This window comes from Notamacropus eugenii, chromosome X, assembly GCF_028372415.1.
Source record: "Notamacropus eugenii isolate mMacEug1 chromosome X, mMacEug1.pri_v2, whole genome shotgun sequence".
In the NCBI taxonomy this organism is placed as follows: domain Eukaryota; kingdom Metazoa; phylum Chordata; class Mammalia; order Diprotodontia; family Macropodidae; genus Notamacropus; species Notamacropus eugenii.
In genome coordinates this window covers 19,975,078-20,047,166 of record NC_092879.1, presented here as the reverse complement: position 1 = coordinate 20,047,166, position 72,089 = coordinate 19,975,078, and the positions used below count along the sequence as shown (strand labels likewise).

General features: G+C 37.1%; 1 pseudogene; it reads left to right on the top strand.

The window, feature by feature from the left end:
* Positions 1–28,532: 28,532 nt before the first annotated feature.
* Positions 28,533–65,679, top strand: LOC140515627 (E3 ubiquitin-protein ligase DTX3L pseudogene; annotated as a pseudogene).
* The last annotated feature ends 6,410 nt before the right edge of the window (positions 65,680–72,089 follow it).

Genomic DNA, 72,089 nt, shown 5'->3' with positions numbered 1-72,089 from the left:
AAAGAACTCAATGTTTATTTATGCTACTTTTTATCTACATTTTATGTGATCCAGGATTACTGAATTTGTTCTTTAAAGGGAAATGGGAAGGAATTAAGGTCTAATGTAAGCATTTGCTGTTATAGTGACAGTTGTGTCATTGCCAGAGATTTCAGTAATTAAAGTGAGAAATAGAAGCTAAGGCTATTTTCCTTATCGTTAAAAACTAATGTCCTTAAAACTAGAATATTACAGTTTTGTGCTTTTGTAAACTGGATGTCTTCAGCTGAGTACAGTTTAGGGGATCCTTTCTAATTTCCGGAAGGAACTGCTTTCTTAACACTGAGATCTCATCTGTGGCAAATCTCTCCCATACACTCTGTAAATGGTTAACAAATCAATCACAAACACACTGAATGTACAAATCTTAGTGCAGGTGCTGAAATCTCTTTAGAAGAGTCATCATGGTTTAAAAGTTTGTTGTTTAAGAAAAATTTTCCCCACATCATGTCAATCAAAACTGGAGATGAAATAAATGCGTATGAATGTTGAATTTTCATGTGTTAGGTGTACCTCATTTTAGATTTTACTTTCAGTTTATTCTCTGCTATTTTTGCCATACAATGTCATTTAAATTTCCTACATGTCAACTTTTCATTTGAGCAATAAAAATAAAATTGTGATAAAAAAGTAACTGGAGGAATATAGAAGACTGGGGTTCATATTCAGAGAAGGATATTGAAGCAATAAAAATTTCTTCCACCCCAAATAGTAATGTCAAATGGTCACTTTGCTCAAAAAGAATTCATAAAGAACTTAAAAATATTTAAACATTAAATGAGAGAGGTTGAGGAAATTTAAAAAAAATAAGAACAATCTAAGAAAAACAACTCATTAGAAAAGGAGGTCCAGAATCTTAAGTAAGAAAACAACTTTGTGAAAGTTAGAATTGGGCAAGGGAAAGTCAGAAAAAAACAGGAAATAATAAAGCAAAATAAAAAGAATGAAAAAATAGAAGAGAATGTGAAACATTTCATAAGGAAAACAACTGATCTAGAGAACAAATGAAGAAGAGAAAATATAAGAACAATTTGACTACCTGACAGCTATGATCAATAAAAGAGTCTTGATACAATAATACAAGAAATAATGAAAGAAAATTGTCTTGAAGAATTAGTGCAAGAGGGGAAAGTGGAAATAGAAAAAAATATGCAAATCATCACTTGAAAGAGATCCTATGATGAAAATCTACAGGAATCTCACAGTCAAATTCTAAAACCTGATGCTCTAAAATAAGATATAATGAGCAACAAGAAAAAAAAATTAAATGTAATGATACCACAACTAGAGTCAGACAAGACCTAGCAGTGGCAACACCAAACGACTGCAGGTCTTGGAACACTATATATTGAAGAGCAAAAGAGCTGGGGTTGTGACCAAAAATATCATACTCAGCAAATTTAAGCATAATCCTGAATATTAAAAAAATGGATATTCTATGAATAGCCAGAATTTCAGGATTTTGTTAAAAAAGAAAAACAACCCTGAACTTAATAGAAGATTTGACATATAAAATCCAAGACAAAAGTAAGGTACATATCAAAGACTAATTACAAGGGACTCAATCAGAAGAGATGTTTTTTATGCAGAAATATAAAACCTATATCTAAGATTGTTATTAGTAGTTGGATGGTTCAAAAGAAAGATTGAGGCAGACCTGAGTATGATATGGTTCTAAAAAGTAAAACCATTTAGGAAAAGGTTAATAGAGCAATTATCTTATGCAAATGATGTGTGAGAGGAAGCATTGACACAGAAGAACTAGATGGGGGAGGAGGACTGGTAGTTCTGCAATGCTACTCTCATCTCGAATGAGTTGAAGAGGGAACAGTACATACATACACACATACATATTTATATATGGGTATAAAAGTCTTCCACATTCAGAAAGAAATAAAAGGCTAAGGGTACAGGGAGGGGGAAAGGATAAGGAAGGAGTGTGAGGGAATAGGATAAGTAAGGGAGCATATAGAAGAATGTTTAGATTCATGAGAATCAGAGGATAAGGGAAGAATCCTTGGAGGGTGTTAGGTTAAGTTATAGTGGGGCAAGGTAGCAGGTAAAAGCAGGCAAAGTATTGGAGTCAGGAGAGATAGGAAATAAGAGATACACATAAACCGAAAATAAAGATCAAGAGTAGAATTTATTTGGGTAAAAAAGCAGGAGTAGTAATCATGATCACAGACAAAGTTAAAGCTAAAATAGATTTAATCAGAACAGAAAAATGAGGAAAGTATACCATATGTATCCTCTATTAATCAATATTGTTTGAGAGTATTTAAAATAAGTGGACAGTATAAGGTTGGAATAGGAAATGATGAGTTGACAGACTATTAAATGATAAACATGATGCTTTCAGAAAGCCTTATGTGAACTGAAGCAAAGCCAACATTTTATACAGTAACAACAATACTGTAACAATGATCAAATATGAAAGATTTAGCTTCTCAGATCAATACGATGATCCATACCAATTCCAAAGGACTCATGACAAAAAATTCCATCCACATTGAGAGAGAAAACTGATAAACTCTCAGAGCAGATTGATGCTATTTTTTTCACTTTATTTTTCTTTATTTTTTGGCAGCATGTCTCATGTGGAAATCTATTCTGCATAGCTTCACATGTATAAATGGTATCATAACGCTTACCTTTGCAGTGCCTGGGGGAGAGGCCTGAGGGAGGGAGAGAATTTGGAACTGAAAGTAAAAAAAATCAATATTAAAAATCAATTTAAAATTTTTATTCCTAGGTGCTCTAATTTGGTTGTGTTGTGATCTTTGATACGTAAGTCATTCATCCATCCCTAATTTATCAGGGGATTTAGTGTGAAGCATTGGTCCAGACATGATTTCTGACAAACTAATGTCCAGTTTTCCCAGAAGGTTTTGTCAAATACTGAGTCCTTTTCCCCAGTAACTAAGAATTTAAGTTTATCAGTAACTTTGGTACTGTGATTGCTTTCTGCTGTATATTCTCTATCTGATCTGTTTCACTGAACAACCTCTCCATTGTTAACCAGGAACAAGTACTTTAATGATTACTATTTTGTAGTATAGTACTAATAGTCCCCTTTCTTTCCCCGTTCTTTTCATTATTAGCTTTGAGATTTTTGACCTTTTGTTCCTTCATATAAAATTGGTTATTATTTTTATCACTCTAAACAATATGTATTTTGTATTTTGGCACAGTACTAAATAAGGAAATTAATTTACTTGGTATTGCTTTTTACTATTTTGTTTGATCAACCTACCCATTAGCAATTAATGTTTCTCTCATTATTCAAAACTATTTCTGTAAAGAGGGTTTTATACTTGGATTCATAGAGTTCTTGCTTGCATCTTGGAAGCTGCATTTTCAAATATTTTATACCATCTAGAATTATTTTGAATGCAATTTCCCTTTCTAGTTCTTCCTCCTGGATTTTGTTGGTGACATATAAAGATGCTGAGAACTCAGGGGCAGGGAAACTGCAGCCTCAGTTAATTAATTATGATTAACATGATTTATTATACTCATAATCTTCCTGAAATGACCTAAGCCTACATTCTTGGCAAATGCAACCTTGTCATAATAAGCTTTTAAATATATAATTGTAGGAGGACAGAGATAATATGGTGGAATAGAAAGATGCACATACTCTAGCTCTTCCCCCACAGCCCATAAAATAACTGTAAAAATGACTCTCAAAAAATTCTAGAGCAACAGAAGCCACAGAATGATAGAGTGAAAGAGATTTCCAGCCCAAGGTAACATGGAAGGCCAACAGGAAATGTCTATCACACCAGGCACCGAACGGAGCACAGACCAGTCTTGGCTGAATGGCACTGGGAGGAATAAGACCAGAACAGGCCTCTGGGGTAGAATCCCCAGCAGTAGAGGAGGTTCTCAGATCTCTCAACCCACAAATGCCAAGGACAACTTCAAAGGTCAGTGAGAGAGCTTTTTCAACTTGATGAGAAGGGAGCAGGATCCTTCCCTAGCCCTGGACCCAGGTGACAGTGGCAGAGGCAGCAGCAACAGCAGCAGTGGTGGCAGCTGCAGGAACAGTAGCAGCAGCAGCATCCATTTGTAGAGCCCTCAGCCTAAAGCCCTTGGGAGAATTGAGCAGCTGATCTGAACCTCAGCCTTGAGCACTGTCCTGGGGTATGGTGGAGCTGCAGGCTGGAGTCAGTTGTGGAGTGGGAATTCTATTACTCAGATTCTGGGCAGAAAAGTTTTTGGTTGCTCCTAGACCAGTGTGTAGGCCAGGAGAGGAGTAAACCCCTTTCCCTTGACTGTGCCACCTTGGAAGAACTGAGAACTTATAGGTACCTAGAGTATATGCTCTTCTTGACAAAGGACTCAAAAGTCAAATGACTGGCTGGGAAAATGACCAAAAAAGGGAAAAAAAATAAGACTATAGAAGGTTACTTTCTTGGTGAACAGGTATTTTCTTCCATCCTTTCAGAGGAGGAATAACAGTGCTTACCATCAGAAACCTTCAAAATAAATATGCAATGGTCTTAAGCCACGGAAGAGCTCAAAAAGGATTTTGAAAATCATGTAACAGAAGTGGAGGAAAAATTGGGAAGAGCAATGAGAGAAATGCAAGAAAACTATGAAAAGAGATTCTAAAGCTTGCTAAAGGAGACCCAAAAAACTGCTGAAGGAAATAATACCTTTAAAAATAGACTAACTGAATTGGCAAAAGAGGTCTAACAAGTCAACGAGAAGAAGAATGCTTTAAAAAGCAGAATTGACCAAGTGGAAAAGGAGGTTCAAAAGCTCACTGAAGAAAACAGTTCTTTAAAAATGAGAATGGAGCAGATGGAAGCTAATAATGTTATGAGAAACCAAGAAATTACAAAACAAAACCAAAAGAATGAAAAAATGGAAGATAATGTGAAATGTCTCATTGGAAAAACAACTGACCTGGAAAATAGATCTAGGAGAGAAAATTTAAAAATTATGGGACAACCTGAAAGCCATGATAAAAAAAAAGCCTAGACATTATCTTACATGAAATTATCAAGGATAACTGCCCTGATATTCTGGAATCAGAAGGTAAAATAGATATTGAAAGAATCCACTGATCACCTTCTGAAAGAGATCCAAAAAGAAAAACTCCTAGACATTGTAGCCAAGTTCCAGAGTTCCTAAGTGAAGGAGAGAATATTGCCAGCAGCCAGGAAGAAACAATTCGAGTACTGTGGAAATGCAATCAGGACAACACAGGATCTGGCAGCTTCTACATTAAGGGATTAAAGAGCTTGGAATATGATATTACAGAAGTCAAAGGAACTGAGATTAAAACCAAGAATCACTTACCCAGCAAAACTGAGCATAATATTTCAGGGGAAAAAATGGTCATTCAATGATATAGAAGCCTTTCAAGCATTCTTGATGAAAAAGACCAGAACTAAATAGAAAATTTGACTTTCAAACACAAGAATCAAGAGAAGCATGAAACAGGAAAGGAAAAATCATAAAGGACTTTTGAAAGTTGAATTGTTTACATTCCTACATGGAAAGATAATATCTGTAAGTCTTGAGACTTTTCTCAGTATTTGGGTAGTTGGAGGGATTATACACACACACACACACGTATAGACAGAGAGCACAGGTTGAGTTGAATAAGAAGCGATGATATCTAAAAAAAAAAAATTAAAAGGTGAGAGAGGAATATATTGGGAGGAGAAAGGGAGAAATGGAATGGGGCAAATTATCACTCATAAAAGAGGCAAGATAAAGCTTTTTCGATGAAAGAGAAAAGGGAGGAGGTAAGAAGGGAAAATGTTTACTCTCTTCACATTTGGCTTAAGGGGGAATAACATCCTCACTCAAATTTGGTATGAAAATCTATCTTAGACTACAGGAAAGGAGGGGAGAAGGGGACAAGTGGGGTGAGGTTGATGAAAGAAGGGAGGGTAAATGGGAGAAGGGAGTAATTAGAAGTAAATACTTTTGGGGAGGGACAAGGTCAAATGAGAGAATAGAATAAATGGGGGGCAGGATAGGATGGTGGGAAATATAGTTATTCGTAAAGAACATGACTATTTTGGAAGTCTTTTGCAAATATAGCCTATATTGAATTGCTTGCCTTTTCAGTGAGGATGGGTAGGGAGAGAGAAAGGGAGAGAAGTTGGAATTCGAAGTATTAGAAACGAATGTTGAGAATTGTTTTTGCATACAATGGGAAATAATAAATACAGGTAATGAGGTATAGAAATCTATCTTGCCCTACAAGAAAAGAGAGATGATGGGGATAAGGGAAGGGTGGGGTGTGATAGAAGGGAGGGCATATCAAGGGAAGGGGTGATCAGGATTCAAGGTGTAATGGGGTGGGGGGAGGGGAGAGATGGGATGTGGAAATGAATGTTGAAAACTAAAAATAAATAAATAAACAAAAATAAAAAAACAAAACAACAACAAAAAGAATGTATGCTACTTGAAGGCAGGTAATAGGCTCTTTAGGAGCTGTTTTCTTTTTTTGTTTTTTTGTTTTTTGCCTTTTTGTGAATCCCTAGCACAATGTTTAGCACATAGTAAGTGCTCAATAAACATATGTTGACTGATTTCTACGTTCTTAAAATATATATAATGTTAAGGTCCAATATTTTGTTTGAAAGCTTTGTGTCCATGTTTTTCAGGGATATTGTATCATCATTTTCTTTCTCTAGATGACCTCCCCTTGGTTTAGATATAAATATGATAAATATTTTTATCATAGAAAGATTGGAAGGATTCTTGTTTTTGATATTCTGGCAAATAGCAGGTACCCATATCAAAATTCCGGGGATGTCCTTATCACTTCTGCATTTTTACTTCCCTGATTTTCTTCAAACTTCAGATCAAATCTCACCTTCTATAGGTCCTTGCTCATTTCATCTAATTGAGCCTTCTCATTTCTTCTGTTGCCCATGGATCATGTCTATATCTAATTACAGACAATTTCTGCTATTAGTTTTTAAGTTCCTTGAAAGCAGTGACTGTTTTCCTACTTTTGCTTTTGGTGAAGATAAATAAAACAAGACAGAGAGACACAAATATACAAACATACACAGAGAATTAATCAAAAGTGCAGGAGAAAGATAATTGAAAAATTACTATTTCCAATACCTAATTAATCTCTCATTTATGGTCTTGAGAAGGAAGGCCATCATCAAAGTATAATTCTTCTTTCTGAGTTCCCTGTCCTTAAAATATTGCAGTGGAAATGGGATGCTCAAGCAGGCATTCAGAATTTTTTTCTTTCACATAGTCAATTGCTTTATGATTTGTTCTTTGACACGTTTATTATTTGAGATTTCACTGTTAAGTCTCCATTTGGGTTTTTGTCTTTTGTTTATGGTTCGTGACCCAATGATAATTTTTAATGCATTATGCAAATTTTGTAAAAGATATATTTACTGTATCTGCCTTTCTACATTTCTTTCCAATATTTAGGTATCCAAATATATGGTCATTTTTTCTAAATGAACTGTGAGGTGCTAAGAAATAGGTATAATCTTCATTGTCTCACTTAGAAAATATCTTAAGTCTTTTAACTCTAAGTTATTCAGCAATTTGTTCAGTTCTGTATTGTCCATTTTGTCTACTTTCAGTTAGACTTATCCATAACTGAGAAGGATATTAAAGTCTCCTGTCATTATTTTGTTACAATCTATGTGATCAGTTAATGTTTGCTTTGCGAATCTGTTCACTAAGATGGCTAAAGCATATAATTTTATTAAAGATATTAGTTTATCTATGTCTACTTTCCTCATAATATAGTATTCTTAAATATCTGTTAAAATTTTTTAATCTGTTTTAGCTTTGTCAGACACCATGAATGCAACTTCTGCTTTTTTGGATTCACCTCATGCATATTAAATTTTTTGCCATCCCATCAGTTTCATTTTGTGTATATCTTTGTTTTTCTTTATTTCAAAAAACATATTTTATTCTTCAGTTCTCAACATTCACTTTCACAAGAATTTGAATTCAAAATTTTCTCTCATCTCTCCTCACCTCCCACCCCAGGACAGCATGCACCCCTTACTCCAGTCTATTCTCCCTTCTATTACCCTCCCTTTTTCCATCCTCCTTACCCCCTGTTTTTCTGTAGGGCAAAATAGATTTCTATACTCCATTGCCTGTATAACTGAATTTCCAGATGCAAACAAAAACAATTTTTAGCATTCATTATTAAAGCCTTGAATTTTATACTTTCTCCCTCCCTCCCCACACAATCTCACTGAGGAAACAAAGTTTTCAATATAGGTCATACATGTGTAACAATGCAAAGCACTTCTATAATAGTTATGTTGTAAAAGACTAACCACATTTCCCTCTGTCCTATCCTGCCCTCCATTTATTCCATTCTGTCCCTTGACTTTTCCTCCCACAATGGTGTTTGCTTCTGATTATCCCTCTCCCAAATTGCTGTCCTTTCTATTATCTTCCCTCTCCTACTCCCTTCCATCTTGCTTTCCTGCAGGGTAAAATAGATTTCCATGTCCAATTGGGTGTGTGTTATTCCCTCATTAAGCCAAATCCCACAAGAGTAAGACTCAATTATTTCCTTTCATCTCCACCCTCTTCCTTTCTCTTACTCTAGTACATTCTATTCAACAGTCAATTTTATTTTTTTAACTATTTTCCCTTCATATGCAGCACTTGTGTGCCCTGTGTCTATATACATATATATTATATATATGCTATATATATTATATACATACACAGATACACACATGCACATATACATACCTACACATATATAATGTACACATACATATATACCCATACACACTTACAGATATATATACATTATATATATATATATATATATATATATATATATATATATATATATTCCCTCTAACTACCTTAATACTGAAAAAGGTCTCATGAATTACAAATAACATCTTTCCATGTAGAAATGTAAACAGTTCAGCTATAATGAGTCCCTTAAGTGTTCTTTTTCCTATTTACCTTTTCATGTTTCTCTTGATTCTTGTATTTGAAAATCAAATTTTCCATTCAGCTCTGGTCTTTTCAACAAGAATAATTGGAAGTCCTTTATTTCATTGAAATTCCACTTTTTCCCCTGAAGTATTATATTCAGTTTTGCTGGGTAGGTTATTCTTGGTTTTAATCCTATCTCATTTGACCTCTCAAATACCGTATTTCAAATCCTTCAGTCTCTTAGTGTAGAAGCTGCTAATTCTGTGTTATCCTGATTGTATTTCCACAATCCTTGAATTGTATCTTTCTGACTGCTTGTAATATTTTCTTCTTGACCTGGGAACTCTGGACTTTGGCTACAATATTCCTAGGAGTTTTCCTTTTGGGATCTCTTTCAGGAGGTAATCAGTGAATTTTTTTCCATTTCTATTTTACCCTCTGGTTCTAAAATATTGGGACAGTTTTCCTTGATAATTTCTTGGAAGATGTTGTCTAAGCTCTTTTTTGATCATGGTTTTCAGCTAGACCAATAATTTTTAAATTATATCTCGTGGATCTATTTTCCAGTTCAGTTGTTTTTCCAAGGAGATATTTCACACTGTCTTCTGTTTTTTTAATTCTTTACGTTTTGTTTTATAATTTCTTGGTTTCTCATAAAGTCAGTATCCTCCATGTACTCAATTCTAATTTTAAAAGAACTATTATCTTCAGTGACCTTTTGAACTTCCTTTTCCATTTGGCCAGTTCTGCTTTTTAAAGCATTCTTCTCCTCATTGGCTTTTTTGACTTCTTTTGCTGTTTAAGTTAGTCTATTTATAAAGGTATTATTTTCTTCAGCATTTCTTAGGGTCTCCTTTAGCAAGCTGTTGACTCATTTTTCATGATTTTCTTGCATTGTTCTCATTTCTCTTCTCAAGTTTTTCTTCACCAGTCTTACTTGGTTTTCAAAATCCTTTTTGAGCTGTCCATGGCCTGAGAACATTGCATAATTTTTTTGGAGGATTTGGATGTAAAAGCCTTGACTTTGACGTCTCCCTATGATGGTGTGCTTTGTTCTTCCTCATCCAAAAGGATGGAAGAAAATGCCTTTTCACCAAGAAAGGAACTTTCTCTAGTCTTACTTTTTCCCTTTTTTGGTGCATTTTATTTTATTTAAAAAAATTTTTTATTTAGAAGACAATCATTTTTTTAAACTGGGTATTTGGTATTTATTATTTTATTTTTTTAAGTGTTCTACAATCACTTTCATATAACTTAGAGTTTTCCCCTCCCTCGCCCACTCTCCCTGAGACGGCATACAATTTTATATAGTTTCTACACATACATTCTTATCACATACATTTTCACATTAGTCATGTTGCATAGAAGAATTAAAATGAATGGGAGAAATCATAAAACAAAAGCAAAACGTAATACAAAAGAAAATGATCTGCTACATTCTGCGATTGATTTCCATAGTTCTTTCTCTGGATGTGGAAGGCATTTTACCTTAAGGGATCATTGGGTATTTTTTAAGTCCTTGCATTACAATAAAGTACTAAGTCTACCACAAAAAATCCTCACACACTGTGGTTGTTGCTGTGTACAAAATTCTCCTGGTTCTGCTCCTTTTGCTCAACATCAGTTCATATAAGTCTTTCCAGGCCTCCCTGAAATCTTTCCGTTCATCATTTCTTATAGCACAACAATGTTCCATTACATTCCTACACCACAATTTATTCAGCTATTCCCCAATTGATGGACATCCCCTTGGTTTCCAGTTTTTGGCCACCACAAAGAGAGCTGCTACAAATATTTTTATACATGTGGGACACTTTCCCATTTTTATGATCTCTTGGAGTTACAGTAATAGAAGGGATATTTCTGGGTCAAAAGGTATGCACATTTTTGTAGCCCTTTGGGCATAGTTCCCAATTGCTCTCCAGAATGTTTGAATCAGCTCACAGCTCCACAACAATGAATTAGTGATTCAACTCTCCCACATCTTCTCCAACATTTATTATCATACTGTTTTGTCCTGTTAGCCCATCTGATAGGTGTGATGTGTTATCGCAGAATTGTTTTGATTTGTAACTCTCAAATCAATAGTCATTTAGAGCATTTTTTCATATGACTACAGATAGCTTTAATTTCTTCCTCTGAAAACTGCCTGTTCTTATCCTTTGACCATTTATCAGTTGGGGAATGACTTGTATGATTGTACATTTGAATCAGTTCTCTATATATTTTAGAAATGAGGCCTTTATCCCAGTCACTTGTTGCAAAAATTCTTTTCCAGTTTTCTACTTCCCTCCCAATCTTGGTTGCATTCGATTTGGTTGTGCAAAAACTTTTCATTTTAATGTGATCAAAATTATCCATTTTGCACTCTATAATGTTTTCTGTCTCTTGTTTAGTCAAAAATTCTTCCCTTCTCCATAAATCTGGTAAATACACTATTCCTTGCTTCACTAGTTTGTTTATTGTATCAGTCTTCATACCTAGATCATGTACCCATTTGGACTTTATTCTTGTGTATGGCATCAGCCATTGGCCTATGTATAGTTTCTGCCACACTGTTATCCAGTTTTCCCAGCAACTTTTGTCAAACAATGAGTTCTTATCCCAGAACCTGGAGTCCTTGGGTTTCACAAACAATAGACTGCTATATTCATTGATTGCTGTGTCTTGAGGACCTAACCTATTCCACTGGTCTCCCCTTTTGTTTCTTAGCCAGTACCAAGTGCATTTGATAATTGCTGCTTTATAGTACAATTTAAGATCTGGTAGAGTTAGGCCAACTTCCCTAGCATTTCTTTTCATTAGTTCCCTTGATATTCTGGACCTTTTGTTCTTCCACATGAGTTTTCATATTATTTTCTTCAGCTCTACAAAATAATTATCTGATAGTTTGATTGGTATGGCATTGAATAAGTAAATTCATTTATGTAGAATTGTCATTTTCATTATATTGGCTTAGCCTACCTTCGAGCAACTGATGCTTTTCTGCTTAGTTAGATCTGACTTTTTTGTGCAAAAAGTGTTTTGCAATTGTGTTCACATAGTCCCTGGATTTGTTGTGGCAGGTAGACTCCCAAATATGTTATAGTGTCTTCCCCAGGTTTAAATGGGATTTCTCTTTCTATCTCTTGCTGTTGGAGTCTTTTAGTAATATATAGAAATGCAGAAGATTTGTGTGGGTTCATTTTATAACCTGCAACTTTGCCAAATTCACTTATTATTTCAAGTACTTGTTTACTTGAACCTCTGGGATTCTCTATGTATACAATCATTTCATCTGCAAGGAGTGATAACTTAGTTTCTTCCTTGTCTATTCTAATTCCTTCAATTTCTTTTTCTTCTCTTATTGCTGCAGCTAACATTTCTAGTACCATACTGAATAATAGTGGTCATAATGCACATCCTTGTTTCATCCCTGATCTTATTGCAAATGTATCTAGCTTATGTCCACTGCATATAATGTTTGCTGAAAGCTTTAGGTAGATATTGTGTATTATTTTATGGAAAGTTCCATTTTTTCCTATGCTCTCCAGTGTTATCAATAGCAATGGGTGCTGTATTTTGTCAAAAGCTTTCTCTGCAACTATTGAGAAAATCACGCGGTTTCTGCTATTTTTGTTATTGATATGATCAATAATGCCAATAGTTTTCCTAATACTGAAGCAGTCCTGCATTCCTGGTATAAATCTTACCTGATCAGAATGTATTTTTCTCATGATACATTGTTGTATTCTTTTTGCTAAAATCTTATTTAAAATTTTTGTATCTATATTCATTAGAGAAATTGGTCTGTAATTTTCTTTTTCTGTTTTGACTCTTCCTGGTTTAGGTATCATAACCATAGTTGTAACATAAAAAGAATTTGGGATAACTCCTTCTTCCACAATTTTCTCGGATATTCTATATAGTATTGGAATGAACAGTTCTTTAAATGTTTGTTAGAATTCACTTGAGAGTCCATCTGGCCATGGAGATTTTTTCCTAGGGCCTTCATTGATGGCTTGTTCAATTTCTTTTTCTGAGATTGGCTTACTTAAGTATTAAATTTCCTCTTCTGTTAATCTTGACAATTTATATCTTTTACAATAATCATCCATCTCATTTAGATTGTCCAATTTATGGGCACAAAGTTGGGCAAAGTAATTTCTAATTATTGCTTTAATTTCCTCCTCTTTGGAGATGAGTTCACCCTTTTCATTTTTGATATTGGTAGTTTGGTTTTCTTCTTTCTTTTTTAAATCAAACTGACCACAATTTTATCAATTTTATTGGTTTTTTCATAAAACCAACTCTTAGTTTTATTTATTAGTTCAATAGTTTTCTTAATTTCAATTTTATTCATCTCTGCTGTGGTTTTCATTATTTATAATTTGGTATTTGCTTGAGGATTTTCAGTTTGTTCTTTTTTGAGCTTCTTCAGCTGCATGCCCAATTCATTGATCTCTTCTTTCTCTATTTTATTCATGTAGGCACTCAAAGATATAAAACTTCCCCTAAGAACTGCTTTTGCTGTATCCCATAAGAATTGGTAGGTTGTCTCATTATTGTCATTCTCTTGAATGAAATTGTTTATTGTTTCTATAATTTGTTGTTTAACACACTCACTCTTTATGATTACATTTTTTAGTTTCCAATTAGTTTTTGGTTTATATTTCCATGGCCTTTGATCACATATAAGTTTTATTGCATTATGATCTGAAAGGATGCATTGACTATCTCTTCCTTTCTGCACTGGATTGTGAGGTTTTTATGCCCAAGTACATGGTCCATTTTTGTATATGTGTCATGTACCATTGAGAAAATGGTATATTCCTTTCTATCCACATTCAAATTTCTCCAGAGTTCTATCATATCTACCTTATCCAGAGTTCTATTCACCTCCTTAACTTCTTTCTTGTTTATTTTGAGGTTAGTTTATCAAGTTCAGAGAGGGGGAGGTTGAGGTCCCCCACTAGTAGAGTTTTGCTGTCTGTTTCTTCCTGTGACTCCCTTAACTTCTCCTCTAAGAATTTGGATGCTATACCACTTGGTGCATATATGTTTAGTAATGAAATTGTTTCATTATCTGTGGTGCCTTTTAGCAGGATATAGTTTCCTTCCTCATCTTTTTTGATTAGTTCTATTTCTGCTTTTTCTTTTTCTGAGATTAGGATTGCTAACCCTGCTTTTTTTACATCAGCTGAAGCACAAAATATTCTGCTCCAGCCTCTTACCTTTACCTTGTGCGTATACCCCTCTTTCAAATGTGTTTCTTCAAAACAACTTATTGTTGGATTATGGTTTTAAATCCATTCTACTATCTGTCTCTGTTTTATGGGAAAGTTTATCCCATTCACATTTATGATTACTATCTGTGTCTTTCCTTACATCCCCTTTCCACTTGCTGATGTTTTTAGTTCTCCCTTCTCCCTTCCCTTCCACAATATTTTAATTTTTGACCACCACCTCACTCAGTCTTCCCTCCTTTCTTTCATCGCCCCTCCCTTTTAATCTCCTTTTCCCTTACTACTTCATCCCTCCCTTTTAGCCTCCCCTCCCTTTTCTTTCCCCCTTCCCCTCCTACTGCCTATAGAGCTAATTGTATTTCTATGCTTCACTGAGTTTGTTTTATGCTCCTTGGATCCAATCACATGAGAGTACCTCTCAAACAATGCTCATCTCCCTCCCCTCTTTCCCTCAACTGTAATATATTTTTGTGCCTCTTCCTGTGATGGAATTTATTTTTTTCTGCCTCCTCCTTTTCACATCTGCCATTACAATCCCTTCACACCATTTAAACACACTTGTTATCAACACATCATTCAATTTATACCCACTCCCTCTAGCTATGTATATCCCCTTTACATTTCATGATAAATATACAATTCTCAAGATTACCAAGTATCATCTTCGCTTATAGGAATGTAAATAGTTTGAGAAATCTGGAAATGGCAGCTGCTTCCCGTGATTCTGTATCCTGAAACTTGTTCTAGTCCCATCTGGGCCATGGGCCAGACTGGGTTGCACTTCTCTCCTAGTCCAGTATGATAGACCCTTTCTGTTGGCCTTCCAGGCCATCTTGGGCTGGAAATCTGTTTCATTCTTGTCATTTTCTGGGTTCTGCTGCTCTAGAATTTGCTTAGTCATTTTTTTACAGGTATTTTAAGGAAAATGGGGGAAGAACTGGAGTGTGTCCGTCCTTCTACTCCTCCACCTTAGCTCCATCCCCTTGTCTTATTTTTTTTTTTAATGTGTCTTTTCTAAGTCACGGATTGTAAGGTCTTGTTTCCTTATCCATTCTGCCCTTTTTCTCTTTCACTGGATTTTTAAATCCATTTACATTAAAATTATGACAATTAGGTTTGTATTTTCTTTCCATTTACCTCTGATGTTTTTTTTCCAAGTTTAGATTTTTTTCTCTCTTCTGCTGTAAACACAGTATTATATCTCTTTAATTAATTTAGCTTAATTTTTTAAGGTGGCTCTGTTCTCACTGGCAATCTTCCTCTCACCCCATCTCCCATTTGTTACACCTTTCCCTTTTTTTAACATTATATATTCTACTTTCTTTCCTGCTTTTATCTAATTATTTAATTCTTGTCGTTTTTTCTATCTATTAGTCAACTCCAGTTTCCTATCTTCCTCTTTAACTATTCCTGTTCATTAGTATTTTTAAAGAAATTCCTTATTTTGAAACTATTTCTAGAGAAGATTTCTCTCACTCTCTTACCCATTTTCTCTTGCTCTATCTTAATCCTCCAATTTCTGGTTCATGAACTCTATAATTATCTAGTATCGCTCTATTCTCTATATTCCTCGTGGAATGAAAATTTCTGAGCTACACAATCTGGGCTCTCTCCCCAAGGTAGTTTCTGACACTGCCTTGTAGAGCTTGCCTGGGGATCCTCCTTTCCCAATTTGCCTCACTCACAAAACAATTCCAATTCCTGCAGGTGACAGAGGAGACAGTGTCTATTAAAAGGAATAAAACTCTTTGGGGTTTCACCCTAATTAATGATTTTTTAGCATTTTTTCTTATGCTTTAATGCCAAATTACAAATATATGCTTGCATCAACTTCTGATTTACCACCATTATCCTGACAGGAGAACACATTTCACTACAAATAAGATGACATAATGATTTCATTTCAGGACCAAATCAAAGCTGGATTTATATTCTATAATGGTAATGCATAAATGTCAATTTATCAAAGGACCATTTACTACTAGCACTTCAAATTATAGGGCCAGCTACTTTTAATTGGTCAACTGCTGAATATTTACACTAACAGTCTTGCATTTTTGCCCCTCTTTTAGGATCCATGACAATTTTTTGAAACTCAGAAATTGCAAATATGACCTCTGTTATGCAGTAATGAAATTATCAATACATATTCTTCACATAATGATTAAAATAGACTCTGCTAATGCTGTACTAACTCCAAGTAATTCAATACTTCAAATATATTTTCCATATTATGAAGAATTACCAAATAAACTTTTTCATATCCTCCTTATTTGAATGATACCCTTACTTTTCTTCCCAAATTTCCACCCTTCTTTTTTTCAAGTCCTCTATTCATACTATCAGTGCAAAAGAGACTATAATTTTCCTTAACTTCCTACCCATTTCCTTTTATCCTTAATTTTGTTAAACTGTCTCTTCCTTTCTTTCAAGCTGAGATTAAAGCCCTTCACAACTGCACCTGTCTTGTTTTTTTTCAAATTCTGATCAGACACTTCCCTTGACAATCCTATCCCAGACTATCTATAGAAATAATCTTCACTTTACTGGCTTTTTTCTTCTCTTTCTCGTTTGCCTCCACCTTGGCTATAGTCAGAAAGGGAGAGAGAGATTCTCCTTTTTTATATTCATATTTAAAAGCCTTCAAAGTCCTACTTTAGCCTTACCAAAAGATTTTCCCAGTATCTAATCACCTTCCCCATTTGCTCTTTCAAAACCTCTCTCAACAGCACTGAAAATCCCTGGCTTGCCTAGCCTGGAGATCTGCAAATCATCTAACTCAGAATAATACCCAAGGTCCCATCCTTCATCTGGCCAAAGTAAGTTTTTTTACCCATAATTTCCCCAGTCCCTACCTAACCTTATTGCTCAGTTGTGGACATATCTTTCAGGATGCTTGCCAGGAAGCATATCATTTTTCACTTTCTTCATTATTTCTTTGTGTTTTCTTTTGGGAAAGGATTAATATGGAAATATGTTTTCCATGACTGCACATATATAACCTATGTGAAATTGCATTCTGCCCAAAGCAAGGTAGGGGAGGGAGTGAGAAAAAGACTTGGGAATTCAAAATTTCAAAAAATGCATATTAACAAACTTGCAATTAGGAAAAATATTGAAAAAAAGGAGAAATAATGAGCAGAATGATTCCAGAAAAACCTGGAAAGACTTATATGAACTGATACAAAGTGAAGTGAGTAGAACCGGGGGAATATTATACTCACTAACCGCAATACTCTATGATGACTGATAGTGAATGAGTTAGTTATTCTGTTCAATACAATGATCTGAGAAAATTCCAAAAGACTGATGAGAAAAAATTCCATCTACCTCCAGAGAAAGAACTGATAGAGTCTAAATAAGACTGAACCATAACATTTTGGCATTCTTGCATTATTTTCACAATAAAACTAATATAGAAATATGTTTCATATGATTTCATGGGTATAATTGGTATCATATTTCTTGTGATCACAGTGGGTGGGGGATCAGTGGAAAAAAGAAAATTCAGAAATCAAACTTTTAAAAACATGTCTAAATGAAATAAATAATAATTGAATAAAAAGGAAGAAAAAAGAATGACTTGAACTACAGGAGAAAAAGTGATGGTCAACAGCAAGAAGTCCTAGAGACTTAGGAGCAGCTAGGAGGTGCAGTGGATAGAGCACCAGTTGCAGGAGTCAAGAGGACCTCAGTTCAAATCTCACCTCAGAGACTTGACACTCACTAGCTATGTGACCTTGGGCAAGTCCTTTAACCCCAATTGCCTCATCCTGGGTCATCTCCAATCATCCTGATGAATATGTGGTCCCTGAATTCAGATGGCTCTTTTTTTTTTTTTATTTAACTTTTAACATTTATTTTCACACAATTTTGGGTTACAAATTTTCTCCCCTTTTATCCCCTCCCCCCCCCCAGACCCAAGCTTTCTAATTGCCCCTGTGACCTATCTGCTCTCTCCTCTATCCTCCCTCCCTGCCCTTGTCTCCGTCTTCTCTTTTGTCCTGTAGGGCCAGATAGCTTTCTTGACCCCTTAACCTGTATTTCTTGTTACCCAGTGGTAAGAACATTACATTTGGTCCTAACACTGTGAGTTCCAACTTCTTTAGCTCCCTCCCTCTCCAACCCTTCCCCTTGGAAGACAGGCAATTCAATATAGGCCATATCTGTTTAGTTTTGCAAATGATTTCCATACTAGTTGTGTTGTATAGGACTAACTATATTTCCCTCCATCCTATCCTGTCCCCCATTACTTCTATTTTCTTATGGTCCTTTCCCTCCCCATGAGTGTCGACCTCGTATTGCATTCTCCTCCCCATGCCCTCCCCTCTATCCTCCCCCCCACCCTGCTTATGCCCCTGTCTCCCACTCTCCTGTATTATGAGATAGGTTTTCCTATCAAAATGAGTGTGCATTATATTCTTTCCTTTAGTGGATTGTGATGGGAGTAGACCTCATGTTTTTCTCTTGCCTCCCCTCTTTATCCAACCACTAATAAGTCTTTTGCTTGCCTCTTTTATGAGAGATAATTTGCCCCATATAACTTCTGCCTTTCTCCTCCCAATATTTCTCTCTCACTGCTTGATTTCATTTTTTTTAAAGATATGATCCCATCCTCTTCAATTCACTCTGTGCACTCTGTCTCTATGTATGTGTGCATGTGTGCATGTGTGTGTGTGTGTGTACTCCCACCCAGTACCCAGATACTGAAATGTTTCAAGAGTTACAAATATTGTCTTTCCATGTAGGAATATAAACAGTTCAACTTTAGTAAGTCCCTTATGACTTCTCTTTGCTGTTCACCTTTTCATGGTTCTCTTCATTCTTGTGTTAGAAAGTCAAATTTTCTTTCCAGCTCTGGTCTTTTCATCAGGAAAATTTGAAAGTCCTCTATTTCATTGAAAGACCATTTTTTCTCCTGAAGTATTATACTCAGTTTTGCTGGGTAGGTGATTCTTGGCTTCAGTCCTAGTTCCTTTGACTTCTGGAATATCCTATTCCATTCCCTTCTATCTCTCAATGTAGAGGGTGCCAGATCTTTTGCTATCCTGATTGCATTTCCACAACACTTGAATTGTTTCTTTCTAGCTGCTTGCAATATTTTCTCTTTCACCTGGGAATTCTGTAATTTGGCCACGATGCTCCTGGGAGTTTCTCTTTTTGGATCTCTTTCATGCGGTGTTCTGCGGATTCCTTGAATATTTATTTTGCCTTCTGGTTCTAGAATCTCAGGGCAGTTTTCCTTGATAATTTCATGGAAGATGATGTCTAGGCTCTTCTTTTGATCATGGTTTTCAGGTAGTCCCAGAATTTTTACATTGTCTCTCCTGATTCTATTTTCCAGGTCAGTTGTTTTTCCAATAAGATATTTCACATTATCTTCCATTTTTCGAATCTGCGCGGTATGTTCTGAGATATCTGTCTTTCTCATAAAGTCCGTAGCCTCCATCTGTACCATTCCAGTTTTGAAAGATCTATTTTCTTCAGTGAGCTTTTGAATCTCCTTTTCCATTTGGTTAATTCTGCTTTTGAAAGCATTCTTCTCCTCATTGGCCCCTTGCACCTCCCTTGCCAACTGAGTTAGGCTAGTTCTCAGGGTGCCAATTTCTTCATGATTTTTTTGGTTCTCCTTTAGCAGGGAGCTGATCTGCTTTTCATGCTTCTCCCTCATCCCTCTCATTTCCCTTCCCAGTCTTTCCTCCACCGCTCTAACTTGATTTTCAAAATTCCTCTTGAGCTCTTCCATGGCCCGAGCCCATCGGATGGGCTGGGGCACAGAATCCTTGATTTCTGTGTCTTTGCCTGATGGTAAGCATTGTTCTTCCTCATCAGAAAGGAAGGGAGGAAGTGTCTTTTCTCCGAGAAAGTACCCTTCAATAGTTTTATTTCTTTTCCCTTTTCTGGGCATTCTCCCCAGCCAGTGGCTTGACCTCTGAATATTCTCCTCTCACCCACCTCGCCTCCTGGTCCTCCCAGCCAGAGTTTGGGGACTGAGATTCAAATGCTGCTTCCCGCCTTAGGGTTTTTGGCGGGGGCAGGGCTGCTATTCAGTGCGAGAATTAAGTCCAGGTGGTCCGGGGCAGGGCCGCCTCTCTGGCTCAGTTCCCTCAGGGGGTTTATGCACAGACCATCCACAATGGATCCAGGCTCCCGCCCGTTTGGGGAGCCCCTGTCTGTAGCTGCCTCTCAGCTTCTATCTCCTGGGGGGGCCCGAGCCATGGGGGCACCCCACTCCCCTCTCGACCCCCCACTCTCTCACCTATCCCCATCAGTCACCTGTTGGTGGGGGGGCTAGTGCTGCCGCTGGAGATCCCGTCCCCATAGCCCTCTCGGATCTTTTCCTCACGGTGTCGTGGCTGTGGCAGGGCTGCCCTCTGCTCCCAATCCTGGCGCCCAGTCCACGGCGCAAAGGACCCCCCCGCGAGATGTTTGCAGGTCTCTCCGGAACAGAAATCTCCCTCGCTCCAATATTCCATGGTCTCTGGGTGCAGAATTCGCCCTGGGTTAGTCCTCTCTAGCCGTTCTGTGGTTTGTGGGTTCGGAGCTATGTGTATGTGCGTCTTTCTACTTCGCCATCTTGGCTCCGCCCCCCAGATGGCTCTTGAGGAGAAGTGAGGCTGGTTACCTGCACAGCCCTCCCTCACTCAAAACGAACTCAAGTGCAAGTCATGCCATTATTTCTCTGATGACATGGTCTTCTTCTGCAATGAAGGATGAACACACACAAAATAGGCCAAAAATAGGAAAACCTGGCTTTCCAGGAGGCCCCAGAATGTGACCTGAGCTGCAAAACCATTTGCCTCAGGAAATGTCCACGAATTTTGCCACCTTTGAACACACATAAGATAAAGGAAAATGAAACAGCAATAGGGGAAATACAAAAAGGAGTAAAAAAATATATGCCCATGTCTATCATTTTGGAGTTAAAAGATCAGAAGACCTGACTAACAATCCCACCTCAACCACATAGGAGGTGTGTCCTCCTGGCTTCAGTAACTTCCCATGTCTTAGCATCACTTAATCCTCTGTATGGTCCACTAAAAAGAGCATTGGAATCAGAGGTCTGCTCCTGGGCCGAAGGAGATATATACACACTATACTCCATCAATGATATTTGCTGTGTTCTTTTATGATTTGATAGTCGAAATTATTATTAGTAATCCTAGAGAATCAAGTAAAAAACTACTTGGAATAATAAACAACTTTGGCAAAGTTGCATGATATAAAATAAACCCACATAAAGGCAAAGTTGCAGGATACAAAATAAACTCACATAAATCATCTGCATTTCTGTATCTACTAACAAAGCTTAACAGCAAGAGATAGAAAGAGAAATTCCATTTGAAGTTCCTGTACACGTTATAAAATATTTGGGAGTCTATCTGCCAAAACAAACCCAGGGACTACATGAACATAATTACAAAATGCTTTTTGAACAAATAAAGTCAGTTGCTTGTGAACAGATCAAACTAATATAATAAAAATGATAATTCTACCTAAATTAATTTACTTATTCAGTGCCATACCAATAAAACTAACAAAAAATTATTTTCTAGAGGTAGAAAAAACAAGATCAAAATTCATCTTGGAGGAACAAAAGGTCTAGAATATCAAGGGAATTAATGAAAAGAAAGGCTAGGGAAGGTGGCCTAGCCATACCAGATCCAAAATTGTAATATAAAACAGCAATTATCAAAGCTCTTTGATACTGGTTAAGAAATAAAGTGGTAGGTCAGTAAAAAAAAAGGTTAGGTACACAAAATGCAGTAGTCAATGACTCTAGTAAGCTACTGTTTGTAAACCCAAAGACTCCAACTTTTGGGATAAGAACTCACTATTTGATAAAATATACTGGGAAATCTTGAAAACAGTATGATAGAAAGTAGGTATAGATCAGCACCTTACGTTGTATAAGGTCAAAATGGGTACATGATTTAGAAATAAAGGGTATTGACACGAGACATAAGAAAAACTAATAAAGGAAAGGTTTACCTGTCAGATTTGTGAAGAAAGGAAGAACTGATGACCAAACAAAAGATAGAGAGCATTATAAGATGTAAAATGGGTAGTTTTGATGACATCAAATTTAAAAGTTTTGGCAGAAAGAAAATCAATGCAACCAAGATAAAAAGGAAAGAAGAAACCAGGGAAACAATTTTTTCAGCAAGTATCTCTGCTAAATGCCTCATTTCTCAAATATATGGAAAACTCAGTCAAATTTAAAAAATACAAGTCATTCCCCAACTGATAAATGGTCAAGGATATGAAAAGGCTGTTTTCAGATGAAGAAATCAAAGCAATCTATAGTCATATGAAAAAATGCTCTAAACTTCTATTGTTTAGAAAAATGCAAATTAAAACAGCTCTGAAGTACAACTTCAAACTTATCAGACTATCAAACTATCAGTTGGAGGGGATGTGGGAAAGTTGGGGTACTAATGCACTGTTGGTTGAGTGGTGAACTGATCCAACAATTCTGGAGAGCAATTTGGAACTATGCCCAAAAAGGCAATCAAAGGATACCCTTTGATCCAGTAATACCACTACTAGGTCTATATCCCAAAAAGAGTCATAAAAAAGGGAAAAGGATGTACATGTACAAAAATATTTAAAGCAGCTCTTTTTGTGGTATCAAAGATGTAGAAATTGAGAAGATACTCATCAATTGGGGAGTGGCTGAACAAGCTGGGGTATAAGAATGTAATGGAATACTATTGTGCTATAAGAAATAATGAGAAAGTACATTTTAGAAAAACCTGGAAAGACTTACATGAACTGATGCTGAGTGAAGTGAGAACCAGGAGAACATCATACACAGTAACAGCAACATTGTGCCATCATCAACTTTGATAGACTTATCTCTTTTCAGCAATACAATGATCCAAGACAAATTCAAAAGACTCATGATGGAAAATGCTAAATGCAGGTTGTAGCACAGTATTTTCACTTTATTTTTTTTCATGTTCTTTTTCATTTTGTTTTGTTTCTTCTTTCACAATATGCCTAATAAGGAAATACGTTTTACATAGCTGCATATATAGAATCTACATCAAATTACTGTCTTAGAAACAGAGGAGGAGGCGGCAGAGCCAAGATGGCGGAGTAGAAAGACGCACATACGCTACCTCCGAACCCACTGCCTATAAAATACCTGTGAAGAAAAGAACCACTGGCGAATTCTGGAGCAACAGAAGCCACAGAATGGAGCGGACAAGATTTCTGCTCCACAGAGCCTGAAAACCTCTCGCAGAGGGTCCCTCGTGCCCCAGACCCGGAGCTGAGCCCAGCCCTGCCTCGATGGCACAGCGCCAAGGGGAGCAGATCCGAGCAGGCTTCAGGGACAGAATCTCCAGCAGCTGCGCGGGTCCCTCCACCCACAGGTGATGGGGGTCAGTGAGAGGGTCTCTTTGGCGGGTCGAGAGGGGAGTGGGGTGCCCCCAAGCCTCGGGCCCCTTTGGGGAGCAGCAGTGGAGGCGGGAGCAGACCAGGGCTCCCCAAGCAGACAGGACTCTGGATCCATTGTTGAAGGTCTCTGCATAAACCCCCTGAGGGAACGGAGCCCGTGAGCTGGCCCTGCCCTGACCTGAGCACCTGAACTTAATCTCACACTGAACAGCAGCCCTACCCCTACCCAAAGCCCTGAGGCTGGGAAGCAGTATTTGAATCTCAGACCCCAAGTGCTGGCTGGGAGGTTCTGGAGGCGAGGTGGGGGTGGAGAGGACACTCAGAAGTCAAGTCACTGGCTGGGAAAATACCCAGAAAAGGGAAAAAAAATAAGACTATAGAAGGTTACTTTCTTGATGAACAGGCATTCCCTCCCTTCCTTTCTGATGAGGAAGAACAATGCTTACCATCAGGAAAAAACGCAGAAGTCAAGGATTCTGTATCCCAGCCCATCCAATGGGCTCAGGCCATGGAAGACCTCAAAAAGGATTTTGAAAATCAAGTTAGAGAGGTGAAGGAAATACTGGGAAGAGAATTGAGTGACATGCAAGCAAAGCATAAAAAACAAGTAAACACCCTGCTAAAGGAGACCCAAAAAAATGCTGAAGAAAATAACATCTTGAAAAATAGGCTAACTGAATTGGCAAAAGAGGTTCAAAAAGCGAATGAGGAGAAGAATGCTTTCAAAAGCAGAATTAGCCAAATGGAAAAGGGGATTCAAAAGCTCACTGAAGAAAATAGTTCTTTCAAAATTAGAATGGAACAGATGGAGGCTAATGACTTTCTGAGAAATCAAGAAATCACAAAACAAAACCAAAAGAATGAAAAAATGGAAGATAATGTGAAATATCTCATTGGAAAAACAACTGACCTGGAAAATAGATCCAGGAGAGACAATTTAAAAATTATGGGACTACCTGAAAGCCATGATCAAAAAAAGAGCCTAGACATCATCTTTCATGAAATGATCAAGGAAAACTGCCCTGAGATTCTAGAACCAGAGGGCAAAATAAGTATTCAAGGAATCCACAGAACACTGCCTGAAAGAGATCCAAAAAGAGAAACTCCTAGCAACATTGTGGCCAAATTCCAGAGTTCCCAGATCAAGGAGAAAATATTGCAAGCAGCTAGAAAGAAACAATTCAAGTATTGTGGAAATACAATCAGGATAACACAAGATCTAGCAGCTTCCACATTAAGGGCTCAAAGGGCATGGAATATCATATTCCAGAAGTCAAAGGAACTGGGACTAAGACCAAGAATCACCTACCCAGCAAAACTGAGTATAATACTTCAGGGGAAAAATTGGTCTTTCAATGAAATAGAGGACTTTCAAGCATTCTTGATGAAAAGACCAGAGCTAAAAAGAAAATTTGACTTTCAAACACAAGAATGAAGAGAAGCATGAAAAAGTAAATAGCAAAGAGAAGTCATAAGGGACTTTACTAAAGTTGAACTGTTTACATTCCTACATGGAAAGACAATATTTGTAATTCTTGAAACTATTCAGTATCTGGGTACTTGGTGGGATTACACACATACACATGCACACGCACATGCACACACACATAGAGACAGAGTGCACAGAGTGAATTGAAGAGGATGGGATCATATCTTAAAAAAAGGAAATCAAGCAGTGAGAGAGAAATATATGGGAGGAAAAAGGGAGAAATGGAATGGGGCAAATTATCTCTCATAAAAGAGGCAAGCAAAAGACGTTTTTAGTTTAGGGAAAAGGAGGGGAGGTGAGAGAAAAACATGAAGTTTACTCTCATCACATTCCACTAAAGGAAGGAATAAAATGCACACTCATTTTGGTATGAAAACCTATCTTACAATACAGGAAAGTGGGGGAGAAGGGGATAAGCAGGGTGGGGGGGATGATGGAAGGGAGGGCATGGGGAAGAGGGAGCAATTTGAGGTCAACACTCATGGGGAGGGACAGAATCAAAAGAGAGAATAGAAGTAATTGGGGGCAGGATAAGATGGAGGGAAATATAGTTAGTCTTATACAACACGACTATCATGGAAGTCATTTGCAAAACTACACAGAATTTGGCCTATATTGAATTGCTCACCTTCCAAAAGGAAGGGGTGGGGAGGGAGGGAGGAAAAGAAGTTGGAACTCAAAGTTTTAGGAACTGTCAAGTACTGTTCTTGCCGCTAGGAAATAAGAAATACAGGTAAAGGGATATAGAAAGTTATTTGGCCCTACAGGACAGAGGAGAGGATGGAGACAAGGGCAGAGAGGAATGATAGAGGAGAGAGCAGATTGGTGATGGGGGCAATTGGAATGCTCAGTGTTTTGGGGTGGGGGGAGGGGACAAGGGGGGAGAAAATTTGGAACCCAAAATTCTGTGAAAATGAATGTTAAAAGTTAAATAAATAAATAAATTTTAAAAAAAAATTTTGGGACTACATGAAAGCCATGATCAAAAAAAGAGTCTAGACATCATCTTTCATGAAATTATCAAAGAAAAGTGCCCTGATATTCTGGAACCAGAAGGTAAAATATATATTGAAAGAATCCACCGATCACCTTCTGAAAGAGATCCAAAAAGAGAAACTCCTAGGAACATTGTAGCCAAATTCCAGAGTTCCTAGGTCAAGGAGAAAATATTGCCAGCAACCAGAAAGAAACAATTTGAGTACTATGGAAATATAAGCAGGATAACATAAGATCTAGCAGCTTCTACATTAAGGGATCAAAGGGCTTGGAAGAGGATATTCCAGAAATCAAAGGAAGTAGGATTAAAACCAAGAGTCACCTACCCAGCAAACTGAGTATAATGCTTCAGGGGAAAAAATGATCTTTCAATGAAATAGAGGACTTTCAAGCATTCTTGATGAAAAATCCAGAGCTGAATAGAAAATTTGACTTTCAAACACCAGAGTCAAAAGAAGCATGAAAAGGTAAACAGGAAAGAGAAATCCTAAGAGATTTAGTAAAGTTAAACTGTTTACATTCTTTCATAGAAAGATCATATTTTAGCTCTTGAAACTTTTCTCAATATTTGGGTAGTTGGAGGGATTATACACACACACAGACATATGTATAGACAGAGGGCACAGGGTGAGTTGAATAGGAAGGGATGAAATCTAAGAAAATAAAATTAAATGGTGAAAGGAATATATTGAGAGGAGAAAGGGAGAAATAGAAGAGGAAAATTATGTCATAAAAGAGGCAAAAAAAAGCTTTTTTCAATGGAGGGGGAAAGGGGGGAGGTTAGAGGGAAAAATGAAGTTTATTCTCACTACATTTGGTGTAAGGAGGGAATAACATGCACACTCAATTTGGTATGAAAATCTATCTTACACTACAGGGAAAGTAGGGGAGAAGGGCATAAGTGGTTTGGGGGGATGATAGAAGGGAGAGCAAATGTGAGGAGGGAGTAATAAGAACCGATTGCTTTAGGGGAGGGACAAGGTCTAAAGAGAGAATAGAATAAATTGGAGACAGGATAGAATGGAGGGAAATATAATTAATCTTTCACAACATGACTATTATGGAAGTCTTTAGCAAAACTACACATATATAGCCTATATTGAATAGATTGCCTTCTCAGTGGGGATGGGTGGGGAAGGAGGAAGGGAGAGAAGTTGGAACTCAAAGTTTAAGGAATGAATGTTGAGAATTGTTTTTGCATGCAACTGAGAAATAAGGATACAGGTAATGGGGTATAGAAATCCATCTTGCCGTACAAGAAAAGAGAGAAGATGGGGATAAGGGAAGAAATGTGTGATAGAAGGGGAGCAGATTGGGGGAAGGGGTAATAATAATGTACGGTGTTTTGGGGTGGGGAAGGTGAGAGATGGGGAGAAAATTTGGAACTCAAAATCTTGTGGAAATGACTATTTCTAACTAAAATTAAATAAATAAAAAATAATGAACATATTTGCTTTTCCCCAAATTTATTCATTTATTTATTTTCAGTTTTCAACAATCACTTCCATAAATTCCAAATTTTCTCCCCATCCTTCCACAATATGACATTCAATCTTATATGGACTCTACACATGACATTCATGTTAAACACCTTTTCACATTAGTCATGTTGCATAGAAGAATTAAAAAGAATAGGAGAAAACATGAGAAAAACCAAACATAAAATAGTCTACTTCATTTTGCGTTCTGATTCCATAGTTCTTTCTCTGAATGTGGATGACATTTTGCATCATGAGTTCTTTGGAAATGTTTTAGGTCCCTGAATTTCGGGGAAGCGCTAAGTCCACTCAAAACAATCATCAAATACTGTGGCTATTACTGTGTACAAAGTTTTCCTGGCTCTGCTCATTTCTCTCGGCATCAGTTCGTACAAGTCCAGGCCTCTCTGAAGTCTTCTTGTTTGTCATTTCTTATAGCACAATAGTATTCCATGACATTCATATACCTCAACATGTTTAGCCATTATCCAATTGATGGGCATCCCCTCCATTTCCAGTTTTTGGCCAGAACAAAAAAAAGCCCCTATAAGTATTTTTGTACTCATGAATATATTTGAAAAGATAAATTATACCTAAGAATTCCTTGGCCTGAATCCTGAAAGTTTTGGTATGTTTGGCCATTTTATCAGCTTATTTCGTAAGATGGTCTCTCTCTCTTTTTTTTCTTCTGGTTTGTTCCGTGTCCTTTCTGACTTCTATTGAGGGAGCTGCTGACCCAACATTGATTGACAGCTTGACTGATTTGTTCTGTGGAGGCGCTCACACACACACGAACACACACACACACAGACGCGCGCGCGCGCGCACACACACACACACGCACACACACACACACACACACACACACACACACCACCACCACCACCACCACCACTACCCAACTCACTCACCCTTCCACCCCCAGTCTCCAGACCCGCATTCCATTGGCTGAATCAATCCTTGCCTCCCTAGGTGACGTCACAGGTCTCCTCCTTTCTGCGGATTTCACCTGGGCTGGGGTGTTGCGCATTCTGTGAAAACGGGCTGCCGGCAGCCGAAGCTCCATCAGAACCTTGCCACAGACCCCAGGCCTCACCGATCCCCCGTGGGAGTCCCCTGTGTGGGGGAGGTAAGTAAGTCCCGAGGATCGTCCCCATCACTCCCTCTCTTCCCTCCCCAGAACCCCTAGTGGATGTGCACGCCCCCCAACCCATCCACACCCCCAGACCTCCGTCCAGGGCCTTTTGGACTTTACCCATGGATGTTCCCAGGCCTCTGTCTGTCGGGAGGGATGGAGGTCCTCCAGGAATGCACCCTATGATCTCCCTCCCACTTTTGGCGGCCCCACACAACACTGCCCTCCCTTCACCTCCTCCCCTGCCTCCTTCTGAGGAGCGCGGCCCAGAAGGTGGGACGGGTGGGTGGGTGGGGGGAAGAAGAGGTGTTCTATAAAATACCTCTTATTTTTGTACCATTTTGTTTTCATTCATTCATTTATTATTATTCCGGACTCCACAAACACCCGATCAAACAAATATTTCCATGTACATCATACACCAGAAAAAGGGGAATGTTCATGCACCTGTTGCTCTTTGTCATCTATAGCTTAGATTTTTTTTAATATTTAATAATTTCAGTCCGCATTTTTCAAAGGTTCCAATGTTTCTTTCTGGCTTTCTGTTCTTGTTTGTTTAGTGTTTTTTTTTGTTTGTTTTTTTTCTTGTTTTTTCTTTATAAGATACCTTAGTGACAGTCTTTTTTTTCCTTTCCCCCCATCTCTGTCTTCTCTACCTCCCACCCTCCACCTCCCTGAAAAAAAGAAAGAAAACGATAGCCTTCATAACAAATATGCACGGTCAAGCAAAACAAATCTACACTTTGCCTGTGTGTAAAAACACGTCTTATTCTGCATCTAGATTTCCTCAGCTGTCAAGATGTGGGTCCAGTGATTCATCATCGGTCTTCTAGGATCTTAACTGGTGATTGCTTTGATCAGAGTTCTGACGTCTTACCAAGGGTAAACCTCACCTTTTTTAGGCTCACTGAACTGGATGCAGAGCTAATATAGCTTTGAGAGGCCAGTCAGGTATGGACACCTCCCCATCTTAAATATTTAAAAACGCACAAAGGGATAATTTGTATATAGGACATCCAACCAATTTAATTGGACTGGGAAGAGTAATTCTTTTATTTTAAAGGTTTTTAAAATTTATTTTTTACAAGCTTTTATTATTACTTTCTCCCAGTGGCACCCCCTTCCCCACAACAACAACGACAAAACCTTCACAATAAATATGCACATTCTAGCAAAACCGATTCCCATCTTGACCTTTTCTAAATAGGCAGGTGTCATTTTAGAATTTCAGTCCATCACCACTCTTGCAGGTGGTGGGTGGTATGATTCATGCACAGCCCTCTGGACTGCATTAATTAGGTCTCTAAAAGCTTTTAAAGTTTTTTTTTTTCTCTATATATTGTTGTTATTGTGTAATTTGTTCCAGTTCTGCTCACTTCAATCAATAAGAATTCTTCCCAGTTTCCTCTGACACTGCTCATTTCTTATGGCACAAGAAAATATTAGCTGCCATTATAATCATAGACCACATTTTATTTGTTATTTCAGCTTAGTTGGACATCCCCTTGGTTTCCATTTTGGGGTTACTTTAAAAAACTCTCCTATAAATACCTTTGTATGTATGGGTTCTTTTCCTTTTCCTTTGCTCCCCATGTGCTTGAAGCCCAGTGGTGGTACAGATGGGCCACAATTTAGTAACTTTGGGGGTAAATTTATGACTTGCTTCCCAATGTATCTGGAGCAATTTGCATCTCTACTAGCAATAATTTCTGTGTGCCTATTTTCCTGCAGCTTCTGCAGCATTTGTCATTTTGTTCATTAATAATCAGCAAACATTTATAAAGTACCTACTATGTGCCAGTCACTGTGATACACATACCAAAAAAAAAAAGTTCCTGTCTCAAGGGATTTCCATTCTAGTAGAGGAAGATAACATACAAAAGAAAGCTGGTGGGGGCATGGTATGGGGTGTGTGTGAGTGTGGATGTAGTTTCATTTTTCATTTTTGTCAGCCAGTTTAATGGAGGAGAAATGGAATCTCAGAGTTGCTTTAATTTGCATTTCTCTAATTATTAGTAACTTGGAGCATTTCATCCTGTGGTTGTTGAGTGCCGGGATTTCTTCCTTTGAAGCCTACCTCTTCATAGCCTTTGACCATTTATCTATTGGTGCATGGCTCTTAGTCTGATAAATTAGAAGCTATTCCATATATACATATATTAGCAGACAAATGTACTTCAAATTTTCCCCCATTGACCTGTTTTCCTTCCAATTTTAATTGTACAAGAGGGGCAACTAGGTGGTGCAGTGAATAGAGCACCATTTCAGGAGTCAGGAGGACCTGAGTTCAAATCTCACCTCAGACACTTGACACTCACTAGCTATGTGACCTTGGGCAAGTCACTTAACCCCAACTGCCTCATCCTGGGTCATCTCCAGTCATCCTGATGACTATCTGGTCACTGGATCCAGATGGCTCAGGAGGGGGAAGTGAGGCTGGTGACCTGCACAACCCTCCCTCACTCAAAACAAAGTCAAGTGCAAGTCATGTCATTATTTCTCTGATGGCATGGTCTTCTTTAGCAACGAAGGACGAACACATGCAATTGTACAAGATATCTTTGTGCAAAAGTTCTTTCAATTTTATACAACCAAAATTGTTCATTTTATTTTCTAATGATCATCAGTATACCTTGTTTGCTCATAACCTCTTCCTTTATCTGTGGATGTGGATGTGAAAGGTAATTTTTCCCCTTGCTTTGCTAATTTCTCCATAATCTATAAATGTGTGCTCCTGGCTATAGTTGATGACACCTCAGATTCTTTTAAAAACACTACAGAATGTGAACAATGTTGCCACATGGACAGAGCTGTATTTTAATGGAACAAAATACATATAATTCTTGATAACAAAAAAGTGGTATTCCCCATCCAGTTTCAGGATTAAAAATCTCAGAATTTCTCTAATGACAGAGGACGCCTACCTTGACCTCAGAATCCCTAGGGGGTCCCACACCATGAATTCATCTCATGATGCTATGCTCATTATAGCATCAGATTTGTACCTAGTGGACAGGATGAATCTAGCATCATGGTAGAAATTAGATGAAGTGAATGCCACTATTGTACCTGTGTCTCTTTTGGTTTTAAGGATGATATAGTCCTTAAGAAAACCCTGAGACTCTTGGAAAGAACAGTTGAGAAAATGCAAAATGATAGGTAGTTGTACCTCACTCAGAGAACCAGCCTACCTGAAGGATTATTGATTATATATGTATATAGAAATGCTGAATCTTTGGGTTTATTATATATTATATTACATTACTGAAAATGTTCATTGTTTTAATTAGATTTTTAGTTGATTTTTTTAAAAAAACAAACCATCATATCATGCATATAAACTGATTGTTTGGTTTTTTTCTTTGTCAATGCTTAGTTCTTCAAAATGCTTTTATTGTCTTATTTCCCTGCCTTGAATTTGTAGTAAAATATCAGATAATAATGCTGTTTCAGCCCTGATCTTATTGGAAAGGCTTCTGACTATTCTCCATTAAAGATACTACTTGCTCTTAGTTTTAGATATTCTTCTTATCATTTTAAACAAATCTCCAATTATTCCTATACTTTTTGTTTTTTTTAAAAAACAGAAATTGGTATTGTATTTTATCGAAATCTTCTGTATATATGGAAATAATCATTATTTTATGAGTTTGCTATTAATCTGGTCAGTTATGTTTATACTTTTCCTTGTATTGAACTAGATCCCCATTCCTGGTATAAATGCAAGTTGATCATAGCACATATTACTGTAGTCTCCTTGCTAATATTTTATTGAAAGTTTTCTTATCAGTAGTCATTATAAAAATTGATCTATAGCTTTCTTTCTCTTTTTGACTCCCGTTTTTAATTATCAAGACCATATTTATGTCATAGAAGGGATTTTGTAGAACCTCTTTATCTTTTATTTTCCAAATAGTTTATGTAGTATTGGAATTAATTGCTGTTTAAATGTTTGGGAGAAATCACCTTTTTGCTGAATTAAAAAAATTAACTTTTATTTTTTATTTTAAGTTCTAAATACACTCCCTCCTTCCATTTTCTCTCCTATTCATTGAGAAGGCAAGCAATATGATATCCAAAATATATATTTTCATATTAGCTATATCACAAAATAAGAAGCAACATAAATAAAGAAAATGAAAAAATATGCTTCAATCTGTATTCAGAGTTGATCAGTTCTCTCTCTGGAAGTGAGCTAGAGTGATTTAGAGCATTTTTTTCCCTAGACCTAGTGATAGCTTTGATTTTTTCGAAATACTACTTGTTCATATTAGATGGGAAATGGTTTGTATTTTTATCAGTTTCCTTCTCCATAGATCTGATAGGTGAATTTTTCCATGCTCCTCTAATTTTTCTAAATCATTTACCCCTTTTGATGCTACCTTGGTATACATTGTGAGATGGTCTCTGCCTTGTTTCTGCCAAACTGCTTTGCAGTTTTCCCAGCAATTTTTTTCAGATGCTGAATTTTTGCTTCCAAAGCTTAATTCTTTGGATGTTCAAACATTAGGTTACCATGGTCATTTACTACTGTTCATTGTGTACTTAATCTATTCGGCTGACCCACCACCCTATTTCTTAGCTATTACCAAATTGTTTTGATGATAACTGCTTTGTAACATAGTTTGAAATTTGACACTACTTGGCAGGTTTCACATTTTTTTTCCATTGTTTTCCTTGGTATTCTTGACCTCTTGTTCTTCCAGATGAATTTTGTTAATATTTTTTTCTAACTCTATAAAATAATTCTTTGGTAGTTTGATTGGTATGACACTAAATAACTAAATAAATTTAGGTACAATTGCTATTTTTATTATATTGACTTGGCTTATACATGAGCAATTAATATTTCTGCAATTGTTTAGATTTGTCTTTATTTACGTGAAAAGTGTTTTTTAATTATGTCTATATAGTTCCTGGGTTTGTCTTGCAGATAGACTCCCAAGTATTTTATATTGAATTGTTATTTTAAATGGAAGTTTTCTTTCTAGCTTTTCCTACTAATTTGGGGAAGGGTGTAAAATATAGAAATGAAGCTGTTTTGTGTGGGTTTATTTTGTATTCTAAAACCTTACCTCAGTTGTTTCACTCTATGAAATGGGGAAAGTAAGCATCCTTGCTTTGCTCCTATCAGTACAGAAAATGTTCTAGGGTATCTCTATTGTATATGATATTTGTTTTTAGTTTTAGATAGGTAATTTTTAGGACATTTAAAAAACTCTCTAAGCTTATACTTTGTATGGTTTTTAATATCAATGGGCATTGTACTTTGTCAAAGACTTTTCCCAAAACTCTTGAGATAATCATGTGGTTTTGTATGTTTTTCTAATTATGAATCATCTTTTCTTTGCTGAAATAAATCCAACTTAGTCATAACGAATAATTTCTTAGGTACATTGCCATAGGTTGTTTGACAGGTTTTTATTTAAAATTTTTTTGAATCAATATTCATTAAGGGAATTTGTCTGTAGATGGCCTATGTTTTGTTTTTTTCTGGTTTAGGTATTTGGGCCATATTTCTCTCATTAAAGGATTCTAGCATAGGGCACTTTCTTTCTCAGTTTGTGAGAATATGTGTGTTTGGGGTACTAATTGTTCTTTGAAAATTTGCTAGAATTCTCCTGTGAAACACTAAGCACTAGGAATTGTTCCCCTCTCCCTGCCTTTGGTACTTCCTTTAGAGCTAGCTTTATTTACTTTTCAATGGTTTGATTATTTAAGACCTCTGATCTTCTGATGAGTATTAAATATTTTAAAGTATTCCTCTATTTCTTTTTTCTTCTAAACTGTTAGCATAAATGTGCATAATAAGTTTTGATTAATCTTTTAATTTCTTATGACTTTGTTGTAAAATCTTCTAATTCTTTCTTAATTTGTGGATTTGATTTGATGCCTAAAAGTTAATTGATAAAGGTTTATTAATTTCTATTAAATTTGATTAATGTTTTTAGCCTTTTCAAAGAACCAGTTTTTAGTTTCATTTATCATTTCTAACATTTTTGTTTCTACTTTGTCTATTTCTCCTCTAGTTTTAAATTTCTCCTCAAATTTGCTTTTTTAGATTTGTTTATTTGTTGGCTTTTTAATTTTTCAAATGCATATTCAGTTCATTAATCTTCTCTGTATTTTGTGAAATTGTTTTTATAGGGATATGGTTATTTTTTTCTCCTAAAAGAACTGCTTTAGATGCATACTGGAAATTTTCATATATTGTTTTAATCATTATCATTTTTTACAGGTTTGTCTTTATGATTTTTTTCATCAACCCACTCATTGTTTAGGATTTCATGATTAAGTTTCCATTTGGCTCTGTGCTTTTGTTTCTGCTTCCTAAACCAGTCACTGTTTTTATTGTGAAGAGTCTGTAAAGAATATATTAACTATTTCTTCATTTTTACATTTGTTTGAAATATCTCTGTTCCTTAACACTTGCTCAATTTTTATAAAAATTCCATATGATCCTGAAAAATATTTCAATTCTTTTGCAGTCATTTTTAGAAGATGCTATAAGTCTTTTTGCTCTGGTTTCCCTAGCAATTTATTCAGTTACTTATTTTTTTCTTTCATTTATAGAAAACCAGGAGAGGGGCATTCAGGTAACACTTTCTATGTTTTCTAGTAGCTCAGTTAATATTTGCCTTATGAATTTGGATGTTAAGGCAATTAAGCATATAACTGTATCATTTATTTTGGTTTGTTGCCTATGGTTCCTTTCAGCAAAATACACTTTCCTTGTTCATACCTTTTTATTTATTTTAACGTTTGTTTTTGTATTGGTGGACATCATGGTTGATACTTTTGTATTTTAGGATTTATTTGATGCATAATACAAGTGTTTCCCATGACCCCATTTTTATTCTGTGTATGTCTTTGAGTTTTAAATGTTGTTTCTTATTAGGCATAGATTTGGGAGTTTTATTTTCTTATCAAATCTATCATTCTTAAGTTATGATCCCCCCACTTCTATTGTAAACACAAAATAATATCTTTTTAACTCTTTTGCTTAATATTTTAAAAGCTTAAAACTTGTTTCTTAAAAGCTAAAAAAAATCCCCTTGTTTTTAGCTTTTAGAAACTTGTTCTAAAGTCTTGCTTTACGGAAGACTCAGAGTTTCTAGCCCTTCCTTTTCTGCCAATTGCTGTTTGGTTTGGAATCCAGGACATCCCTAGGTGCCTCCAGGATAAACTCACCAGGGAGAAAGGGAGAGAATTTGGAACTCAGTTTAAAAAAAAAGAATGTTAAAAATTGTTTTTGCTTGTAATAGGGGGAAAATATTATTAAAATTACAAAAAGCAGGGCAGAGGCTTAGACTATCAAATTAGCCATTAATTTCCACTTCAGACATCTCATGCTTCCTTCAAAAGAAAATCAGGACCAGAAATCTCGGAGCCCTGTAGTGTAGGCACTTGAAAAATCTTAAGTGTCCTTAGTTGCCTCTTTCTCCCTCAGCTGTTAATCAGAATTGGAGCAAAATAAATAAACAAACAAAAATAGAACTTCTTTCAATGCCTCCATTCTTAGAGGTCTCAGAATTACCAACTCTCCATTTCCTACTGTTTGCTCTGCTTGTTTTAGATTCAAGGAAGATTCTGCTTCATCCAGGATGAGGAAAATTAATGTTATGCTACATTATATATTATCTAATATTATCATAAAGGGTGATACCATAAACAAATTAAGAGAGCATGGAATAGTTTATCTGTCATATTTATATATAAGGGAAGAATTTAGGACCAGAGAAGACACTGAGACCATTACAAAATGTAAAATAGATCATTTTGATTATATATAATTAAAAATATTTTGCACAGATGAAACCAATGCAATGAAAATTATAAGAAAGGAAGAAAACTGGGGGAAAAGTTTGCAGCAAGCATCCCTGATAAAAGCCTCATTTCTCAAATATATAGAGAACTGAGTCAAATTTATAAAAATACAAGTCATTCTCCAATTGATAAATGGTCAGAGGATATGAACAGGCAGTTTTCAGACAAAGAAACCAAGGCTATCTTATATACATAATACATATATATGTACTTTCAACCTGAAAGTTTGGTTAAGAAAAAGGCAAACAGGCTAAATGCATACAGCATTACCCTTAAAGTTGCGTGATCATGGAGCCAGAAGAAACTTCTGACTGCCTCAGGGAAGAATTTATCTTTCCAAATCTCTCAATTCTATTCTTCCAATTATTCAGCTTTCCTATACATTTTAACCATAAGACAAGATAGCTCATAAGTTATTACTTTTTACTACTGTAACTGTACGGAATTCCATCTTAAGTAAAGGAAAGAAGTTAATTGCTAACCTTACAGGTTGATGGAATTATGTCTTTGTTTCACAAATTGTTATTCTTCCTTAATTATACTCACTCTGGAAGAATAAGATACTTCAGGAATTAAATCTTTTACATGTAAGTTCAAATGCAAATTTTTACTCTTGCTTAGGCCATGGAATGACTACAAATTCAGATCAAAACAGCGAGATCTCTTCTGCTTTACAGCCTAATTTAACTATAAATTATTTTGAAATTTTAGTGGGCCTTCTAAAAAAAAATCAGAAAAGATTTTTCAAAATATTTCTTCTAAAAGTATTTCCCATTCTTTAAAAACAGCTTAAAATTTATTCTGATGTTCACTAAACTTTTATGAAGAAATTTAGTTGGAAACTTTTAAAATGATAGATATCTCTTCCTCCTTAAAGCAAAACTAAATCTTTAAAATTGGAATTCATTAAAACTAAGTTAGTATAAAGTAACACAAATTCACAAAATATTATAAGAAAACTAAATTCTTAGTTATTACAGAATTCCTAGATATCATAAAGTTCTTTGTCAAAAAGGTGTTTGTAATGGAAAGGAGATTTAGTTTCTATATGTCAAGAATGATATATCTAATTAATTTGATCTTATCATAATAACAGGTTTTCCTTAAATATATCACTAGAAATTAAGTACATTCTGGCATTTCACATAGATAATCCATAAACCTTCAAGTTAACATACATAAACATATCCCTTAGATGAAACAGGCTTGAAAATCACACCCCAATTTTTTTAAGGATTCTCATTTCCTCAATAGAAATTTTACAACACAGAAACTTTTGCACAGTTTTATAAGAACTTTAGGTCAGTGCATTTCTAAATCACCTTGCATTATATGTGGAAACTATAAATTTACATCACCATATATGTTTTCATAATAGTCAAGATTTCAAATGAAAAAAATCTGCTATCATAGTAAATAGCAAATTAAAATTTATCACATCCTTTTAAAAGCCCAATCCATATGCAACAAGATCCAAAGTAAAATTGCTTTGACAACATTTCTACCTCACAGTGGTCTCTCAAATTTCACAATTTAAGATAATTTCAGAAATACAATCTTAGAAATACAGTTTTAACACAACCAATAGATTTCATATGACATTAATTGCATTTCTAAATTACCACATATAGAAATTATTCATCTTATTACTTTTGGTAATTAAAACCACTGCAAAGTTAACAATTATATTAGAGAGAGATAATAATAATATTGTTTGTAACATATGGCAGTCATTATGTTAAGCATTTTATAATCATTATATCATTTTGATCCCATAACAACAACCACCATTATTTTTACCTTTATAAATCAGAAAACAGGTCAAACAGAGATAAAATACATTTATGCAACTGGAACTGAGAAGTGAAGTTTACCAAAAGCAGAGAAACTGGTGTCCCAGTGGTGCTGATTCTTGTAGGCAGGGCTTAGGGAATGTTCACCACAGGCCTGATCCATCTACCTGTCCCCTCTCCCATGGTTGCAGAATTTACTAAGCCTGAGGTGGTTTGCAGCTGCTGGGACAGGGTGGGCAGAATGTACAGGACCTAGGTGACATTTTCAAACTTTAGCTAGAAGGGTGGGCTACAAGGTCCCCAAGGGCACAGGACTGTTAGAATCACTGTCAGTCTGCAAATTGGTGCCTCTCCACTTCTTCTACATTCTCCCCTCTATAATTAGATCTGGGATGAGAGGGGTTAACATGAACCCTGGTAGCTGTTAAAAATCCCCATTCTGAGATACTCTCTTAACTCTGAGAGGGAGTGGGGAATGTTAAGTGATCAGGATTGAGAGGGGATGTTAAGGTGAGCTCCTGGAGCTACCCACAGTCTTAGGAATTCTTTCCCAGTTATTTCAAATGATCCCTTCCCAAACTTTTTAATGATTAATCTCACAACCTACAAATCTGCTAAAAATGATTTTACCTAACATGATCTAACTTTCCATTGTAATTCCAGGTTGACCAGACTGGAACAATAAGGAAAAGTCTTAACATTTTGTTTGTTTGTTTCCCTAGCTGCAGCCCTTAAAAGTCTCTGGCTGCTTGCATTTTAAATCTTACAAGACTCATTCACAGCACACATGATACAGACAGAGACATACATGGACAGACAAATTGACAATTAACAACAGGACAAATACAAACAGAGCTCCCATTTAAGAAGAGACAGAGGGAATCAGAATCTTGTTAGAAATCCCCATCATGATTTTCTATTATTATTCTGAGGAAAGGGGGCTGCAAAGATTCAAGACCTGACAGAATAAGGGTGGATCCTGCAACCTTTTCTCAAAGCATCCCTATGGTCATTGGAGGTGGGGAGCCTTGGTTCCCCCGAAGTTTCTGACTTTCCATAACCTTGAGATGGGTCCTGCATTCAGACTTCCAATGCCTTAGTTTCTTATAATAGTGACAAATACAAGGTTTGTGGTCCCTTACCATATTAGGGGTGGGGTGTGAGTTTGGAATGGGAGCTGTTCGAAACTCCCTTTTGGCTTTAAATCCTCCTCAGTTTGTGTTTCTAGTGTTTTGGCAAGCTGGGAGGCCAGCTCAGCTATAATCTGCAGGAAATTCTTAAGGGAAAGGGGAGATGGAGGAATCAAGGAATAGTGTGGAGGAGGAGCAGAGTTTGGAGGAGAAAGAGGGGATGGGGTTGTTAGGAAAGAGGGGAGAGTGAGATGAAGAGAATTAGCCAATATCAGGGGTGGTGCTGAAGCAGCTTTGGGAGTCTTAAGAGTAGAGGCTCCTGCCTTTTGTTCTCCCTCAGCCATTTCTGTAAGCCCAGGATGAAAACATTCCCATTGCTGGCTAGATGTTTTGTTGGCCTTTAAACTTAATTTCAAGATAAAGTAACTTTGACCAGTTCAAAAGAGCCCTATGGTGGCCAACATAATTTAGGGCTATCTTTAGTTAATTGACACTAGTGCTTAGCAATGCTTGTGTTAATTTTTTCCTGAGATCGATCAGTACAGGGGATCTATACAGAGAGTTTGACTGCAGACTTGATCCCTTTCCCCTGAGCTAGTCTTAAAGGGAAATTTCAGACTTCAACCAAATTAGTGGGAGTCCTTTGGAAGCTGGGAATAGGAGGACTTACCCGACCCTGTCAAGGCTTAAGACTTCAGGAAAAAAAGAATACTAAGGTGCCTAAGTCTTTGGCTTTGGTGAAGTGGGGAGCTGTTCCGTCTAATTCCATCAGTTCCAATCCACATCATGGCACCAAAACTGTTGACCTGAAAGTTTAGTTAAGAAAAAGGCAAACAGGCTACATGCATGCAGTTTATTCCCTTAAAGCTAGCAGTTACATAATCATAGAGCCAGAAGAAACTTTTGACTGCCGGATGGAAGAATGACCAGGCTCAAATACACTTTACCATGAGAAAGGAACTTTTTTAGTTGAACAAGTTGTATTTTCAGTGAGACAAGACAATTAATAAAGTAGCGTCAGTTGGAATTTATGATTCCCGGATGTGTGAATTTCCTCCATATAGCATATGTCTCTGTGACACAAGAGAAGAAAAAAATTCCATCACTCTGGTTGCAGGCATCCTGTCATAAACAGGTCTTTGAAGTTGCTGACACAAAAAAAGGGGCATTTTTAGAACAAAGCAAAGTAGTCTGATTGATTGTCCTTATTAAAGTTCAAAATTTATATTAAAAGATTATCAGTATGTATGTATGTATGTATGTGTAAAATAGTCATGTGAAAAAATGCTCTAAATTACTACTGATCAGAGAAATACAAATTAAAACAACTCTGAGGTATCACCTCACACATATTAGAGTGTTCTTATGACAGAAAATGAAAATGTTAGATATTGTAGAGGATGTGGGAAAACTGGAAGGCTAATACACTGTTGGTGGAGTTATGAACTGATATACCCATTCTGGAGAGCAATTTGGAACTATGCCCTAAGGGCTATAAAACTATGCATACCCCTTTGATCTAGCAATATCACTGCTAGGTCTATATCTCAGAGACACCAAAAAAAGAGAAAATTACCTACTTATACAAAAATATTTATAGCAGCTCTTTTTTGTGGTAGCTAAGAATTGGAAATCAAAGGGATGCCCATCAATTGAAAAATGGCTAAAAAGTTGTGGTATATGATTATAATGGAATATTATTGTGCTATAAGAAATGTCAAGCAGGATAATTTCAGAAAAACCTGGAAAGACTTACATGAACTGATGCGTAATGAAGTGAACAGAACCAGGAGAATGTTGTACATAGTAACGGTAATATTGTTAAATGAAGAATTGTGAATGACTTAGCTATTCTCAGAAATACAATGATCCAAGACAATCCCAAAGGACTAATGATAAAGAATACTATCTGTCTCCAAAGAAAGAACTGATATTAACTGAATGTAGACTGAAACATGATATTTTTCACTTTCTTTCATTTTTTCTTTTTATTTGAGTCTTCTTGTGCAAAATGACCAATAGGGAAAGGTTTTACATAATTGCACATGTATAACCTATATCTGCTTGTTTACTGTCTAAGGAACAGGGAGGGGTGAGGGAGTGATAGAATTTGAAACTCAAAACTTAAATAAAAATGTTTAAAAATTTTTAAAAAATAAAAAAAGTCAAAGAAAAGACAGCTACACAAAATATTTATGGTTCATATGTAATTTCATCTTTAATATTTTACAAGATGGAGGGGAAAACATGGCCATCATCTACCACTTTTCATGAAAGGCCTATTCCTATAGCCTGGTAAATAGAAGTTTGGGAAATACTATTCTGTATGAAGAGAGGAAAGGAGTGAAATTGAAACAAATAAAGACTAGGTTACTATGAGAATTACATGGCACTCATTGACTCATATTCTCAAAAAAAACCCCAATATTACTATGCAATCCAGCCTAATCCCCATTTTGTCAAACCCTCTCTACCTGAAAAGACACTCTTTCTGGGTCTGAATTGTAAGTGTGGTTCAACTCCTAGCCCCTCCAGGCACTTGTTTGTTAACTTGGGACTCTTGCTTTTATTTACAAATAGACAAGAACCAGCTTGAGCTGGGCCATAAGTGGAGGGAAAGGGTGTGGAAGTAACCTTTGATTATGATTTTCTAGCCAAGATTATTGTAGGCATCTGATGCCCATCAAGCAATTATTTAATTGCCACAGAGGGGCATGATCAGCCACACCTGAGGGCCAACCCACTTTCCTCAGCTGCAGACTAATCCAATCAGCTCAGCATTATTCCAGTCTCTCAATGAAGAAGTAAAAGGTAGGAGCTGAGGTAACTCTTAACCCACTTCCTTATTGAAATGTTTATCAGTCTGGATTGTCTTACCTTTGCCAGGGGAGGTCCAAATGATGTACTATCAGGCCACCAGAAGGAAAACACACTGAGGTTTAAATGACTCTGTGGACCTTCACTTGGGATCTTTGGTAACTGAGAGAGGCCATTTATCCAATTTATAAGTTACTGCTAACCTAGCTAATAAATTGATCGTGCTCTAGTTAAGAAACTCCCAAAGTGGGCAATACCACCCCCTGGGGGACTCTGGAATGGAATGATCCAGTGGGGTGGTAGTAGGTTCAGGTGCAATTGGGGGGCATTGAATAAAAATAAGGGGACAGAAAGTAGAATTCCAGGGGGGGTGTTGAGTAATTTTTTTTTTGAAAAGGGGGTGGCAGGTGAAATAAATTTGGGAACCTTTTTATTTAATCCCTGGTCTTTTGGCTGAGATGGCCAGCATGAGTAACAGTCTATATGTTAATGTTAATAAAATGTTACCTTGCACTGGAGAAAGCTATGTCTCAGCAGTCCCTTGTTGCAATTTCACTCACCATGGTTTTAGGGGCTCATCTGGGGTTTTGGGGTGAAGATCAGGTACTCTAGGCTCCTTAGCAGAACCCCTCTCTTCTTTGGGCCTTTGTGTAAGAATTTTATGGTAAGGATTTGTGTCTATGAACTAACTTCTCCCCTGAAAACCCAAGATTTTTTCCAGGTAAGGAGGTAAGAACTCTGTTGGGAATGATGTTGTATTTTTTGTTGTTTTGGGTTATCTTTTTTTCTCATAATAGTATTTTATATTTTTTCTAATTACACGTAAAGATAATTTTCAACATTCACTTTTATAAGATTTCAAGTTCCAAATTTTTCTCCCTTCCTGCCCCCCCTTCCTAAGATAGCAAGTAATTTGACATAGGTTGAGCATGTACAATCATATTAATCATATTTCCACGTTAGTCATGTTGTGAAAGGAAAATTAGAATGAAAGGGAAAAGCACTAGAATAGAAAAAACAAAATAACAAGAAAAAATGAAAATACTATGCTGTGATCTGTATTCAGAATTCATAATTCCTTCTCTCAATGTGGATAGCATTTTCTAACCTGAGTCTTTTGGAATTGTCTTAAATTGTTGTATTGCTGAGAAGAACTAAATCTGTCATAGTTGATCATCACATAATGTTGTTACTGGGTACAACTATGTTTATTTTATTTGACTGATTCTTGATGTCTCATAGAGTCATTAGCTCCCACTTAACCAATTCTAATTTTTAAGGAACAATTTTCTTCAGTTAGCTTTTGTACCTCCTTTTCCATTTGGTCAATTCTACTTTTAAAGGAGTTGTTTTCCTAAGAAAATGTTTTTTTCCAATTTGGACAACTTCATTTTTTAAGGAATTGTTTTCTTCAGTCAATTTTGTCCATTTTTATCTGTTGACTTTCTTTCTTGCATACCTCTCATTTCCTTTCCCAATTTTTCTTCTCCCTTTCTTTTTTGATTTTTAAAATCCTCTTTGATTTACAACCAGTATCTCCGGTAAAGGCCTCATTTCTAAAATATATAAAGAACTAAGTCCAATTTATAAGAATGTATGTCATTCCCCAATTGATAATGGTCAAAGGATATGAACAGGCAGTTTTCAAAAGAAAAAATTAAAGCTATCTATAGTTATATGAAAAAAATGCTCTAAGTAACTATTGGTTAGAGAAATGTACATACAAACAACTCTGAGGTACCACATCACACCTATCAGATTGGCTAATATGACAAAATAGGAAAATAATAAATGTTGGAGAAGATGTAGGGAAAATTGGAATACTAATTCATTGTTGGTGGAGTTGTGAACTTATCCAACCATTCAGGAGAGCAATTTGGAACTATGCGCAAAGGGCTATAAAAATGTACATACCCTTTGACTTAGCAAGACCACTTCTAGTGCTGTGTCCCAAAGCGATCATAAAAATGGGAAAAGGACCCACATGTACAAAAATATTTATAGCAGCTCCTTTTGAGGTAGCCAAGAACTGGAGGTTAAGGGGATGCTCATCAACTGGGGAATGGCTGAACAAGTTGTGGTATATGAATATAATGGAATACTACTGTGCTATAAGAAATAAGAACAGGTGGACTTCAGACAAATCTGGAAAGACTTATATAAGCTCAAGCTGAGTGAAGTGAGCAGAAACAGGAAAATATTGTACACAGTAACAGCCATGGTGTGTGATGACTAACTTTGATAGACTTAGCTCCTCTCAGCAATGCAAAGACCTAAAACAATTCCAGAAGACTCATGATGGAAAATGCTATCCACATCCAGAGGAAGAAATATGGAGCTTCAAAGAAGATCAAAGTAGACTATTTTCTTTTTTTGTTTTGTTTTGTTTTTTTTCTTTCTCATGGTTTCTCCCATTCATTCTAATTCTTCTATAAAACATGACTAATGTGGAAACATATTTAATAAGAATGTTTGTATAGAGCCTATAGCAGATTACATGCTGTGTTGGGGAGGAGGAAAGGGAAGGAGGGGGAGAAAACTGAAAACTTATGGAAGCGAATGTTGAAAACTAAAAATAAATAAATTAACTTTTTAAAAATCCTCTTTGAGCTCTTCTAAGAAGGCTTTTGGAACTTGAGACCAATTTGTATTCCCCTTTGAAGTTTCATAAGTAGGCATTAAGACTTTGTTGTCCTCTTCTGAGTTTGTGTCTGGATCTTCCTGGTCACTGTAACAGTTTTCAGTGCTCAGACCTTTTTTTTTCTTCTGTTTTTTGCTCATTTTTAAAAGTTGAGCTCTACTCCTGGGGCCACGAGGACACTGTCCCAAGCTTCTTGTGTTGGGGGCCAGGGGCCTGTTCACTGCCTTTCTGCTCCAGGACCTGAGGAACTGAAAGCTTGCCCACTGTGCTGGGCCTGGCCTAGTCATGCCTGCTGTCTGATTTCTGGGGCTGGCAATTTCTCTTCTGCGCTGAGGCTGGAGACTTCACAGCTGGCCTGCTGAAGCAGGACCACAGGGTCTTGGGTGTTGATCTATGCTGTGACTAAGAGCCTCCTGATGGCTTGCCCAGACAACATCTGCACTAGATTCTCCCAAGTGAGACAGACCTTTCTTAAAGTCCAGTTCCTCTTGGGTTGGAAAATTGTTTCACTCTGTCTTTTTGTGAATTCTATTGCTTCAGAATTCTTTTAGAGGCTTACTTTAACTTTGTTTCTGAGGAAAACTCAGTTTGTTCAGGCAGCCTTCCTGGCTTCTCTCTGCCATCATGGCTCCTTACCCCACACACTCACCCCTAGGAATAATATTGCACTAGAAATTGCAACTTTGTGTATATATTTGGAAATAATTGGCAATGAAAAGCCAAGTATAATCCCTGTGGACAATCTTTTGAAGAGAATTCTGTTCTTTTCAAGGAATATCTTACCAAATAGGATGTGGAAGATAATCTATCATCCCCTTGAAGGAGTTTTTTAATTTGAGATTTACATCTGACCCCCTAAATCAGATGTAATCAGAGAGTGTCCACCCTTTTTGTTGTTATCCCAAGACTGAAGGATTGAGAAAAGTCCTATCTTTCTAGCCAGGGTATGTCATTATGTATCACCCTTGGTGTCCTTCAAAGCTTGGAGAATTGAAGGGGCCTATTGAAATATTAACTTGGCCTCCTAGCTGGAGGATAACTAAACTAAACGGATAGAAAATTTATTTCTATCCCACTGTTGTAATAAAAGGGATTATCCTTTCTATGTGTATATGTATGTGTATGAGTGAATGTAAAGGAAGGTGCTTTTTCCCCTTCTGGTCTGATCAACCTTATGGATGTGGTAATAGCAGCATGCTTATTTTTGTTCTCATCAGTGGTACTTAATGAGAATGCTTCTTGAATTCATTTAGGGAGAGAGAGAGACAGAGAGAAAGAGACAGAGATGTTCTCCAGGTTTTAGCCCTAATAGCCCTAATAGTTCCCTCTATTAACTTACAAACTGGGTCCTCAGACAAAATACCAAAGGTTTTGGCAGCCACACCTATGCTGGGCAAGTATGGCAACTCCATTGTAGAAAGCAAGGCTCATTGGGGAATTCTTCATCCTCCCAGGAGATTTCATTTTCTACAAAAAGCACTAACATAAGCTATGGATTTTTCCTTAGCCATTAAGTGACCCCCAGTTCTGGTGTTAAAAAACTGGCATCTAGTTTTTTGACTTTTTGAATAGTCAAAAAGGGATTCCTGCTAGGGACTCTTGAATCCTGATTAGATTCATAAACTTGAGCACCAGATCTGTGGTAAGGCTGTTCATTCAAGCTTCATGGTTCCTCAGGAGGGTTTCCTGAAATGATTAAAACCTGAGCCAGGGCATTTTTGAAGACCTTCTCCACAAATATTCCCCCCACTGCCATACTCCAGATTGCAAATAGAGCCCGTAAAAAAGTCTTTTGCACTTTTCCAACCAGAAGAAGTACTTTACCCAAGACGGAGAAGTAAAATCCAGAGGTCACTGTTGAAGCCTCAAACTAAGAGCTAGTGGGAAGACCTCATACATTATCTTTGTGTGTGAGTGTGTGTGTCTACAGATTTTTGTTGGTTATATTTATAGAGATTGCATTTATATGTTTATATTTATAATATATATTTTATTTATGTATTTCCTTGGTCATATTTAAAAGAATTATATATGTATGTATATACATATGCATATGTATATGTATATACACACATATATATTCATATATATGTATATGGAGAGAGAGAGAGAGAGAGAGAGAGAACAAAAATAATGTGCCAAAGGAAACTCCTTTGGGGAGAAGCACCTCAAAGTATGGTATAAGGGAGAACTCCCAACTGAGGCAGGAATAACTCACACAAAAAGAACCAATTAGGTTTTGTAATATCTGGTTTAAAACAGAGAAAAACATAGCTGGGGAATTGAATTATCATAAACTGAAAGATTTTAAAATATAAATACCAGATAAAAACCAAAACAGACTATTGGTAATTATGGAATGAATTGACTGATCCTGTAAATGAATTTAAATCATCTCATAATATTTTTCCCATTTTAAGAAGCTGTTAGTTATAATTTAAAGGGCAATATAGGTTTTCTTTTTTCTTTTATATTTTATTTTTCTCAATTGCATGTAAAAATGGTTTTAGCCTTTGCAGTTTTACAATTTTGAATTCCAAATTTTTTCCTACCTTCCTTCACCTGCCACATCATTGAGTGGGCAAGTAATTTGATAAAGGCTATATATATGCAGTCATGTAAAACATATTTCCACATTATTCATGTTATGAAAGAAAAACACCAAAAAATAAAGATAGTTGTAGAAACAATATGCTTCAATCTGAATTAAGATACTATCTCTGAAGATAGTATTTTTCATCATAGATTTTTCAGAATTGTCTTAGATTCTACATACATGTGCCTTTTCTCGTAATAAATCCAGTTGCAAAGTATGTTTCATGGACTTGTGATATTGTTTTTTGTTAATAGTAAATGGTGCAGTGCTGAGATATGACGAGAGAAAGTGACTCAGACTGACTAGAGTCTGGGTACCAATATTGGGCCCCTTTGTGTCCTACCTATATCAGATCTCTGGTTTGGGGAGTTTCACTTCTCTACTCATATCTTAGACTCTTGTCTGTTTTGGTTGAGTTCCCTATTACAAGACAAATCGGGTTGTCTGTGGTTAAGCGGTGAAAGGTAAGGCCTTTTGTTTTTTGAAGGGTATTCCAACTGAAGCAGATTTAAACATCTAGTCTTAATAATTTCACTGGCTGGTGATATGGTAATTTTAACTAGGATAGGATTAGGCTACTGCACTCTACATTTTGGCTGTTGCGAGCTGGAAGACTTGGCTGAAGAGAGTTATGTCTCTGTTTCCAGCTATTGCTAGCCTGAGGAGTGGCTGAGGAGGCCTGATCAAGGCGCAGTCAAAGAGGGCTCTGGTGAGCCCTGGTAATTTTTGATTAACTGAAAAATAATAAATAAAATATATGGGTATGAATTAAGAATATAAAATGTTTGACTTTTTGTTGTTGTTTTTGCCTTTGTGAGTATGTTCCCATGGATAACAAAGTGTCCAAAGATGGCTTTATCCCTTCACCCAAAGGGACTGCCGTGGGTCAAATGATACAGTTGTATGGCCCTGAAAACCTGCAGGTAGATGACAAAAAGGTTTAAATACCTAGAATTAGAGAGAAATGCACATTCTAAACTTAATTCCTAGGTTTATAGCCTAGGCAAATGTGAGAACTTTTGGTACTGTTAAACAAGACCTCAAAATGGCCTCTGTATCTTGGGTTAAGAACAGAGAAAATTATTCTTTCTTTCCACCTCCCTCCTTTTCTGACTGCACTCATCAGGGGGATGGGAGAGAGACAGAGGAGGAAAAACTCAGCAAAGCAAAAATTATTTGAGATATGATTGATAAAGGAAGTGTCAGGTCAGAATAAGCAAGAAGTAAGACAGGTACAATTTTTAAAATTTCTTAGACTGTATATATTTTCATGTGATAAATAGCATGGCCCTCTGGAGATACATAGCAAGGTAGGCAAGAAGTAACATTTTGTACCTGTCTGTTTGTCATTCCTGTGTCTGTGTTTAGGTGCCTCTCAAAATCTGTAATTGTGTTCACAGAACTTAAGAGGAAGAATTTTGCCAGTAAAGTTCTCTGAGTCCTGTTAGCTAATCTAGGTTTTTAACAAGATTCTGTTCTCTTCCTTCACATTTATGAACTGTAGTCAAGTTCTTTCCACCACCCTCTATAGCTATACAACTAGGAAAGTAAGGATTTAAGTCATCGGGTAGGAAACATTCAGCAGAATGAATATAGTTTCGAATATGGTTGAAATGTAGGATTTGAGTAAAGGAAAGTTGTGTAGTCTGAATTATTGCTTTGGAAGATTTGAAAAGAGAAAAAAAGAAAAAGAAAAGCTGGAGGGAAAATATGGAAGATAACATTTGGGGACACATCCTGTCCCTAGACAGTTGCTTTAAGTGCTCTTGTGTCAGCTTCAAAAATTTTAAGCATGTTAACACGGTTTGAGTATGTTGACAGAAAAAGGTTCAAAAAGTTTTGGCTTCAAGTGGGAAGGCTGTGTGAAACTTCAGGTGCTTATCTTATTAGGAACTGTAGCAATAAATAGCTGCTGTTTGATTTGGGAGTATATAGAGAAACAGTTATGGAGAGCTAGGAGTAAATTTATAAGCAGTGTGTTCTTTTGGAGATTATAGTACCCAGATTTGAACTAACTTAAAATGTGCTCTTAAGTGTGATCTTTGGGGTAGATGAAAACCTAGTATTACACTCCCACTTTTATAGTCTTTGGCAATGGATTGGGTAGAAATAGTGGACCCCATAATATGAAATGGTTGGAATAACTGGCCCTTGTGTGAAATATAATAATACTTATGTAATATATATGTATTATATAGTACATATAGTATATACTATATATGCTAGTATATATAGTATATACTATATAATAATTAAAATTATGAATTGAGATTCGTTACCATTTGGAAAATAGATCCAGGAATAATTGAATTTATTCTCATCTTATTTTAAGTGAAACGTATCTCTTCTAGTATGTTTATGATGCATTAGAATTTATTATACTATTTGACATTAAGGCAAATGCATGGATATGAAATTTTGTTAACTGACTTGAAGAAAGTTGCCACAAGTGTGTTTACCTCAGTTTACTACTCTTTAAATGGATAATGATAGCACCCACCTCCCTGGATTGTTGTGAGGATCACATGATTGTAAAGTACTTAACACAATGCCTGGCATAGGGCAAGTGATATATGAATGCTGTTTAATTAGCTGAAATTGCTTCACACATGATGACTTCTATACAGGTTTTATATGTGATCAGTGTATAGTGCCAATAGTGATAAAATAATTTTCTGTGGAAGGTAATTTGCAAATGCCTGCAACTGAATTGAGGTCACCTGATTGTTAATGGGCTTGTTCCAAGTCTCAAATACATATTATTGTTTATAGGATTGTTATGTTTCTAAATTTTCTTATATTGTAAGATTGGTAAACTGTTGTATCAATTGTATTGTTAGAGGAACAATTTTCATGACTGGGATGACATTAGAGTATGAACTGAACAACTAAAAGAAGGTAGAAAAAATGTTTGAAAAATGTTGTGTTTTAACAGCCCTTCTTACCCCTGTTATATAATGTTTTGTAACTGCAAGTTAGGAAACAGGAAATTTCCATCTTTGCCTATAGTTAAGAGAGAGATACAGCTAAAACTATTTAACTGTCACTTCTGAAAGTTGTAAGATTGTTATTTGGGATTATTGTCATAATGTTAAAACCTATCAAGTATTTACATAGCTATTTTAAAAGAGAAAATTGGTAATTGATTACTGTGTGAGAAATGGTATAAAGAAAAGACCTTGTAGATTCCCCTTATTGTGTAAACTTGCGATGTTCCTGGAAATCATTTGTGTGGGCAAGGTCATCAGCCCTGGGAAAAGAGGTTGTTATGGGCTATGGAGTTATGAAACGATGAAATTTGTTAGCTGAGAATTTACTATATATATATAATATTGTATATAATATATTGTATATAATATAGAAGTGATTTCTCATGATTGATCCTTAGAGTAGCATGTGTGTAAGCTCAAGAAGAGGAAAAGAGAAAGGAATACAAGGGAAGAATGTTAAGTGAAATCTCTCATGTATGTATGAGCCCTGGGAAACGTTTTTTGCTTATTGCCACTTCATGAGAGTAAAAATAACTCTATCTAGTCCAAATCTGTGATCAGTGAGACTTGTCATTTGAGAAAAAAGCTCTTGAGTCTGTAACTGATATTGTGAGTTTTGAATTAAGGTAAGACTATCTAAAGGGTCATTAAGTCAGTAATCCAGCATTTGAGAGAAATGCTACAAGCTATGCAGAGGGAATGTGATCCCAAACATTTATAAGTGGAGATCTGTATCTGGGAAAAATCCCGAAGGACAAACTTGGCATAGCCTGAGGTAGGACTCTTGTGGCTCAGTTGGTCCATTGTGTTACTTGCTTTTGAACAGGAATGTTTCCCACCTGTCTGTCTATTCCTGAATCTGGCTATTAGGTGGAATGGTTACTGCATGATTGGTAATCAACTCTGACTCTTACCTAATGTCAAACAGAGCTAAGGATGTTTTATTTTGTCATATAAGTGTAGAATCATTAAGGACCACTTGAAACAGTTAGCATCATGTCCCTGTTTGTTTGTTTTTTTTCCCTTTTATAGCAAATTTCTATAATCAGAGCAAGTGGTCACTGGAAGGTATGAGCACAATGCAAGTACGTAAGATTTTACTGATTTCAGTCTAAATGTGTATTCATTCCATGTCCCAAAGAACCAAGTTACTTAGTACTTGGGCTTGTCATATGCCTGCTAATATTTATATTGTCAAGTGTAAGACTGAGTCTGTGGAATAGCTTCTTCTTTCTGATTGTTATAGTAATAATTACACAAAGGTAAAAGAAGCTTGTGAAACAAAGATACAAACATAATGTTAAGTCATTATCCCATAAACTAAGGCTGGAATACATATTTGCTACTAAAATAAAATGCATGTTTATAAGATCGGAGCTATTCAGGTTAGAATTATATCCCTTTCTATGTCCTGAACACCTCAGAATTTGGTCTACTCATCTGTCCATTACAGGATATATAATTCAGTATAAAATAAAGTCCTTAAATGTTTCCAAATGTTGTAAGAATAATTGGGTACTAATGCAACAGTTTATGGGACCATGCTATTATTCTATTAATAATTAAATTGAAATCTTCAGTTTGGCTTGAAAAATGAATTTTATTATGATCAGTTCTCTCAAGGGAGAGAAACTTATGAAATGATTTGTACTACATCTATGGAAAAGTCATTTTTATTTAAGATTCTTATTAAATGTGGAAATAACACTTATTGTTTCCTGTGGTACAAGCATGTTTTATTATCAACAACTTCTTGGATATGTACTATTTTGAAATTGATTACTTAAATGTATCTTTACATCCAATCCCAAGTCTTCTGGTACAATTGAAATTAACTTGGTAACTTTTATGTAAATTAATTTGTGTATCAAAAGTCATATTCTTATAAAAACTGCTCTGTAATATATGTTTTTACTTGAATATTAAATCTTTATCTGTCTCTGTTTCTCCTATGGGGAGGATGTGGAGGAGTAGAAGGGAACTGAATAACTGAATTGAATTGATTTGGGATTAAATTAAGTGGTATTTAAATTTAGAGTTCTACAATATGTAACAATTAAAATACAAATTGAAAAGTAAAAAAAAAGTGAGTATAAATGTTGAGAAAACATGATCAAATGAATATACATATATATGCATATATATATATATAAAATTTGGAAGGTTTTAAGAGTTCTGCTTCTGTGGTATTTAAAATATTTAATGTCAAATGTTTTACTTTTGTCAATTTAACAGTAACCCTTAATTTTATTGTTAACAATGTTTATGTCAGGTACAGAGTTTAGCTAAATATAGAAATAGCATGGAATATTTATAACCTAAATTTTAAGTATTTAACTTCCTCTTTTGTTTATCTGGGCAATTTGTATTTTTTAGAATATTCACCCATCTCACTTAGATTGTCATATTTATGGACGTAGAGTTGGGCAAAGCAATTTATAATTATTTTATAATTATTGTTTTAATTTCCTTCTCATTGAAGGTGAGTTCAACCTTTACATGTTTGTCATTGATAATTTGGTTTTCTTCTTTCTTTTTTTAATCAAATTGACCAAAGGTTTGTCAATTTTATTGGTTTTTGCATAAAACCAACTCTTAAGTTTATGTATTAGTTCAATAGTTTTCTTAATTTCACTTTTGTTAATCTCTTCTTTGGTTTTCAGTATTTCTATTTTGACATTTACTTGGGGATTTTCAGTTTGTTCTTTTTCTAGCTTTTTCAACTGCATGTCCAATTCATTGATCTCCTCTTTCTCTATTTTATTCCTGTAGGTGTTCAATGATATAAAACTTCCCCTAAAAACTGCTTTTGCAACATCCCATAAATTTTGGTAGATTATTTCATTTTTGTCATTCTCTTGAATGAAGCTATTGATTGTTTCTATGATTTGTTGTTTAACCCACTCATTCTTTAGGATTACATTTTATAGTTTTCAATTAATTTTTTATCTTTCCATGGCTTTTCATTACACATAATTTTTTTGCATTATGATCTGAGAAGGATGCATCGACTATCTCTGCCTTTCTGCCCTGGATTGTGAGGTTTTTATGCCCTAATATACGGTCAATTTTTGTATAAGTGCCATGTACCTCTGAGAAAAAGGTATATGCCTTTCTATCCCTATTCAATTTTCTCCAGAGATCTATCATATCTACCTTATCCAGAGTTCTATTCACCTTCTTAATTTCTTTCTTGTTTATTTTGAGGTTAGATTTATCAAGTTCAGGGAAGGAGAGGTTGAGGACAGTTTTGCTGTCCATTTCTTTCTGTAACTCCCTTAACTTTTCCTCTAAGAATTTGGATGCTATATCACTCAGTGCATATATGTTTAGTAACGATATTACTACATTGTCTTTGGTGCTTTTTAGCAGGGTATAGTTTCCTTTCTTATCTCTTTTGATTAGATCTATTTCTGCTTTTGCTTTTTCTGAGATTAGGATTACTACCCCTGCTTTTTTTACATCAGTTGAAACATAATATATTCTGCTCCATCCTTTTACCTTTACCCTGTGTGTATTATCCTGTTTCAAATGTGTTTCTTGTAAATAACTTGCTGTTGGATTGTGGTTTTTAATCCATTCTGCTATCTGCCTCCCTTTTATGGGAGAGTTCATCCTATTCACATTCACAGTTATGATTACTATCTGTGTCTTTGCCTCCATCATATTTTTCCCCATTTATGCTTTTAGTTCTCCCTTCTCCCTTTCCCTCCACAATAGTTTTAATTTTTGACCACCACCTCACTCAGTCTTCCCTCTCTTTTATCAGCCCACCTCCCTTTTATTCCCCTTTTCCCTTATTACTTCTTCTCTCCCTTTTAACCTCCCCTCCCTTTTCTTTCCCCTTTTTCCTTCTACTACCTATAGGGCAATTTAGATTTCTATACTTAACTGAGTTTATTGTTCCCTCCTTGAACCAAACCAGATGAGAGTAAGTCTCAAACAGTGCTCATCTCCCTCCCCTCTTTCCTTCTACTGTAATAAGGTTTTGTGCCTCTTCCTGTGGTGTAATTTACCTTTTTCTGCTTCATCCTTTTCACATCTCCCATTACAATCTATTCACACTCTTAAATCACATTTTTATCATCACATCATTTAATTTATACCCACTCCCTCTATCTATCTATCTATCTATCTATCTATCTATCTATCTATCTATCTATCTATCTATCTCCCTTTTAAATATCATAATAAATATACAATTCTCAATATTAACAAGTATCACCTTCCCTTATAGGGATGTAAACAGTTGGACCATGTTGAATATCAAGTTTTTTTTTTCTCTGTTTACCTTTTTTGTCTCTCTTTGGACTTATGTTTGAAGACTGAATTTTCTATTGAGCTCTGGCCTTTTCATCAGGAAGGTCTGGAAGTCCCCTATTTCATTGAATGTCCATCTTCTTGCCTGAAATATGCTCAGTTTTGCTGGTTAATTGATCCTTGGTTGTAGTCCCAGCTCCTTTGCCTTACAGAATATCATATTCCAATCCCTCCAGTCTTTTAACGTAGAAGCAGCAGAGCCATGTGTGATCTTGAGTGTAGTTCCTCGATATTGGAATTGTTTCTTTCTCACTGCTTGCAGTATATTCTCCTTAACTTCATAGTTCTGGAATTTAGCAACAATATTCCTTGGCATTTTCAGTTTGTGATCTCTTTCAGGAGGTGATTGGTGGATTCTTGTGATGAGTATTTTGCCCTCTGGATCTAGGACCCCAGGGCAATTTTCCTTGATTCCTTGAAAGATATTGTCCAGGCTCTTTTTTATATCCTGGCTTTCCAGCAGACCAATAATTGTTATATTTTCTCTCTTGGATCTATTTTCCAGGTCAGTTGTTTTACCAATGAGATATTTTACATTTCCTTCTTTTTTTCATTCTGTTGGACTGGTTCTTGATGTCTCATAAAGTCATTAGCTTCTACTTGCCCAATTCTAATTTTTAATTGATTGTTTCCTTCAGTTAACTTTTGCATCTCCTTTTCCATTTTCCCAGTTGTTCCTTTAAAGGAGTTATTTGCTTAAGTTAGATTTTGTACTTCCTTTCCTTTTGTCCAATTGTCCTTTTGTTTTTTGATGACTTCCAAACTGGTTTATTTCAGATCAGATATAATTTACACATAAAAAGTACATATCATTGGACAAAGGAGGTTTTAAATTGGGCACTTGTCTCAATATAAATGAATCTCCTGGAAAAGGGGTTGTGGAGTTTAACTTAGGATGATAAGATATAGAGATGGAAAGCACCTTAGAGATAAGGTAGTTCAGACCTCTCATTTATAGAAGATAAAGCTGACTCACACAAGGTCACATAGTTAAGAAATCATGGAGCTTGAACTCAAACCTGAGTTCTCTCACTTCACTTTCTATCACATGGAGCTTTACCATGTTACTTTTGTCACTGAGTTTCAGGGTGGTAGCAGTTAGAGCTATGAGGGTACAATGTTAATGTAAGGCTAAGGATGGGTGGGGGGGAAGAGTTAAAGATCTTCTCTGACCATTAATAGGCCTCAATACTTTTTGTTAATTTCTACTGAGGCACTGGGTCAGAGGGTCCTGTTCTCCACCTCGGAAAAGTGAAAAAACACTCTGAGGTGAGGTTTTACTTTGGGGCTTACTCATTGGAAGTGTTTCATTGGCTAGATGATACTCTGGGCAGCCATTAAGGAACACCCCACTACCCCCTGGCTTTTAAAACTCAGATGTTGGTGCTTCTTTCTTTGGTAACTATGTACGTACGTAATGGTCAGACAGTTGGATCTGTCTGTTGATCTGTGATGTAGGTATTGGTTATGGTCAGACAGTTGGAAACCCTGTCTGTTGGTCTTTATTTCTCTGTTTGTATTTTCTTTTTTTTAAAATTTTTTATTGCATTTATTTATTTTTATAGTTCAACATTCATTTCCACAAAATTTTGAGTTCCAATTTTTCTCCCCATCTCTCCCCTCTTCCCACCCCCTAAAACCTTGCATTCTGATTACCCCCTTCCCTCAATGTACTCTCCTTTCTATCACACTCCACCCTTCCCTTATCCACATATTTTCTCTTTTCTTGTTGGGCAAGATAAATTTCTCTACCCCATTATCTGTATTTCTTATTTCCCAGTTATATGCAATTATAATTTTCAACATTTGTTTCTAATACTTCGAATTCCAACTTCTCTCCCTACCTCCCTACCCATCCCCACTGAGAAGGCAAGCAATTCAATATAGGCTATATGTGTGTCATTTTGCAAAAGACTTCCAAAATAATAATGTTGTGTAATACTAACCAAATTGCCCTCTATCCTAGCCTGTGCCCCCCATTTTTTTAATTCTCTCATTTGATGTTGTCCCTTCTCAAAAGTGTTTACTTCTAGTTACTCTCTTCTCCCATTTGCCCCCTCATCCCACTTGTCCCCTCCTCCCCTTCCTTCCTGTAGTGTAAGATAGATTTTCATATCAAATTTAGTGAGTATGTTATTCCCTCCTTAAGCCATATGTGAAGAGAATAAGCTTCACTTTTCCCCTTTCACCTTCTCCCTTTTCTCCTCCATTGGCAAAAGATTTTTCTTATCTCTTTTATGAGTTAGAGCCTGCCTCATTCCATTTCTCCCTTTCTCCTCCCAGTATTTTCCTCCCTCACACCTTAATTTTTATTTTATTTTTTATGGATATCATCTCTTCTGATCCAACTCAACCTGTACTCTCTGTGTATGTGTGTGTGTGTGTGTGTGTGTGTGTGTGTGTGTGTGTGTGTAATCCCTCCAACTACCCAAATACTGAGAAAAGTCTCAAGAGTTACAGATATTATCTTTCCATGTAGGAATGTAAACAGTTTAGCTTTAGAAAGTCTTTTATGATTTCTCTGTTTTCTCCTTGACCTGGGAACTCTGGAATTTGGCCACAATATTCCTAGGAGTTTCTCTTTTTGGGTATCTTTCAGGAGGTGATCTGTGGATTCATTTGGATATGTATGTTGCCCTCTGGTTCTAGAATATCAGGGCAGTTTTCCTTGATAATTTCATGGAAGATAATGTCTAAACTCTTTTTTTGATCATGGCTTTGATTTAGTCTCATAATTTTTAAATTGTCTCTCCTGGATCTATTTTCCAGGTCAGTTGTTTTTCCAATGAGATGTTTTATATTATCTTCCATTTTTTCATTCTTTTGGTTTTGTTTTGTAATTCCTTGGTTTATCTCATAATCATTAGCTTCCCTGAACTCAGTTCTGTCTTTTAACGAACTATTTTGTTCAGTGAGCTTTTGAACCTCCTTTTCCATTTGGATAATTCTGCTTTTTAAAGCCTCCTTCTCCTCATTGACTTTTTGGACCTCTTTTTCCAGTTAAGTTAGCCTCTTTTTAAAGGTGTTATTTTCCTCAGCATTTTTTTGGTTCTCCTTTAGCAGGCTGCTGACAAGTTTTCAAGCTCTTCTACGGCCTGAGCCCATTTCATATTCCTTTTGGAGGTACTGGAGGCAGAGGCCTTGACTTCCTCTGACAGTATGCCTTGTTCTTCCTCATCCAAAAAGATGGAAGGAGACCCCTCTTCACCAAGAAACTAACCTTCGATGATCTTATTTTTTTCCCCTTTTTAGGACATTTTCCCAGCCAGTTACTTGACTTCTGAATTTTTTGTCAAGAGGAGGGTCCTACTGCTCCTCTTCTCCCAAGTACCATGCTCAAGGCTGATATCAGATCAGCTGCTCAATTCCCCCAGGGTCTTTGGTTGGAGGCAGAGTCGCCACTGAGGACTGAGGTTCAGATCAGCTGTTCAATTCTGCCAGAGGCTTTAAGCTGAGCTGCCTGGCCAATGGACCCAGGCTGCTCCTGTGTAGCCACCCACCTCCCACTGCTGCCACTGCCTGGAGCCAGTGCTGGGGGAACCTCGTTCCCCTCTCTCCCAGTTGTGAAAACCCTCCCACACTGACCTTTGGAGATTTCTTTGTTGTTTGTGGGTTGAGGGATCTGGGACCCTCCCTGCTGGGAATTCTGCCCCAGAGGTCTCCAATTTTCCTTTTTAAGGAGCTATTCTCCTTAGTGAATTATTTTTTCATATTTTTAAAATCTTTGGCAATTTTTTCTTCTGCCTCTCTAATTTGGCTTTTAATATCCTTCTTGAGCTCTTCCAAGAATGCTCTTTGGACTTGAGAGCAGTTCATATTCCCTTCTGAGGTTTCAGGTGGGGGTACAGTCTCTATGTTGACCTCTTCTGTATTCATGTTTTTATCTTTGTGTCTGTAGTAAGATTCTATAATCTTTTCCTTATGGTTTGCTTCTTGTTCATGATGATTGCCTTTTTCCTGGATTTTAAAGTGGATCTCTGCTTCTGGGGCATAGGGCACTCTGTCCCATGGTTCTTATGTTTGGAACTTGAAGCTTTGTGTGTTGCGGACTCTAGTTCTTTCAGCTAGAAGCTAGAATGTTGCAGCTTACCTGGTGCTGACCTGGATCGTGTGCCAAAGCAAAAACCAAGTTAAGTTTTTCTGAGTTTCCCTGGAGTTACCCTGGAGCTCACTGCATGACATATGGGGCAGAGGTGGTCTGACCATAGGAGGTCTCCTCTCCTGAGCTAGAGCTCTGTAGCTAGAGCTAGAGCCAACAGGCAGGCTCAGCAGTTGGTGAACCCCTGTCTGTGCTATTGTCTTCCCAATTCCTCAGATAAGGCATGCCTGGATTCTTGGTGTTGGCACTTATGGCTCCATCCCCCTGGGGCTCACAGTCTCCTCCTGGTTTGCTGAGGTGGGGCTGTCTGAGACAGCTCTGATCCTGCACTGGTCCCCTTCAGCCACAGCAAGAGGGTCTCTCCTTAACAATTTTCCTGGCCTCTCAAGTTAAGAGATTGTTTTCCCTTCTGGCTGATCCCACTATTCCAGGATTTTTCCTGGGAAAATATTCTCTGGGTTTTTCAAGGTCAACAAGGGGAGGGGAAAGCACTTAACATCACTCCACTATCTTGGCTCTTGGTATAACACAAATTTTCTGAAGTTTCAGGTGAATCATGGGCTTCTAATTTGATGTTCCCCTTGTATCTCTGTTATTGATTGTATGAGAATCATGAGGGTTCAGCTGTTTTCTACCACATGGAATAGTTATTAGAGAAGCAAACTTTGTGACTAGTAGGAATATCTATTATTGAGATGTTTTGTCAAAACTTTTAGCAACAACGTCTAAGGAGTCTTTAAAATTAACTTGGAACCAGGAAGTAAGTCCACTAACGTGGTTGCCCTGAGGACTTGATATTTTCCAGACTACCTGAAGAAGATATGTACCAAGGATAGGATGACTCTGCGGGATGTCTGAGATCCAAGATGAAATACGTTGATTGAATGGATATTTGAAATGGTTACTAAATTGCCAAATGACTTAATTGTTTGTTACTTTTTTAAAATATTGATATCCATTATTGTAACTGTTTGGCTTTTATTTTCTTTATCTGTAAACTGTTTTCTTGATGTTGTACGATTTTCCCCTCTGGATTAATCCTTGCTTTTGCACATTGTTACCATGACTTGTACTGTGCTTTTTTAATGGTTCTAATCTCACTTTCTAATTGGAACTATCTTGTATTGGCACAAGACATAAAATTACCCAAGGTTTCTTGTTAGCTTTCTGTCTTTTACCATTTTCCTTGTGAAGTGTTTTTTTCTCCTGCTTTCAGAGACCCTTTCTGGGTATTATCCATGGGAATGTTTTACTAAGTGCACTCTCTGTGGTCTTGGGCATATCCAGGGTCACCTTTGACCTATGGGGGCAGGAGGGGAATGTTAAGGGGTCTCCTGAACTTGTCTTTTTGAGTTGCCATATTTTGCAGAATTACTGTACCTTGAGTATTTAAGAGACCCCGAATGTATCAAGAATGAAACTCACTGTTAACGGACACAATTTATTCCTTGCACCCCAAGCTGGACTCCAATCTGTGTCCTTGGAAGTCAAGACAGACATCAATCAGTCTGCTTCAGACTGGGAAACTGGTTCTGCAGGAGGGACCATTATAAATAAGCAGACCACCATATCTTCATACTCTAGCAGTTTCCAAGAGAAAAGAATGCTGCTTTTGACATTTTACTTATTAATGATTTCTATTTTTCTTCATTTTGGGAGAGGAATAGTCCTTTTCTCTTCCCTTATTACTTCCTCTTTTCCCTGTGACTTAAATATGAAGGGTTTCCCTGTACTTCTAGGCTCCTTAGTATAGGGACTTTCCATATGCATGGGCCTTTCTCTTTAATAACCCCAGTTGTAAGGTATCTCTCATGAACTTGTGATGTTGTTTTTGGTTCATATTGTACACAATATACTGATTATTTTTCTAGTATTATTATTTCACTTTATTTATTTGCTGTTTTATTGATTTGATTTTCTCCCCTCTTTTCAATAAGATTAGGTAAATGCTTATCAGTTCATTATTTTCTTTTTCGACAAAAAAACAAGCCTTTGGTTTTCGATGTCATTTCTTTGGAGTATTTCTGTATTCGTTTTATCTGTTTCTCCTCTTTTTAAAATAACTTTGTGCTTATATTAAGCTTCTTTATTTGTTGACTTTCTAATTTTTTCAATTAATATTCAGTTCATTATTCCTCTTATTTTCTATACTGTTAGTATACATTTGTAAGGATGCATTTATCCCCTCCTTAAGACTGCTTTACCTGCATCTTAGCATTTTTGAAAATTGTTTCATCATCATCTTCATCATCATCATTCTTTCAAATAATTACTTGTATTTTTAAAAAATTATTCTTTAAATTTTCCATTGTGTGGGGTTTCATTTTAACGTTACCATTTGGTTCTCTGTCTTATGTTTGTGCTGTCTGAACCAATTATTATTTTTATTAAGTTGTAGTCTGGGCAGACACTTGGAGATAGAGAGCTGACAACACTCTTTCATCTCCTCTCTCTGTTCCCCAGTTTTTCTCTCCAGAACATAGTGAAAAACCATCACAGCCATGGATCTTCAGCTCCCAAGTCCCTACCCTGCTCTGATGGCAACTGGCAGCACTGTATACAGTCCACTGTATCGGGTCCTGGTCCGGGTATCTGAGAACTACCCTAGAATGGAGAGGAAGTTGCAAAAGTATTTCCAGAACCCATGGAGGTCTGGGGGAGGCAAGTGCAAGGTCAAAGTTGGTCCCCGAGAAGGCACTTTCTGGGTAGAATTTTATAAAAGACAAGCCCAGGAAGGTGTGATAGCAAGGAGAGATCACTCTGTGGCAGTTAGTGATACATTACATGTGAATGTCTACATAGAAACAAATGAAGACCTAGGAGAGAACAATACTTTGGAGGTAAGCCAGCATTCCTCTCAGACTCAGTCACTCCCAAAGGAATCTCCAGATGAGAATAACCCAGATGAAGGTGGTGCTGCTAGCTCCTCTGATTCCTCCACTCGAAAGATATTTCACCACGTGGAGGCCCACCTGAACTTCAAGCTTTCCAAAGAGCAGAGGAAGAAAATTATTAACCTCTGCCCAAGTCTCAAAGTAGAGGGAGACCATGATGGACCTGAGAAAGTAATTGGCGAATATGAAGATATTGAAAAAGTTCATCGATTTTTAAGTGACAACATCCTGGAAAATGACAAGAAACAGGACTTTTCCCACTCAGCCTCAGCAAAAGAAATTGAGCACATTATGCCAAATGACTGTGACAATCCTGTTCTTCACTCAAACCTCAAACACATGCCAGATGAAGAGTCGGACCTTATCTCAGTTCCTTCACATTTGTATGAATATTTCAAATATTTCTTTGCTGATACTCTGGACAGAATAGAAAGTGAGCATCAAGTACGTATCATAAGTAATTTGGTATATCCTACAGGCAATGTGTGTCTAGATTTCGAGGCAAGTAAGATAGAGGACAGAAAAGCAGCTCAAGAAGCTTTTACTAGAGCATTTCAGAGGGAAATCCAGAATGTGACTCGTCATGATGTTCATTTCACAGATAATAAGCTGGCACTTGATGTCCAAAAAACACTGGCTCACATGTTTCAAAATCTCCATATTAAAGCTGAAGGAAAAGTCTTAATCCTCTGGGGAAACCCACAGGATATCTTGGGAGCTCAACATTTCATTGAAGCAAACTTCTCATGCAAACAACCTCTGGATATGATGGCTTCCCAAAACATGAGGAAAAATGAAATTGAGGTTGATACAGCTCACTTCCGTCTGCTGTACCAAGAAATCAGAGAAATAGAGAAAAAATATGACACTTCAGTGGAATTGGTGAATATACCCCAAACTCAGAAAACCCTTATTTCATTTAAACCGAAAGACAATGGCTTAGACCTCTCTGCACAGGCTTATGAAGATTTCATTGATGTCTCTCAGATGCTCTTACCTCAGATTGTCAAAGAGGTAGTTCTCCTGAAACCATTAAACCAAGATAGAAATTGTTGGCCAGAAAAGACATTCTTTGAAGATTTTGAAAGAAAGCACCCCAATGTAAACTTGGAATGGAATGTCCAAGAACTGACACTGACTGGTTTGCCCAAGTACATTGAAGAAGCAAGGAAGTATGTTAGGAGATATTTTAGTATTGAAAGTCCTGCCCAGCAGAGACAAGGACCACCTCTCCCCTTCAGATGGAATTGGAATAGAGACCACAAATCCCCCTTTGACAACATGAGTTATGATTTCAAGAAGGCTTTACCTGTATTCAAGGGATTATGTAACTATAGGGACTTAGGAAAAGAGGAGGAGAAAGAGGAAAAGGAGGAAAAGGAGGAGTGTGTCATCTGTATGGAAACCATCCAACACAAAGAAGTCCTCCCAAAGTGCAAGCATGGGTTCTGTGCCCCTTGTATCAGAGAGGCCATGAAGCATAAGCCAGTGTGCCCTGTGTGCCAGACTTCCTATGGCATCTTGAGAGGGAATCAGCCAGATGGAACAATGACAACCTCTTACAGAACATCTTCACTTCCAGGTTATAATTCCTATGGCACTATTGTGATCCATTATGACATGCGGGGAGGCATACAGACCAAAGATCATCCCAACCCAGGGAAACGTTACGAAGGAACAAGACGGGTGGCATACTTGCCAAATAATGAAGAAGGACGGCAGGTTTTGCTTCTCCTCAGAAGAGCTTTTGACCAAAGGCTGATTTTCACAGTAGGACAGTCTCGGACATCAGGAGTCAAGGATGTGATCACTTGGAATGATATTCACCACAAAACTCTGCAATTCGGTGGGCCAGAAAACTTTGGCTATCCTGATCCTGGCTATCTGCAGCGTGTCAAGCAGGAACTGAAGGCAAAAGGAATTGAGTAAAAGAGCTGACTTCAAGGATTCCTTGAGAGCTGGGCTTGCAAAAGCTGTAGGTGTGCAAAGGAATCAAAACAGTAGGCACCATTTAGAGAAAAATAAAGGAACTTGAGAAGAAATCAGTTTGTTTAGGGGTGAGTGGGATGAACTGCTATGTGCTAAACTGTCTTAATTCATTGAAATTTTTAGTTTTTATTGGATAAACTGAGGTCCTGGTAGGAATGTATAAATTATTCTAGTGAGATCCCAAAGTTTTCCTGCCTGTTTCCATTTTCCTGTCACCAAAGATGCTGGAGTTAAGGAATCTTTCATTGTACCACTTGCAAAAGGTGATGACGAACCCTCAGATCCATTCACATTGTCATAAGCTGTTAGTGGCCTCAGAACTAACCAGAACTTGCTCCCTTCTAACTGGACTGGTAACCAAAAACATTAAAAACATTGGAAGGCATCTTGAAGAAAATTACAGTCTCTAAATACTTACATGGGTCCTTCATTTCAGAAAGAAACTATCTATCCTTGGGGTTCTGGCAAATTTAATATGAATTGAGTAATGAGGAAAGATATGTTTGTTTTCACTAAAGTCTGTTGAAGTGCAGTCACTTTCAGGAACAAGTAGAAAAGCCTGTTTGGCATTCAAAGACCTTCATAACCTTGCCCTCCCTTTGCTCCGTGACTGTGTACTCTGTGATTCGGTGATGCTGACCTCCTTGATGTTCCTTGCACAAGAAACTCTCTCTCTCTGGATTGTGCATTTTCCCCATACCTGGAATTCTTTTCCTCCACATTTCCACTGACCAACGTTTCTGACTTCTTTCATCTCCTACCTAAAATCTTACCTTCTACATGAAACTTCTCCCAAATCCCCTTATTATTGGTGACTTTACTCTGTGGGTTATCTCTAGTTTGTCTTGTATGTGACTTGTTTGTACATAGTTGTTTGCATATTGTCTTTACCAATAGACTATGAGCTACTTGAGAGCAGAGACTGTTTTTTGCCTTTTTTTGCATACCCGGCACTTAGCACAGTGCCTGGAATATAGAAAGCATTTAAAACTTGTTGACTAACTGTCTAACTGTGGATGGGCTCATTGACCTAGGAATCAGAGTTTCCACATTAACAATCAACTAGCATTGGTTTGTTTGCCGTGCTGGTTCTCTGCATTCTTAGCTCACGTTTTAGGGTGCACCTTGTGAGAATTGCTCTGTTTGTCTAGTCTTAGTGAGACCACATTCAGACCCAAATATTTTCTCACTTTTAACTTACAAAAAATTTTCTACTCAATTTGCCATTATTCTAGGTGCCCCCTCAATAGTGTAGTTCTAGGGCAAAAGATGAAATGCCCATTCATCTCTAAATGAGTCCACCTTTTATATTTGCTACAAAAACTAAGCAGAAATATTAAGTAGGAGCTTACATACTGGATCCTGTGGCATTGTTTGGAAAATGAAAGGGCACCTCTGATACAGAGAGGTTTCTTTCCCAGTTAGAAATAGCTTATTAGGGATAATGCAACACCCTATTGCCCAAGGACAAAAGGTTAAGTATTGTAGCTCAAATGATCTTTAGTTGATTCTTCTCTAAATAGTTAAATTATCTCATTCTGGCTCTATGCTTATGTTATGAGAGAAATGATTAAATGGCAGTGTCATCTAATAAGCATCTGCTAAGAAAGTCAAAACTGTGTCATGATCAGAAAAAGATATTATGGTCTGTAAAGAATTTATTAACTATTTCTGTGTTTTTACATTTGTTTGTATCATCTCTGTGCCCTAAATTTACATGGTCAATTTTTGTAAAAGTTTCATGTGCTACTGTGTAATGTGTATACTCTTTTCTAGTGACATTTAGAAGATACCAGAAGTCTTTCTGGTCTAGTATCCCAGCAATTTGTTCAGTTCTGTATTCTTCTTTCTGTTTATGTTTCTATTAAAGTCATTTCAAACTGAGAAAGATTGATGATTTAGTAAGTAAATAAATTCATCTATACTCTTATCTTTTTGTGAAGTACAAATCAGAATTTCTCTCATGTGAGCCAGGAGGATGCTTGAGTCTCAAGTGTGAAGAATACAGCAACCAAAATTATTGAGGATCCAAGTATAGGCTGAAGGCTTGAAAAGGCATAATGAATTAAGGTGAACCCTTTGGTGGAATACAAATTTTAAAGTTCCTTCAAATATCTAGAAAAGATAATAGGCAAACCACAGGGATGCTTAATTCGAATAAAACCGATATGCAGGTTAACTTTATCTAATTTTCCTTCTTTTCTTACCAGTAAAATCAGGTGCTACATAGGCACTGCCTCTTTTTGGTAAGTTCTTATTTCTCTAAGTCTTCAGTTAGTGACTGGAGTCCTTCAATTTGAATTTTAGACAAAAGGTATTGCTTAATGCATGGCCATGGCTTATCCTTAGAATAACTGATTGTAAAGATTTCAATTCCTTTTATCAGTCCAGAATCATTCCTAGACCAGGCCCATAATACAGATTGTTTCCTTCATTTCAGAGTGCTTTTCCAGCCTGGGGTGAAGCTGCCCCTTTCCCTCATCCCGTTCTTGAACCTGAAGCCACATAGTGCCTAAATCATACTTTTCCTGCTGAAGTTCCAAAATTACCCCCTCTGGGGTATAGAACATACAGAATATACATATCATAATTTACACAGACTCTCTCTTCCCACCAGATCTACAGGCAAAGCCAGTGATAGCAAAAAAAACCCATGATATTCAATTAAAGGTTCTATTCGTACAGTGGATTTGGAGAGAGTGAGAGAGCTTTTATCTGTCTTACCTCTTCTTCCATTTTCTTGCATTATTTTCTTTCTGACTATCCAAATTCTTCTTAAGTTTGTTAGAAACAACATTCCCACTTCAAAGATACCAGTAATCCCTTTGCTTTGAACACAGTGTTTCTCAAAATCCCACTGAGTATGGTAACTTACCCACTTCAAATGAAACTTACTGTAGCCACTGCACACCTGACTTTTCAGAAGTAGAAACATTCTTCACATGATAAAGACATTAATCTGTTAAGTTGGTGACCTGCCTGCAACATACATAGCTTCCCATATTTTTCCAATGGTTTTAGCCAGTGGAGATTTTTTTTAGAGCTTGCACTACCATTTTCTAATTTACAATATCTAGTCTCCAATTTCTTCAAATTCTTTACTTTCCAAGGCATTGGTTGGTGGAGTCCTGGAACAGAGACTTATTCAAAAGTCAAGGTCACTCACCTCCTAAAATATGGCCATGAATACTTACAGAGAGTTCACTTACACTCCTTCAGTGCCTGAGCATCTTGATTAGTCAGCTAAATGTTCAGGTTGCAGTAAACTTATGTGGAGACAACTCTTGAAAGAAAATAAAATGTTTAAAAAGAGGAAAACAATTATCATCCAGAGTATATACACATATAGGCAGTCTGCTATCAGTAAATAAATATTATGAACCTACTGTGTGCCAAGCACTGTGCTAAGCACTGGGGATACAATAAGAGGCAAAAGACAATCTTTGCCCTCTCTTTGCCCTCAAGGAGCTTACAATCTCATGGGGGAGACAACATAGAAAACAAAAATAAACTGTTTACAGAAGAAATAGTAACTTATTAAGACTGAAGGTACTAGAATTAAGATGGGCTGGAAAAGTCTTCCTATAATTATAGAAGGAATTTTAATTGAGACCAAAAGCCAGTCAGGAAAGTCACTAGGTAAAGTTGAAGATGTCCTGTCATGAGGGGTAGCCAGAGAAAATGCTAACAGATCTTTTATCCAATCTTTGGAACATGAAGGAGACCAGTGGAACTGGATCAAAGAGTACATGGTGGGGAGTAAAGTGTAAGAAGACTAGAAAATGTAGAAGGTGACCAGGGTATGAATGATTTTGAATGCCAAAGGGCAATTTTTGCATTTGCTTCTGAAGGCAATAAGGTGGGAGCTATGGGGGGAGTTGGGGCTTGGTGAGTGACATGATAAGACCTACTCTTTCAAAAAAATCACTATAGTGAATGAATGGAGGATGAATTGGAGTGGGGATAGATTTGAAAAAGGGACTCACCAGACTCACCATCAGGTTCCTGAAGTAGTCCAGGCATGGAGTAAAGAAGGCCTGCACCGGAGGGGTAGCAACATAAGAGAAGATAAGGAGGCATAATCAAGAGGCATTACAGATGTGAAGTTGACAATCCTTAGCAACAGATTGGATATGAGGAGTGAGAGAGTGAGGGGTCAAGCATGTCTCCTACTTCGGGAACCTGAGGAACTGGGAGGATGGATGGTGTTGTCTCCTATAGTAAATAGAGAAGGTAGGAGGGAGGGGCATGACTTTATAGGGGAAATAATGAGTTCTGTTTTGTACATATTAAATTTCAAGTATCTACAGGACATCCAGTTCAAGATGTTTGAAAGAAAATTGGAGATGCAAGACTGGAGGTCAACAGAGTTTTTGGCAGAAAGGTAGATTTTAGAATCATTAGCCTAGAGATGGTAATTGAATCCATGGGAGCTGATGAGATCATAGTATAGAGGAGGAAAAGAAGATGGTCCAGGATAAAAAACCCCAGGGACATCAATGATTAGAGGTTGAGGATCCAGGAAAGGATACTAAGAAGGAGTGGTTGGATGACAGGGGAATCGGGAGAAAATGATGTCTGAAAAGCCTAGAGAGAAGAGAGTATCAAAGAGGAGAGGGAGATCACTAACGTCAAAGACTGCATAGAAGTGAAAGAGAGTAAGAATTGAGAAAAGGCCATTGAATTTTGTAATTAAGAGATCATTAGTAGTTTTGGAAAGAGCAGTTTCAGTGGAATGATAAGTTTGGAAGCCAGAGTATAAGGGGTTAAGATGAGAGAGAGAGAGAGAGAGAGAGAGAGAGAGAGAGAGAGAGAGAGAGAGACAGACAGAGAGAGAGAGAGAGAGAGAGAGAGAGAGAGAGAGAGAGAGAGAGAGAGAGAGAGAGAGAGAGAGAGAAGAGAAAACAGTGGCAGTTATGGTAGAGAGCCTTTTCAATGGAATTAGCTACAAAATTCAGAAGAGATATAGACAATAGTTAGTGGAGATGAAAGGGTCTAGTGAGAGTTTTTTGAGGATTAGGGAGATATGGACCTATTTGTAGGCAGTAAACAGGGAGAGATTGAAAATAAGTGATAGAGTAGAGATGACAGGGTACTCTATTGGAGGACATGGGATGGAATAGCATTGGTAGAACAAGTAAAGGGATAGTTAATTATGGTAAGGTGTAAAGCCATGTAATCCTGTGAGAAGAGTGAAGGAAGAGATAGTGGCAGAAGAAATCTAAATGATCACAGATGAGGAAGAGAGATCTCAGCTGAGGGGGTGGTGGAAGGGAGTACTGTGAGAGGTTTGAAGAGAGATGAAAAGGTTGGGAAGACCTACCATGGAGGGTGGGATAGTGAGTTTATAGGAGCCACGATAGGATTGCCTAGCAGCAGAGAAGGCCCCATTGATGTTGTATAACTTCATGACTGATTCAGAACAGTTGTATGATTTTCTCCACCTTCATTCAGCAGCATATGTGGAGGAGGTAAGGCAATCCTTTGTGTGAGTATTCCAAGGCTGAGACTTGGGTAGGACATAATCAACAACAGAAGAGGGCTAAGAATTCAAGAATGGAAGACAGTATAGAGTTGAACTGGTTCAACAAGTGGTCAAGATTTGGGGAGGGGTGAAGAGAGTGGCTAGTTTAGAGGTCATGACCCAGAAGAGAACTGAGAGGTAAAGGAATTGGAGATAATGGTGTAGAAAAAAAGTAGAATCCTGTAAGCAAAGGCAGAGGAAGTAGTGAAAAACATTAGGTTGTGGTTGAATAAGGTGATTTTGGAATTGTTAAACTTGGAAGTGGTATATATGTGAGTGATGGCAAGATCAAGGTTATGGCTATGTTTGTAAATGGCTAAGGTGTGGTAGAGTGGGAAGTGAGTAGGTTGAAGAACTGAGTGGTTAGGGTAATAGAGGGAGAATCAATATTTGAGTTGAAGTTCCTTAATATGAGAGCAGGAGTTGAAGAGGAAAGAATGATCATGAACCATATACCAACATGACTGAGGTTGTAAGGGGAGTGACCTGGGAGTCTGTAGTGAACAGCCACCAGGATTTTGACTGAGTGGTAATTATGAGTAGCATGAACCTCAAGGGAGAGAGGTTGCTGAGTAACAGAGGTAGGGGGAGATTCTGGAAGTGGCAATGGGAAGCAAGAATTGTTTTAACTCCACCTTGAAATGAGGAGAATGAGAGAAGGTGCAGTCAGTACTGGAAAGGGTGACCAGGGAGGGTATCATGTAGGTGTAGGCAGGTTTCAGTAATACCTATATATGGAAGGAGTGGAAGAGGAAATGATTTAGGATGAAAGGGAATTTATTGCCTATTGAATGGATGTTCGACAAGGCACAGTGGAAGGGTTGGGTAGTAAGAGCGTTGAGGAGAAAAGGGAATAAGTAATTGACTGATAGAGGATTTGGAATGTGGTTTATATGATGATCTTCAGGAGTTCAGAATCCCTGAGGTGAGAAGAGTATGATCAGGTATGAGAATATCCCTCATTGAGTGAAGGGTATCACTCTTCTTCCCAGTGGAGGCTGAAGGAAGTACAGTATGAGGTGGGAGGCATAGAATCAGATGGTCAGATGGGAAACCCTGCTTCCCTAGTCCTCTTTCTTCTGAAGGGTGGAGGTGAAAGTCACACCTGTGCAATAAGAAACAGATCAGAAGTCTCGTTCCCCACCAACTTTCCTCTTCCCTCAAGAGACAGGCACAGCAGGAGATGGAAGTCCTGATGTGAAAAGGTAGGTTGCTCTTCTTTGCCCTAGAGATTCTCCACATCTTAGTTGTGAGATCAAGCTGGCAGTAGGAGGTAGACGTTCCTTGAGCTTGTACAGGTGGAAGTTGTTGGTTTGGGGCAGATGGAAGACTCCTAATCTGGCCTCTTGCCACCTTCCTGCAGATGAGCTGCTGTGTCCAGCAGGGGATAGATGATACAAGGCATGGGGATACAGGAACTTTGGCTTCTCTTCTTAACTGAAGAAGCTGGTAAAGAGTGTGTAGCAGGAAGTGGTAGACTCCCGTCAAGAGGGAAGTCCTCTGAGGCAGATGAAGATGCCTGGTCCCTTGCCACCTTCCCTCCAAGGACACAATGACTATTATATTTAATTTTCCTCCTACTTGTTTTACTTGTTCTTTGCGCCTTTTCATTTCCCTCATTCCTGCATGTGTTGAGTGTAAGGAGAAAATTAGACATGGCAAGTGGCAAAGGATGGCCTAGGTCCAGGTTGGAGTCAAGGGAAAACCGTGGATCACTTTCTCTTTTTTTCCTGTGAGTCCCTGAAGGTTAACATTATGTCTGCACTTCTTTGTCCTCAGAAACACTCCCAGGAAGAGCTTAGCTGTCTACCTCCTGTGCACAAATGTCCTCTCACAAGTGGCACTGTTACCTTTGAAAAGTGAGTTCCCTTCTGGTTCTCCATCTTTTTGCCTGTGAGTCCCTTAAAGACAACATGATTTCTTCATTTGTGGGTCTTAGGATTATTCCAGTGAAGAGCTGTGCAATCTCCTTTTTCTGGACAAATGTCATTTTGAAAAGCTCACTGTTGTTTCAGAAAGGTGAGTTTCCAGAATTGAATTTGCTTAAGAAATTTATAGAGATGGGGGGTGGGGGCATCAGTCAGGGCAATTCCAGGCTGGTCCCTCCTGATGGACCAATGAAATGGTTCCACTACACGCCTGAGTCTTCTTTCTTTGCAAGTGCTCCTATGTATCTGCACCAGTAAAAAGAATAACTCAATTGTATAAAGAAAACTGTACATTTTGTGTCACTTTTGGGACTCGGAGCAAACTGTGAGATTCGTAATTTTCTTATCCCAATGTTGCAGGGGAGTGACCAGAGGATAATACAGGATAAGTAACTTGGTTACCTTGACAGGTCTGGTTAGTGAATGAGTTGAGCGGTAAAGTCCAGGCTTCCTGACCCTACAGGTCAGGTTGTGACCACTGAGCCATTTGGAACATTGCCTGTCAAGCATCATTTTTTCTCCCCCACCACATATATATTCATCCTTGCCATGCTTGACTTCTCTAAGAATTTGTGGTCAACATAGCTAGAACTATGAGCCTTTTCAAAGACCTTCTATTTGGAAGACCCTTATCAAGCACCTGAGAAAAGTGGGACCCTTGAGTTTTCCAAGGGCTAATCAAAAGACTGTGTTTAATGGATGCATTAGGTCCCCTGCTGGCAGACTCCAGATGCTGGCCACCTTGATCACATTTTATTCTTTCTTATTGTTCCCATTCCAGATGTGCCAGGTCTTTTCCTTTCTGTTCAAGATTAACACAATAATAACCATAATAATGTTTTCAAC